Raw genomic sequence first — 67,444 nt, 5'->3', positions numbered from 1 at the left:
CCCCGCCCCGTCGGCGCTCGGAACCGGCACTTACCGCCTCGCCGGCACCGCGGCACCTTTTCTCCCGCAAGCCGAGTCGCCTCCCACCCCCGCCTCGCACATGGTACGGCCCTGCCCCGCGCGGCATGCTGGGACTTGTAGTCTGCGGCCGCCAGGGCTTGGCGCGGCGGGACCGCAGCGCCGGCCCCTGGGCGAGTCCACGGGAAGCGCGGGGGGGGGGGAGCCAAGCCGGTGCTGCGCACCCGCGGCCCCCGAGCTGCTCTAACGCTGCCGCTCGGCTGAGGTTCGCGGGCTCTGGCGCCCCAGCGCCAGGGGAGAGGGTGGTCTGCCGGGGCGTACGGGCACCTCACTACACTTCCTTACAGACCAGAGAACAGAAATCTGCGGCTTTCTCAGTGAAGCTTCACACGCAGCATGCTTGCCCAGAAAAGCCATCTTTTGTGTTCTTAAAAAATCTCAGACTTTATGATATTTTAATTGATTTTAATGCTTTCTCACTGAAATCCCTGCAGCAAGGAGAAGGCATATAAATAAATAAGTATCAGAATTCATGGGACAGGATTTGAAATACTAAAATAAATATAAGAGCACTCCATTTCAGGGAGAGCTGAGAGGTGTTGGAGGGGCATTGGTGTTTTTTATTGAATAGAAATCAGAGCAGCTCTTTTGTGAAAGACGCGGGTTTGACCAGAGCACTGCAAACATTTTGACCTGCAAGCCAGGCTACGGCAACACAGCAGGATTAGGTATGACCACAGCCACCTACACAGGCTTAGCACGTGGCTGGCAGTCCCATGCCTGTGTTCAGGGCTAAGGGAGCGCGCACGCCCCAGCGCCTTTCGCAACAGAGTTGACCAGTATTGTCCTGCTCCTGTTAAACAGGGAAGAGTGTTGTCCACCATGGCAAGAATCATCTCCCAAATGTCCTGTTGTCAAATCCTCGAGTAGCATAAATTGACGGTGTAAACTCGGCAGTTATACTTAGCTTTTATCATTTGACAATACACATACATGGCTGTCTAATATCAGCTTATATTCAAGGGCCTAATTCCAAAGACCAAAGAGATTTGGATCATAAATATCTCAGAAATTGCTGCTGTCTGGCCAAGGTAATGATTCAGTGCAACAACTATGTTCATCAGGAATAAAAGAGCTGTTGGCAACAAGGGAAATATTTGTAGAATCAAGGAAAGCTTCTCTGCAGCTGACCTTTAGCTCCTTACTATGAGAAATGAAAATGATGATAAATTTTACCATACTCAAGGTTCAATGCAAAACCAATCTCTTCACCAAGCCTTCTTGAAATAAAGATGATAATAAAAGACAAGTGAACAAAAGCAGAGGAGTTTCTGCCTTGCTTGGAAGAGATGGAACAAAGCAGAGAATGAAAAATGTTGCTGAGCTGTCAAAAATATTGGAAGGCATTCGTATTACCTGGAACGAATATCTAGCTTGATATTCACCCATCTGAAATTTAGCATTTCTGACTGAACTTCCTTCCCATTACAACAAGAATGAAACTTAATGTTGTTTTCCAGGCATATTTTTCTGATAAAGATAACCCAAAATTCAATAATACCTGGGAATGCATGGTGGAAAATAGGAAGTATTTAGGATGGAGTTGAGGATGGAGCTACCACAATTAATCCTAGCACAAATACTTTAAAAGGATTCCAGAAATAAAAACAGAATGAGACCAAACAGATCTTAATAATCCTTTSAGAGTTATTGTTTCCAAGAGGATTCTGGAAACACTGAAACAGATTCAGGAAGGCGTCACCACATTGACTCTGTTTCCATTCATATTTGCAAGAATACAGTTGCATCCAAAAAGGTAGAGACAAAACAAAACAAAACAAAAAAAGGATCTAGAAACACTCAGATTATGGAGCAACTTCTAGAAGAAAGAGCAGCACCTGGGATGCTGTGTTCAAGGAAAAATCCTAAAGACTGGCCTCTCTTCCATGATGAACTTTTATTTTCATTCCAGCCTCTGTGGAAACTGCTGTAAAGGTGACCTGCGCACCTTTTCCCTGGGCCTAGGACAACGGTATATTAAATATTTTCCTAAAGATCAAAATAATATTGGGAATATTTGTTGGATCCCCCTTTTATTTCCTGTATTTCTGGCTCAGTCTCCCTTTGTTTTCCCTGCCTGACCCACTTTCCTGCTCCATCCCCTTCAGCAGGCACTAACATGAATGCCTAAACAATGTAGGCTTAGTGGTATTATCTTAGAGAAACAAAGCATCTAGCTGTTATGAAGGGCAGAGTTAAGCGTGATACCCTGCCAACACATTGAGGAAACAGGGCCCACAGGGCTAGCTGCTGCACCAGGCCATATGATGGCCACATTGGCTAGAGTTCCATAGATTTCTTCCCCTTCTTGGACAGATGGAAGCTTCTGAACTGACAGGGGTATGGTGGAGCATCTCAGCTTGGTTCTTGGACCATAATAAATTATGTAGGGAAGACTCTTTGTCAGAAAGAAGATTTACAGTTTAGAAGGCAATGTTAAAAGAGGATGAACAAAAAATGAGGAAGATGTGTGTTATAGGTGCAGCTAGGAAAACGAGAGAGAAACGAACGCAAGCTGAACATGAAGTAACTAGTCTGCATCACAGAATAAAATAAGCTTAGAAATACAGGAAAAAGATCTACTTCTACGTCTATTAGAGCCTGTGGAAGTTTTGCTATAGATTTTTGTATACACAAGTTTGTGACCTCCATGGATGAAGCTGCTGCTGGGTGTAACATTGGGGATCCATCCGAACCCAACACGCTACTGCATAGCTAAATCCAAAATAAAGCCTGTAACACCAGCCCTACCACCATTTCCTGATCACAGCGCACAGTTTCTGCTCAGGATGCTAAACACTACAGCCCAGGTTATCAGTCCCTTGCCTTAACTGCTAGATCACAAGTATCTTAAGGGAGGGTGTCAAGAGGATGGGACCAGACTCTTTCCAGTGGTGCCCAGTGACAGGACGCGAGGCAATGGGCACAAACTGAAACACAGACAATTCCATCTGAACATGAGGAAATACTTTTTCACTGTGAGGGTGACAGAGCACTGGAACAGGTTGCCCAGAGAGGTGGTGGAGTCTCCTTCTCTGGAGATATTCAAAACACGCCTGGACGCGATCCTGTGCAATGTGCTCTAGGTGACCCTGCTTGAGCAGGGGGGTTGGACTAGATGATCTCCAGAGGTCCCTTCCAATCTCAACCATTCTGTGTGATTCTGTGTTGGCAAAGGCAGCAGGTCAGCATCTGGGTTTTGCTGGCCTCTCCTGGAAGAGCTAGGTGACATTGCTTCAGATGAATTGTGTCCCTTGCAGCTCTCAGTTAAACAGGCTGAAGCTGGGTCTGCTGGGGAGACAAAAAAGAAGAGGCTTTTGTAGTATAACAATGCCTTGTGCCAAGTGCACTGGGCAATTATGTAACCAACGCTGAGCCCTTCTATAATTAGAAGCGGCACCTCGTTAGAGTGATCAGAGCTCTTTTGTGTGAGCCTGCGCAGGGGTACACAAGAAAGAGCCTGGCTCAAATGAAAGATGCTGGCTTGATTTCCATTTCTCTTTCAACTGGTGAATAAATTAAATCTCAGATTACCCCAAATTGCTGTGACAGAGGAAAAGCATTTCCTTTTGATTTTTAAGACATTTGTATCCCAGGTGTGAATAATATGAAATGCTGAAACAAACCCACAGATTGTGGCCTTGACGTTCCCAGCATCGGAGAGGGAAGAACAGTCAGGCTGCCTGAACAGAGGACACCAGCTTTCCCTACAAGGAATCAACCCTCTCTTTTAGATTCCTTCTGATGAAAAACATAGAAAGATGTCTCAAAAGTGTCACTGATACCTGGCATTCCTCGAGTACAGTAGAGGGGAGGGGAGGAGGCACAGGGAGAGAGATCAAAAGAGTCTCAGAAAGCAGGTGATCTGGTGATTTTTGTGGACCCAGAGGACTAGCTTAACAAAAAGACATGAAAAGATAGGGGGAGAAATTGCTACTAGTGCAGTGGGAAGAACAGCACATCCCAGCAGGCCCCTCTTCACTTTTCCAATCTGTCCTACCACTATGTGAACGGTCACCACTACAAATACTGAGGCAGATCCTCTGCAGCTCCAAACGAGCATAGCCCTAGGAAAGTCAGGGGAGCTATGACAATTTATACAAGCTGCAGTTCTGGCCAGTGAAATCTCTGATACTAGAAATCTGTATTTCTGAAGTATTTTCTGGTTCTTTCTGGTTAGTTCAGAAGAAATATTACAAATACAACTGTATTAGCGTTGGTAGATGTGCAAATCAATATGGGAAGCAGGAAACAAAATGACTTACCTAGAGCTAATTCCACAAGATAGTTTAACATACCCCCACAGGTCTCTTGCTAGGCCAAACTCGCCACATTTTTGGTCCAACTTTAAATGGAGATTGACAGGGTTTGCTTTATATCAGCAATGAAAGGTTCAGAGCTGACTCTGGGAGCCATCCAATTTTAGAACAGGACCTTCTTGCAGATCATATTGTACAAAGCCAGTATTTGGCTAAGACATCTCTCAAAAGAAACATGCCCATTGCTCTAGGTCACTCAGTCCCTACAAGTCAGTAATGAACAATGTCTGAACGTGATGCCAAAAAGTGATGTGCTGCATGTAAAGCTGTGGTTTAGATGAGCTGCCAAATCAAAACCTTCACCTTTTTTTTGTTACTTCCTGTGAGAATCAAGGTCTTTGCTCTACGCTATAGTCCCTTCACTTGGTTTTCTAAAGCTGATGGTGGCTGAAGGGATATCCACTTCCTCTTGTAGGTTTGGGGAATTTAAAATAGGCCACCATGTCCTACTTTAAAAGAGGATGTGTATCAGCTGGGAGTGGAATGCTTCTGAAATTAGCTTTACAAAACACCATGGAGTTTAAAAGATACTACAGAAGTACATGAGATGATTTTTGCCTTTCTGAGAGAAGTTACTCTTCCACAAARCATAACAAATAATACAAATTAAACCAGTCATACCAGATAATACAGTCATGTCTTGAAGAATTTAAATATTTTTGCAGAAGCACTAATAGACCTTCTGATCTTTTTYCCCCAGCTATATTTTTTCCTTTTGAATGCCACCTGTAACCCCTAAGGGAATGTGAAGTGCAGGGGTTGCTGATGTGGCTGAAACTTTCCATCTAGATAAATCTCTTCTTTCTCACTGTTTAGCATCTTACCTGTGGCATAATTTATCCCCCAAGTTGAGGAGTATCATTTATTTTGATCGTTTTTATACCACAATGTGCAGTGACTGTTAGGCATACAGATATCTTATATTAACAATAGCTTATTTCATTACATTGTATTGTCATCTTCATTTGTTATAAGATATTTCATGAAACATTTAATTCTGCATTTGCAAATGTGAAAAGTGCTGAAGTAGAGGAAAAAGGTGCAGAGGATTTAACAGCCTAAATCTACCCCAAAAGACTCCTGGAATGCATCAGAAATACACATTAAAATAAGTGTTTTCAAAATCAGTTGTGGTATTTGCATCAAATTAAAAATTTCCCTGCTGGCAGCCATGCCAAGGATTAAATATCCCTCAGAGCCTCAGCTCCTCACTCACCATACAGAGGACCATTTTGGTGTACTTCTGAAAAGTGATGTATGTGGAGACCTGTTAGCTTGCTGTCCAGTAATGTTAAGCAAAAAGGATCATGGTAAAAACAAAAAGGAACTCATTCTTCTTTCTTAGAGACTGGTTTATAGTTGGGGAAAACAGATCTAAGGATTTCAGAACCATTCCTTGCATAAATGTTTCTTCTTATGAGATCCCTGCCAGAGCTGGCATCTTTGAACAATTACCAGGTCTGGTTCAGAAAAACTCCTGAACTAGAAGATACGTGAAGATGCTCCTGAAATGTGAAGTTTCAACTGACTATTTCTATATTGGCCCTGAGAGTTCAGGCTTGCCTAAAGCAGACCTTGTAATGTAGAACATGTCCCTAAAGACTTTCAGCTTTGACTAGAAGATAACATGGGATGTAAAAGTGAGCACTTCCCATGGTATTCCAAAGATTAATCATTCTCATTGTTAAATATTTCTGCCTAATTTCTCATTCGAATTTCTCTGATTCCAACTTTCAGTCACTGGTTCTTGTTATGCCTTTATCAGATTAGAGTACTTTCAGATCTTGTATTTTTAACTTGTAAAGGTATATATACATGATGATCAAATCTCTTCTCAATCTTTTTGTAATAAGCAAAACATACTAAAAGTTTTAATTTGCTTATTCAGAATCATTTCTCTTTTTAATGTAATTGACAACAAGCACAGATAGATGGAGTTCATCCTCTCTTAATTTGGCAGTATAGCATTTACCTCTTAAAAGTTAACCACAAAGCAAGTTTACTTATTTTATTTCCCCTACACTTCCAATTTATGCTAGCCTTAAAGTTACCTTTGTAGTTTTCCAAGCCTCTTCAATTTTCAAGCACTATTTTAAAAACATGAACACCAGGACGATATAGAGTCCCCCTAGAATTCACTATTATTCACTTATACATCCACTACTATTATTCACTACTTATACATCCATGGCGCACACTGGATTTTTTGTTACTTCATAGCACAACAAATTTATGTTGAGCTGCTTCTCTGACATGACCACCCTAGATCCTTTTCAGAAACTCTGTTTTCCAGGATAGTACAGTCTGTATTTAACCCCTCATTTCTTACTTCCAGATATAGAAGTCTGCACTATGCAATATTAAAACACATTTCATTTGAATGGATCTCATTTACCAAGTAATCTAGTATGACTCTCCTTTCAGCATTACTGAACATTTTGCCATTCTTTGAGAGAATTGCAGATTTTATGAAGTGATTTTGTATTCATTGCCAGATCACTGATGAAAATGTTGACTAGTATCATGTTGACTAGTATCCCATCCTCAGAAATACCTTTATTGAGTGTTGAACCCCCACTGATGATCCTTTGCTTTTCGAAATGCCAGCCAGTTTTCCACCCATGTAGCATACACCTTCATGTGTTGCACAGTGCTAAAAAATGTCATGAGAAGCAGAAGACAGAAGTAATGGAAGGTGTAACAGGTCGGGTTCAAGGGCAACTGTGTGAATAATTTTTTTTTGGTCTTGTGGCTAACCCAATACATAAACTAAATTATTATCCCACTTAAAAAAAAAAAAAAGGAAGAAAAAAAGTCCTGTTCTAAGTGAAAAGAAGTGTTATTAGACAAGAAATTAAACATTCTGGTTTTAAGAATTTTCCCACTTTAAAAAAGCAGTAGGCTAAATTTGGCCAACAAACATTGTTTTAAACCAGGGTTTAAATGTTTCATTCTGAAAATGTTGAAAGAAAATACGCTGATTTTTCCAAACTTCTCAAATTTTTTGAGTTCTAAACTTCTCAAGAATTTATTTTTGTTTATCCCAGTAAACATTTTTGACAAGTTAAATCTAAGCATTTTTGAGGTTTGATATGCAGTACACACTACAGGACAGGGACAAGTAGTTATCCACAGCTAGATTAGCAGCAGGTGCCTAAAATAAAGACTGAGATACACTTACAAAGCCATATGGTTTTGAATAAGCTTGTAGAGCCCCTTCATACCATATGGTCCACTCTACCCAGCATTAAGAGCCTTACATATTCACAAACTCTAAATTAGCCAACTCACACATCAAAATTAAACTGCAAAATTAAACCGCAAAAATTATTCAAAAGAACTGTTGTTGCTTATAGCCAGATAGCTATAAACACCTGCAAACACAAACAGCTTATTGTCTGTGAAGAGAAAAAAAACAATTATAAGAACAAGCAGTGAGCGTGAGGAAACCAACGGAGCATCTCTCAAGTGTTGGCACTGAACCAGATTGCTCAGGTACAATTTTACCTTCTGAACAACAATTTTGTTTAGCGGCTGTCATACAAACTGTGCTGCAAAATAGTTCACTAAGTTGCATATTTACCATAGAGCATTAAATAATACATCACAGCAAAGGAAGAAGGAGAAACATAGAAGTCAGACAGAGAAAAGACATTTTTTCAGTTAAGGCTAGTATCACAGTTGGAGATAGAGATAATGCAAACTTCATATGGTGACAGAATGCTCTTTAATCAGGGGGCAATACTGCCAGATGTGACAACAGCAATTCAGTTGCTAAACAACTGAAGGAAATGGGTATGAGAGATGACAGATGAGCTTTGCTTAGGACAATTACTGATAAACAATATATGTCAAAATCTTGTATCTTTAGCTTTGTCTGATGTGCTCAGAAGAGGACAGTTTTCTCCAAGAGAAGGGAAAATATCTGTCATTCATAGAGCTGGTGACACAGCTGCTGTCACCGCAATGCAAACCCAAAGTCAGATTCTCACTGAAGTCGATGAGAGTTTTGGCATAGAAGGACTACGCTCCCCAGTACAAGAGGGATGTGGCACTACTGGAGCAAGTCCAGCGAAGGGCTACTAAGATGATTAGGGGATTGGAGCATCTCTCTTATGAGGAAAGGCTGAGAGAGCTGGGCCTGTTTAGCTTGGAGAAGAGAAGGCTGAGAGGGGATCTTATCAATGTGTACAAATATCTTAAGGGAGGGTGTCAAGAGGATGGGACCAGACTCTTTTCAGTGGTGCCCAGTGACAGGACGCGAGGCAACGGGCACAAACTGAAACACAGGAAGTTCCATCTGAATATAAGGAAAAACTTTTTCACTGTGAGGGTGACAGAGCACTGGAACAGGTTGCCCAGAGAGGTTGTGGAGTCTCCTTCTCTGGAGATATTCAAAACACGCCTGGATGCAATCCTGTGCAATGTGCTCTAGGTGACCCTGCTTGAGCAGGGGGGTTGGACTAGATGATCTCCAGAGGTCCCTTCCAACCTCAGCGATTCTGTGATTCTGTGATTCTGACTGCCCTCATGTTCCTCCAAATCTCATCCATCCTAGAAATTCTAACAGATGAATTTAGTCTGCAGGATTTTTGTCTCTCTTGTAGTCTTCCTGCCTCTTACTGTATGGAATGTATTTATTTATAATAGGAATGTGTGTGTTTCTTATACATTCTACCCTTTTCTTCTCTAGCAGGCTTCTGTGTCTCTTCTAGATGAACCATGGCCAGCACAGTGGGACTCCTCACTGTATTTCACTAGATACTAACATAACAATAGCAGTTATTAATTAGTAGCTACATTTCTTTATATGGGACCAAATACTGCCACTTCAGCACCAGTAGCATCTTATCCATGTAAAGCTCCATCTAGTCCCCACCTATTATAACTCCCTGGATAGTACTTTTTCTTATTTCACATTTTAACTATATGCTAAAGACTATGTCTGTTGAGGTGTTTTGGAAACTTCATTTAAAAAATGCTATGTAACATTTGAATACATGCCTATGGCACATATACAACACCTGACATTTAATACAAAAGCTTTTATTTTAACTCAAGTATACAGCAGTTTTCATTTCTCTCCATCCCTTTTCTCTCATGTCCTACTCAGTGATGTCTAAGGACCAGATAGCAGATTAAGAAATTTTATTGCAAGCCCTTTGCACTATATTTTCTGCCTTTTACTAGGACACCTTGTCCTTCAGCTGGATGAACCATTAAGTTAATGAACTTGTTGGAAACCATTTTTATATACAAGATGTCTGAAAAGGGGGCTTTTGTACTGGGCTTTACCCCGCCCCCTTTTTTTTTGCAATTTCAAGTAAGAGTACTTTATCAAACTTGYCGAAGCAGCTTTTCTGGGATTGTGCCATTGCTGTTGCGTCCATCTCTTCTCATTTTGCAGAGACCAGCAATGCCTTGGGGAGTATCAAAGGGGGAAAGATGTGCACTATGAGAGCCATCGGTGATTGAGGTTGGGGGATTTCATCAGAGTGGGGCTGTCAGGTAGTAGATTTGTGCCCGGTGCCACACCCCAAGGTGGCTGTAGCATTTAATGACCCACACCAAGCCCAGCAGTGGCCTAGAGACCAGCCCGCACAGATGGAGATCCTTCCACCATCCTGCACCCCGTGAGCTGGCCCTGAAGAAGACAAAGGCCCTCAGGGAAAGACCGTTCAGCCCGAACGCACAGCCACTCCCTCACAGCCTTGGCGCGACCGACGCCATGGCAGCAGCACGCCCCAGCACGCTTCCGCGCTGCCGGGGGACTACATCTCCCAGGAAGCACTGCGGAAAGCACGCATGCGCACGGAGGCGGGGAACCCGCCCCGCCTCCGCTTGCGGAGTTCTGAGACTACAAGTCCCAGCCCCCAATTGTGTTGCGCGGCGCATGCGCAGGTGCGCTCCYCCCCCCCCCCCAGGCTGGGCTTGGAGAAGACGACGAAGGCGGCAAGATGGCGCTCACCAGGTGTGTCTGGCTGGTTTGGTTTGCCCGGGTTGGGGGGCTGCTCCTCCCCGCCTGCTGCGGCTTTCCGGCCGCTCTGCGGGCCTCCAGCCGCCGCAGAGGGCCGCGCGCTGCCGGGCCGCGGACTCCTGTGGCGCCAGGCCCACCGGCCGGTGAGGAGGCCGGGCCGCGGTGGGTCGGGCGCCGCCGCTCCGTGGGGACGGCGAGGGCCGGGCCGGGCCGGGCACGGGGGAGCCGCCGGGACCTGCCCTGCACTGGCCGGAGGGGGCGTTGGGCACTGCGGGCACGGCCTTGTGTGCGAGGGGGCTCCTCTTTCGCGTGCGTCTGCGGGAAGAAGCCCCCCGCCCCGGCTGGAGGTGATCGGATCCGTGCGATTTTTGTGGGGATATTCTTACCGTTGGTGAGAACGAGAAGTCTTTGTTACGAGTTGCTGTGTCTCTCTGACCAACTTCAGGAGTGCAGCTTTGGGACTCAAGTTCTTGACTTTGGCTGGCAGGGGTCTAGTGCCAATGGAGAAGGTTGTTGATAGATCTCTTCGTGGATGTTTGTTTTGAGAGAAGTAAAGGGGGAGTCGCTGAAGCTAGGGATATGTTTTCTTTTATCTGACTGATAGTAGTGGAAAAAGTACATAGTGGTCTGTGACTCTCCTGTTAGAGAATGGTCATTGACACATTTCTGTTCCAACAAGATGTGAATATAGGTGAATTTAACATTAGATTTTATAGAAATCCTCCACAACGCTGACAGAGCACAAATTGCCTTTGGCCCTTTAAACTTGGAAGTTACTGCACTCTGCTTCATGAGCACAACGCTCAGGCTTCGTAAACCTGTATTGATTAATGATAGAGAAGAAGAATAATCTAATCAGAGACTCAAGTGTAGGTTGACTCTTGTTGAGAGAAATTCTCAAAATTAACTGTCTCTTTTTATTTGGTGGTATCTGTGAATGTGCAGTTTTCTACCAGCTCCAACGCAGCTGTCTCAGGACCAGCTAGAACTAGAAGAAAGGGCAAGAGCTCAAAGATCAAGGCAGACTGCTCTCGTGTCATCACGAAGAGAACCTCCTCCATATGGTTACCGGAAAGGATGGATACCACGAATGCTAGAGGTAAGTGTTTAAATTCACACTGTAGTAGTGTGTCTCTGTTCATGAAAAAAAAGTGTGGTTTTGGTGTAGATCTGGAGATCTTGAATGTAGCGTAAAGAACTGCATGAAGCCTTACCACATGGAGAACTTCTGTCAAAGCTGATGGATATGTTCTTGGGTTGGTGGAAATTGTTGTAATTCATTGTGTTACTTAAAAAGTTTTATGGTAAGCAGTATATTGTACAGTCTCTTCCTTTTAGAAATATTTATGCAGTAATGTGGAAATAGTTCTATGGCCCTGTCARTTTATAATCTCTGAATGCAAAGATTCTCCAGGAAAGACATCTGTATTTTACCTTCATCATTATTTGTTAAATACATGGCCTGGATTAGAGCTGGAATAAGTAAACAGATATATGTAAGAGACACCTTATGGTAACAAAAGGTAGCTGTAGCGTGGAGGGAGAAAGTCTTGTTGGACTTGAGAGGAAAACTTTAAAATTTGCCATTGTTAAAGTATGTTACTGGCAAAAGGGTCTTGGGCAGTAATCTTGGATGGTAATTAGCTGTGATCCTGGCCTGTTTAGCATAATTTCAACTAGAAGAGTTGAAAATTTGAAGAAAAAATGCAAGTGACTCTGATTACAAAAATCTTTTGGTACGATTTCTCATTGGTACAATTTCTCATTGCAGATTTGAAAAAAAAGTTGCAGATTTGAAATGGTACTTAACATAATGTCTGAGACCTGTTATGATCAGTCATAAGCTAGTGTTCTTGGGACAAAGGATGCTCTTCAGGTTTTGATACAGTATTTTATGATCCTCCATTGTTCGCAAATGCCATCATTTTATGACCTAACAACCGCCTTACTCTCATACTTATGTTTGAATCCCATATTTTTAAAGATGGATCCAATACGGTACCTTGGTGATCCATTAGTGCTAAAAAAGGTGACTTCAAATAGTTCCAATGCTCCTCTAAAATAAACATTCTTCTGTAGGCTCATTTAATAATGTTTATGATGTTAAGAGCTATATTCACTTAAATTTTCTCCCGGCACTAACTCTTTAGTTACTAAAGTTAGTGTATTATTCTCTCCATGTGTTAGCTAAGAACTTCTTAAAAAGTTAGATCAACGTTTTCAATCAGTTTCCACCATTGCTGGGCCACAAAATGCTACAAGTTTTGAAAAGGCTGTTAAGGACTTCCCTGTCCACCTACATAAATGCAAATTTTTCAAGGGTAGTAAATGTTTCTGAAGCATAACCTTGGTCCAGTGATCCCAGGATGGCATTATTGAAAATACCTTTTCTTAAAAGATCTAGAGTTCTGCAAAAAGTTCTGAGGAATGACTAACCTTTGTTCCAGGTAATATTTTAACATTGATTCTATAACTAACTGTTGAATGTGGGACATCAGGTGGAAGACCTTCAATAACTGGGCCTGTATTTCAGTGAGCACTTTAAGCTAGCATGAGTGTGCTGCTGTGGAAGGAACTGTTCTGGCCACTTGCTCTGATCTCAGTTCACTCTGTGTTGCACTAGGAAAACTATTTGGTGATATGGTGGAGAATCAACCTATTGAAGATGGAACCATTCTTTTTCATTGATCTGATTCACTGTCAAGCTCTACAAAAGCTATGCCATTGCAGCAGAAAGAGGAGGAGATGCTGGTGCTGCTTAAGCAAATGCTTCCTCTGAAGAATCTGAAGAACTGCATTTGGAACTATAGCCTGAAATTATTTTAGGAAGAGTACCAGCTCCCTGTGTCTCTTCAGTGTTACTGAATCAGGATGATCTGCTTTCTTTTTTTTCCTTCATTAAATCCTTTTACAGCAACATGTTGAACAAAAGGGGAAGCAAACCCTTTTGAAAGTATTGGGGTAATGGGTGCTTTCCCAGTTTTCAATGTATTAGCATGTCAAAGTAAGGAAATCTGATAGCTTGTCATTTGTCCCATTTTAAAGCTGTGATACAGGCTTGGAAAGGAATGCAAAGCTTTTAAAATTTTTTCTTCAATTTATTATTGTTTGAAAGGCAACAAATAACCTGCAGAGATTTTCGTTAAAAAAATCACACTCTTTAGTACTTCCACAGTTGCCTTATTGTAGCAGATAAATTCTTGAAATTCTAATTACTTAAGTCACATACGAATTGACTATTTGATCATGTCTGTAACACTGTAGTGTCTCCACATTCTAATCAATGATATGGGGTCTTACTTTGTGCAAGGAATAGTTCTAGATGCTTTCCTGCAAGGTACCTTGTCCATGCATTTCAGTGTCTTTTATTTTAAGAAGTTTCAACAGCTATAATAATAAAGTGGCTAGAGCATTCTGGCAATGATTGATTTTTGTTTGTTTGTTTTTGTTAGAACCAATTAACCCTTTTGTTCTATTTCCCAGTGGAAAAAAAACAGGCAAATCTTATACCGTCTTCTTTTTTCTTGCTGTCATTCACAATGTTTTCCTTTGTGTAGGATTTTGGAGATGGGGGTGCTTTCCCGGAAATTCATGTGGCCCAATATCCATTGGATATGGGCCGAAAGAAGAAAATGTCCAATGCTCTGGCAGTTCAAGTGGATGCAGAAGGGAAAATAAAATACGATGCAATAGCTCGACAAGGACAATCAAAGGACAAGGTAATATTCCTTCAAATGTGTAGACTGGGAATGTATACAGGGGAAACTTCATATATACACTCTGTGCATACTTAAACTCATTGGTTTGGCATTAGACTACTGGACTGTCTCCTTGAGGTGCAGTCCTATTTTCTTATAAGTTTAAGAGCTGAAAAATATCAGAGAGATATGAACACTTGGACATGGAGAATAAGATGAACTAGGACTCAGTTGCTGTGTTTGTGTGATCTTCTCTATTTTGTAATTAAAAGGTAAGATAACAGTGATGAAAGTCTCTACACAAAACTTTCTTGATAGTTTATTAGCCTTCCTTAGCCTTCCAATGAAGGCAAGAAACTGAAAGCAGGCTTGGTCACAGAGTGCCTCATTTTGGTGTGGCAAAGGCGGGGTGGGGGAAGCACACAAAATACAATTTAACTTCCAGAATAATACATATTCTGCCTTATTAATATAATGTTTGACGCTTCTGTCTGTTTTCAAAAATTTTGGGGGGGGGTGTCCTCTTTTTTTTTATTATTATTATTATTATTTTTTAATTGCAGCRGGAAGTATTGCCAGTGTTTATACTCCAAAATGCCTCTGTTAAGCTTAGTTCAAAACTGTGGCAAAACTTCCATTGAGCTTAATGGGAGCAAGCTTTGATTTCCTGTATACAGTAGCCCTTCCAAAGAAGAGAAGATGACATTTTAATCTTGTGGAGCCCTAAGTAGTACTGAGGAGAATCTGAAAAGAGAATTAAATACAAAGGATGTTTTAGGTGAAGTATATAGGTAATTACTTTCAATATAACAGTTCAATTTCTCCTGCTTTACTATAGGATGCCTTGGGAAGCTTATGGGTATGTAACATGCCTCATGCCTTAGTGCAAATGAGGATGCAGAGAAAGCTTTCTAAAGAGTAAAACGAGGTGAACTTTGCCTCTCAAACCAAAAATAGGGTGAGCATTCTAAGAGTGTCTGGAGAATTTTTCTTGTTTCCTTGTTTTAACAGACAAGATCAGTGGTGTGGGTTTTTTTTTTGTTTAACTGATCCTAGTTTCCGAAGGCATAGAAAGTTAATGCCAACAGGATTTTATATTTAACTAATACTCAGTTGAGTGTCAAGTAGGTGTCACATCTTGTATATCCGCATCCTGTGGATCTTAAATTACTGCAGTATCTTTGAAAAAGAGTTTAAATCGATCAGACTCCAAGCTGTCATGGGGATAGAGAGTAATCTGACAAAACAGACACAATAGTAGTGGCTGTATTTTTGAGAGGACTGTCACTAGAGTTTGATCAATACTTTATGTAGTATCTTTAATATTTTAACATCTTCCCCTTGGCAAACAATTCATTACACTTATAAAATTTTGTGATTATACTTGATACTAAATAGAAATTTGACACACCCCAAAGGATTAAAAAAAAAAAAGATTTGTAGCAGAAAAGTAAACATGAAATAACATACTAATTATGGGAAGCTTTAGATCTAATAAGAAACAAAAAAATCAGTATAGCTAAATTTTTACAGCTTTATCAAAACACTTCTTCACAGGTGGAATCAACTTCAACTTTCAAATAATGGAAATGTTTAGATTTGAACATCAGGATCTATGTATATTGAAAAAGACCTAGAAATGATGGTAGACCTCAAGAAAAAATTACTAATCTTCTGAAGTTATTTAGTAGCTCAGAAATTGCTCTGCCTTACTTGGCTCATAGTTGGGAAAATGCTTCAAAGAACAGGTTTTTGCGGCACTTTCTGGAGTCCCAAGCAAAACTTGGAAGAAGAGCTTGAAAAGTAGTTTAAAAAAGCTGAGGAAGGTTATAATGAGGTTAAACTAAAGCTGTTAACATTTGTCATATTTGATTCATGAATATCTATGTCAGCATTCATTAACTTATCCATGTGGCATCCTGTAAAGAAGCAATAATAATATTCTTATTTTGTGACTGCCTATCAGTATGGAACAGATGAGTGGCTTTTCTAAAAGCTCTGTATTCTGGATCAAGTTGATTCTGATCGGATCCAGTTGGATGTAAATGCTGAGACTAAAGATTAAGTATCATGATTCAAGGAGGAGTAAAACTGAGGGAAAATTAGATATTTGAAACAACTTAAGTGGAAGTAGCAGAAATATTATGGCTTGATTTGTCTTTCAGGAGACCTGAGAGAGTATTAGTAAATGTGCCCTAGGGAGCAGTTCTTCAGTGATCTGTGTTGAGTTCGATAGATACAACTTGTGATAGTACAGCATAAATAGGATTACGTGCAGAAGTTCCAGCTTGATGAGAGCTACATTTTATACTTCTTCACTCTCTATCGAGTTAAGAGAAACAGATATTTAGCAGGCTACTGGCAAACAGATAGTGTTTCTCATACTATTCCATGAGCTAATGTTTGGTCTGAGTTAAGAAACAAACTTTGCTTTTGCTCCAGTTTCTGGATTCTTTTGAAGCTCAATTTAGTATTCTGCCTTCTTGTAGATGCAGCAATTCCATCACCCAGACCCTATATCTAAGTGGCTTGTCAGCAGCTTTCACTGTTGCAGTGTCTCTTACATCTGTTCCCTTATGCATTTAAAAAATAGTTGCTTTGGAGAATTTTCCTCGAAAAATGCTGATATAATTGAGATAGTGTGACAAACCTTCTGTTTGGAGCTAGCAGAAAGTCTGCTAGATGTGATATGGTGGGTAAAGATGAATCTGTATGTGTGACTTTGTGGATGCATAGATGAAGTTCCATGTAGCTCTAGGTGAAAGACTTCCATCACTGGCTGTATGGTTAGCTGTTGTGCTGCTATGGAGTTTCCCAATACTGTCTCTACTCATGTGACTAATAGCCAGGCTAAAATAACACTTGGAGCATCAATAATTGAGATGTTTTGGGGAGACTGATGCTTAGTTTCCTTATTAGGAAAATAAGGAGACATAATTTCTTATTATGTCTTTACAGGGACAGAAAAGGGAGTGAAATTGAGGAGTGGTACTATTAGGCCTATAACTTTTTTATGGCAAGGATGATAAAGATTTTCTGTGCAAGAGTCATCTTGTTGGTCCAACACTGTGGCTTAGGTGCTAGTAGAGAAAAAGGAACCACAAATCTAATGTGCAGTTTTCTCTCAAGATAGTGAATTAAACTGAAACATTCACGAGAGATAGTAGTTGCATTGTTTAAGGAACTTATATGACAGCAATGGGCCTGGCTAAGAGAACATGAATATAACTGAAATGATTGAAAGTATTCATTACTCATAATGTATTTAACTTCTCGGAAGAGCTTGGTTTGAGAGCTTGTCAGCAATTCTATCTGTGTTATGTTTGCCGGACTTCCAACCAATTAATTGTAGTGACTTCTAAAATGCTATGTACTTCAGATGAAGAAACCATTCTGTTTTCTGTAAAAACAGAAAATTAGAAAGGAAGGCATTTATTCTGCAGTGCTTAGTAATAGCTTCTTAATTTACACATCGGATTGATAAGCACTGGATGTACAGAATAAAATACAATGAGGGGAGGGATTTCAGTGTTAAAAAGTAAGCAATTTTTGTCAAGACACTTCTTCCTATCAAGATTCTTGATCTAAAATCCTACCATGAGCTAAAGTATCTTATGCAGCTAGTTAGATAAGAATATTCTCTTTCTGATGGCATGCTGGCATACAGTTTTCTAATTGCTGCCCGTGAAGGTTGCCTCTGCCAGAGAAGGAATCATCTGGTTGTACCAAAAATTGAAGATTTGATTTGTGGCTAGACTTCAGATTCTGCTTTTCAGTAGCAATCAAAATGAAATACCTGAAACACAGGCTGATGGTTTGCTTTTAAATTTCATAGATGAAAAAGGGTAGTGAATGGGCATGCTAAAATATCAAACAGTCCTAATCTCTTTATCTTAGATTAATAAAATGTCTGAAGATTACTGTTAAAATAAGATAAATATCTAGAAAAGTAACAGTGCAGTATCTTTCATCTGACTCTCTGTATTGCTTCAAAAAAGGACTCCAATTAGAACATGCAAGTGTATCAAGTTTTTGATGGAGACAAGAATTTTGGTATTTTCAGTCTAATCTCATCTATGTTCCTGATCCATGTTGCTGATGCTTCCCATATGTGTGCAATATTTGGGGGGTTTAATTAGTTCATGTAGTTCATTTATATCCCAGACATCTCTCAGAGAGGATAGAATATACTGTAGTTTTGAAAGAATCTCTTAGCACCCTTCCTCCATCCCCCTCCCCCCCCCTTTTTTTTCCTCTGGGGATAATCTGAGCTCTTTTAGCATACTTGTTTTTTCTTGCAGCAAGATTCTTGGGACTTGGAGTTAATTACCTTAGAGGAACACTATTCCTCAGATGTCCATCATTCAACTTTTCAGATGCTGGAATATTATCGATATTAAAGGATTAGAAATGTTAGGAGTGAAGGATAAGAAGCAGTAAATGGCTCTTGTGTGCCAAATTAGTATTGAGCCTATTCTGAGGTCAGTTTCATAGTTGGACATAGTTTACTCCACTTGAAATAATAATTATAATGACTTTTAACCCTTTGATGTGAAACATTAATGAAATACCATAGAATATTTTCCCTATAAAGTTAACTAGTACTGTTCTTTGCTTATATTTAAAATTGGGGTTTAAAGCTAGTGAAAACTAGCTGCTAAGTAATCCTTGAAAACAGAAGTATAAATGTGGGTTTTCTGTATGTCTTGGGGAGCCCAAGAAAGGAAGAGTGTAGGAATGGGAAGCAGGAAATGGTGGTGTCTAATCCCAGCTCTGACAGTGATTTACTTAATATTTAGTCATATTGCTTCTTTACTTTGATTATTCCATTTGTAAAATGGGGTCCAGACTATTTTACTATTCTATGAAAGTCATTTAAAAATGTATAATTGCAGTGCATTTAGAGTTGTATACAAGTGCTAATTAGTACCTAAAGTATAATCTAGGCCTGAAACATTTCCTTTGGAATACTTCTATTTATTCCTATTCTTCAGCACTAATAAAATATAATGTATTTCAGGTTATTTACAGCAAATACACAGATCTTGTGCCAAAAGAGGTTATGAATGTCGATGATCCTGAACTGCAAAGACCTGATGAGGAAGCAATTAGAGAGGTATTGTATACATTGATGTGCCTAGTTATTTGAGGTACACTGTATGTCTTGCATATTTGATGAGATACACACTGTGATATTTTTGTCTTCAGATCACAGAGAAGACAAGAGCAGCCTTGGAAAAATCGGTATCTCAAAAAGTTGCAGCAGCCATGCCAGTTCGAGCAGCTGACAAACTAGCTCCTGCACAGTACATTCGGTATGTAGTGCTGGTTTGTATATAAGATGCTGTTATATATAAAATTAAATAAAACAAAAACATTCCTTGACTTCCTGAGAATAAGGCTCTTTCTCTTAAATTCTGTTCTTCTGGAAGTAGTATGAAACCAGGTTATGTATTTTGAATTAATCTACTAATGACAACCTAGTTTGAAGTGTGTTGAGGATGTCTTAACATATCAATAGTTGTGAAACATTGAGGGGTTATTGTTTTTCAGCAACAAAGTATTGGTTTGTCAGGGAGCACAAGGAATCTTGCTGCCCTGGGAGCAGCCTCTTTACTGGGAGTTTCTCCCCAAAACAAACCATGTAACAAGATTCTTCCCTTAAATAAAAATGAGCAATTGGAAAGAATTTGGAATTATTAGGAGGCTGGTACATATTTATAATAATTCTCTGCTGCAACCACAGAAGAATTCCACAGCAGAGTTAAACTTGGCCTGAGATGAATTCTGAGTATGTGAAGAGGTTCTTAATATCCCATAAGTGGTCCCCAGAGATTCATAAACATAGGGAAAGAGTATTGTGACATGCTTAGTGTCTCTCTATTAGTTTGTTCTTTCTCCTACTTTGGAATCTAGGTTAATACAGGAGAATGTAGCCCTGGGAAGATGCATTCTTTCTGGTGTAGTTGATCCTCTGTGTTAGTTCAGTATCCTCTGTGCAGTCACCTGCTCCTGGCTTCTACAGTGGAAGAGTCTTAAACTGGTGTGAATAGTTGAATAGTGAATTGAGTGAAAGCTGAGGTGGGAAAGGAATGTCTGGCTGTGTGCAGAGAACTGAATGTTTTGACCATTTTATTCAGGTACACGCCATCTCAGCAAGGTGTGGCTTTCAACTCTGGAGCAAAACAGAGAGTTATTCGGATGGTAGAAATGCAGAAGGACCCCATGGAGCCTCCAAGATTCAAGTAACTATTCAAAACTTCTTCATGGCAAATAGAAGATTCTGAAGTGCATTTCCATACAAAGTGCTGATCGTGTTTGCTTTTTTAATTGTTCAGAATTAACAAGAAAATTCCACGTGGACCCCCTTCTCCTCCAGCTCCAGTAATGCACTCTCCCAGTAGAAAGGTATGAAAAACAGTAGCTGTTCTCAGGTTTGACTTCTAGGTGGGTTCCCAAATTCCACTTTGATCTATCTCATCTCCACGCATCATCATCTTCTTGTTCTTTTGATGTGATACTAAGTGATGAACTTGGTGCTTGCTGCAGTCTTTTGTGCTTGGGCAGGTCTGAGAGTCCCCCCCCCCCCCATATAATTCATCAAAGGTTAAGTACAATTCTCATACATTTTATGCAGGTCTGCATTTCTGGAGCTGTCCATGTCTTGGATGAGTTGGCTGAGGCTCTAGCCTTGGTTCACTCATGCTGCTTGTAGACAACACTAGAGAGCTTGTTTGTATTTTAAAGGTTATCTTCCCTCTGGGAGATGAGTGTAGTGGTTCATAAGTTTCCCACAGCCTGAACAACTATTAAATGTTCAAATGTGAACAAGCTTGCTGTTAAGTTGTGTTCTGTGATGATAGTTCAAAAAGGGGGTGGCTGAATAGCTGTGTCATGAGTTGTGTTAGCAAAGGTACAGTACACAAATGAACATCTCACTGCTAAGAAGGATTGGGGTTTTTGTAGCAGTGTCCTGAACTTTGTACTCTAATTAGTCTCAATAGTTTCATAGCTGCCTGTGATAAAACCATGTTTCTTTTTGCTATAAATCTAAAGATGACTTTTTTTCCTCTCTCAAATCAGATGACTGTGAAAGAGCAGCAAGAGTGGAAAATTCCCCCGTGCATTTCAAACTGGAAAAATGCAAAGGTAATTAAGTTGTCATAAATTCACCCTCTTAAAATTGCAGCCTGCTGTGAGACCTCTATGAATGATCTACAGCCTGAATAACACTGGTTTTAAACCCCTAGAGTTCAGTAAACTGACTGCTTCCAGCATGGATAACACACAATTGTACAGCTCGGTTTTTCTCTTCCCTACATATTAGGGTTGTCAAATTGACAGGAGTATAGATCTGAGAGAGAATATATTACTTCATGGCAGAGATTATATATTTTGAGAGAAGAAACAGCATTAGATAAAATCCCCATAATAGTGTGGTATGTGGAGCCTGAAACCAAATCCTCTGGTGCTCACAAAGTAAAGCCATCTAAACTGAAAAAGGGAAAGGTAATTTTTAGAGAGCAAAGTGTTGTGGGTTTTGGGGGGTTTTTTTGTTTTTTTGATACTGCAGTCTGAATCTCCAGAAAGTTCTGAAAGTTCTTCTTTTTGCATTCTTGCACTAATTAATTTTCATCACTTGTTAGCTTAGCTATTTTTATTTCTTGTAAGAGCAGGTATGTGCTGTCCCTTTGGTTTTATCAGTAGGTGGTGGTGGGGGTGGTTATTTTATTTTAATGTTCAGAGAGAAGGGAAAATTTATAATATGCTGCAATGACTGGTCTAATCGTTCTTCTCAAACTTACCAAACTCTTGTTTTGAGGCAGCCTCTCCAAACGGAGGAAGGAAAAGCTGCATGTTAGGATATTATTTTTTTCTGCCCCAACACAGCTGCGTAACTGGGACTGACACTAATTAGTAGATCAAATTTTAGGTTACAGATGCTAAAACCAAAGCAAACTTTTTGTAGAGCTCTCTGTAAAGAATCTTATGTCTTCTATAAATACTTTTTTGCTTTCAAAAGCTGAAGCCTAAATTGGTATTTAGTGTCTCTTGCTTTTGCTGACAGCCTTGCCCCTTATTTTCTCATTTTGGATCATCTAACCTTTCGATAGGTATAAAAACAGTTCAGGGAAGTTAAATTATAAGCACAAATGGTAAAAGTGCTTAGAGACTAGGAAAGCTGTTGTCTGTAGTTTTTTAACACAAAGCAAAGAGTGGAGCTTATTGATCAAAAAGTATCATTCTCAGTTTATTAAGATGCCATTTGAAGGGAAAATATAATCCTGATGAGAGGAAAAAAAAACAAAGAGAAGCTAGTATTGTCTAGTACAAATTTGGAATACATGTAAAGCAGTTCCATTGAGGCATATTAGTGATGGGCCAAGTTTTGTGGATTTTTTTGTTTTATTACACAGTGCTTGTTTCTGTGATTAACTGTCTATCTGTTTCAACTCCAGGGTTACACCATTCCATTAGACAAGCGCCTGGCTGCAGATGGCAGAGGACTGCAGACAGTTCACATTAATGAAAACTTTGCCAAGCTAGCTGAAGCTCTCTATATTGCTGACAGAAAGGTCAGGTGATTGTTTAAACTGGTTTGTTCCACCTTATTCGTATGTTCATTTCCTTGGGAAAATCAACTGTGAATAGGTTGTAGCTCTTTAGTTTGTCTGGCTGCTAGGCTAACATAAGGTTACATCCCCAAGATTTTTGAATCAGTGGTTCAGCCTGGATTAACCTATTGGAGTTCATGGCTTTTGTTTCTCAGCTCTAATTGCTGTGGTTGTCAGGCTTTGAACTTTTGTCTCTACGACTTGATTCCTGCTCTGCATACTGGGCAACTCCCAAGACCCAAGCATTCCAGCTGCTAGCTTTGTATTGTTTTAACTAGGGGTCTTATGTATGCAGGCTCGTGAGGCTGTGGAGATGCGTGCTCAGGTAGAGAGGAAGATGGCTCAGAAAGAAAAGGAGAAACATGAAGAGAAGCTCCGAGAAATGGCCCAGAAAGCCAGAGAGAGGAGAGCAGGGATCAAAACCCATGTTGAAAAAGGTACATTTCTTTGTTACTAAGATGCTGTGGTAGTTTTTGTTTTTGTTTTTTTTAACCTCTCTAAAGTGTAGGTTGGGAGAAGTAACCTGAGAACTTATAATAGCTAAATATCGACTGTAATTTCTAAGCATGACATCCACTCTTCATGTCTTTACTTGATCAACCAGTGAATTAGCATAGTTAATGGGGGTCTAGGATCTGAATTTGAACCCAGTAGCTATATGTCAGTGTATATATGTAAAGGAGGATGTTCAGAAATTGAGATGTCATCGGATCAGTATAACTAACAGCTTTCATGGACCATTCTAACCTAAWTTTTTTTTTTTAAGAAAGGATTGTTCCAGATAAAGAGCAACTTTATGTTTACATGAGGACAAGAAGCAGTGGAACAGGTTGCCCAGAGAGGTTGGCAGTCTCTATCGTTGCAGGTTTTCAAGACCTGAGTGGGCAAAGCCCTGAGCAACCTGATCTGAATTCAGCATCACTCCTGTTTTGAGCAGGAGTTGGGACTAGAGACCTCCTGAGGTCTCTTCCAACTGGGGTGATTCTGTGATACTGAGTCACAGAATGTTCTTGGCAGCACACAGAGATGCCTATGTGCTTGAATGATGTTTTTATATTAGCACGTATTAAAAGGAATAAATATTGTACGATATGATCTGTGGGTGTTTTCACGTTTTACTTCCTAGATGAACAAGTACTCTAAGTTCTTGAAAGCTAAGAAAACATAGTTTTGGATATGTCTACCTCAGCTATCTTGTCAAAGACAGTTAATTGTTTGCAGTGTAAGAAAGACATGGTTTTCCTTATGTTCTGTTCAGTTTGCATAAAATGTAGTAATTTAAATAGTGTTAAGGGTCACTTCTCTTCTGTAAATGAATACTGAATTGAATCACTGTGCCAGTGACTGTGGCATACTTAATTCAAATTTCAAATATTTGTATATAATGAGTAATCTCATATTTGTACAGAGGATGGAGAAGCTAGAGAGAGAGATGAAATCAGACATGACCGGCGCAAAGAGAGACAGCATGACAGGAATCTTTCCAGGGCAGCCCCTGACAAAAGGTGAGTCGCAAAAGAAAACTGCTTTATTCCTGTACTGGCACTGGCTTCCCCATTAGATAAACTTGCATAGAGTTTTTTCTTTTTGCTTGATGCAAGTGCCTGAATTATACCTGGTGCAGATACTCAGTTGTATGAAGTACCTTTGATAAGGGTTAAAAGCTCTAGTACTGTTGCTGGTTATGTGCAGAAAATATTTGGATTTGCAATTTTAAGACTTAAAGAATGTATAAAAGGTATTTGACTCTTTAGTTGCTAGGAAGGTATGAGGCCAGCATACTAGCACTTAATTGTGTAATCTCTCTCTCTCTTTTTTTTTTTCTGAGAATTTGAGCTTTGAATATCTTCAGCCAAAAATGTCTGACCAAAGAAACTTAGGATTCTCCATATGTATGGAGGAGTGGTGTTTTGKTTTTTTTGTTTTTTAATCAGAACTTCAGTATATTCAGATTTAATTAACATGTTGACAGTGAAGGTTAAAACTTGGATCCTATAACTTCAGTGAGACTGGGATATCATTAGTGGTTTTGTTTATTCAACCTATTCATTTGAATTGAGCTTAGATTTATAAGCGTAGGCTGAAGTATCTCGTTTGTTCAAGCCAATGAGATTTCTGAGCACAAATGGTTTCTGGAGGCTTAAAATCTCTAATATCTTAAAATTAGATTGCTCAGCCTTCCTAGAATATAATTACACTGGTTCTTGCAAAAAATAAATATGACATTTTAGACCAAGTCAGCTTGATGTAAATTGCAGATAGTGGAAAGCAAATTTAAATGTCATGCCCAGCTGAACATAACTTTCCCAAATGTTTCCCTTGCCAGGAGACGAATTTTAAATGTTACATAGTAAGGAAGGGCAAAAGTCAAGCTCTGGTTCCCAAGGGAAATTGTTAGTAACTAATACAGCATCAGGTTGCAGTTGAGCATGTAACCAAATATGGTTTATCTGACTGACTTAATAAAATTTAATTTTTAATGCAGGTCGAAGTTGCAGAGAAATGAGAACAGAGATATCAGTGAAGTTATTGCGCTAGGGGTACCCAACCCCAGGCCGTCCAATGAAGTCCAATATGACCAGAGGCTGTTCAGCCAGAGTAAGGTAAAAAATACCTTTTTGCAGCTGTGTAGCTTTCTAAGAGAAGGACATGCAAGCAGCTCATCTTTCCTTTGTGGTTATGGCTAAAGAAGTGGAGGGACCCTCTTTTCATGAATGGTGTGGATGAGCTCTGAAAGGAGACTCAGCATAACTACTGTTAATCTCCTTTATGGCATAGCTATTGCAACAAAAATTGGATAATCTGAATATGTAACTGGATTAAAAGGGTTTTGAGGGTGGGGGGAGGGAGGGGAAGAAAGCTATTTTGCCTTCAGTCTGGAGTGACTCCATCTTCTTCTGTATAAATACACTGAATAAGGAAATCTGCTATGAGAGAGAAGCAAGTAAATACTTGCCATTCCCATTATTGTCTATTTGTATCTTTTAAGATGGATTTTTAACAGCAACATTTATTTTCTGTTTATTTTGTATTATTCAGAGAGAGAATAGATTAGGCTTCAAAAAGTCCCTGAATAATTCTGCAGTTTGTCAATCGGTCTTCCCAATTTTTCATGTCTCCAATGAAAGATTTGCAGAGAGAGGGGAAAGCTGATGTATCAGAAGAGAACAAGCAGGCATTTCTTCTGCTTTCACAGATTGCATAAGCTTCTGTGTGATTTGGATCAGTCGGCTTAAATCATGTTTTCCAGAAGTTCCAACAAATATGCATTTTTCCTATCATTTTCACTTGCTATTGTGGACAGCTGTACTTGCAAGGTGGACTGAAGTGATCCATTATTCTGAAATGCAAATGGCCTGTAATTCTTCCTGTTGCTTTCTGGAAGAGAAGTGTCCCTGACTGAGGCTTGTAATGATTGGACTTAAGCCCAGACCCAAAACCATACATATATCCTAATTAAGTGCTTGAACTCATCTGAAATCGATAGTAAATCATCTTTATGAATCTGGATCACACTACAAGTGTATCTTGATGTTGAAGTAAATTAGCTGAAGTTTTGCAGACTAACTTGTATTACACTGTTGTTCATCTTTCTCCTTCACAGGGTATGGACAGTGGCTTTGCTGGAGGAGAGGATGAAATTTATAATGTTTACGACCAGCCTTGGAGAAGTGGCAAAGATATGGCCCAGAACATCTACAGACCAAGCAAAAATGTGGATAAGGACATGTATGGTGATGATTTAGAGGCACGAATAAAGACTAATAGGTAAGAAAATTATTAAAGAATACTCTCATCCAGCACTCTGAAATGCCAAGCAACTGAGTATCATCTCTTCTCCTGCAGATTTGTTCCTGACAAAGAGTTTTCTAACTCAGATCGTAACACCAGAGGGAGGGGTAGAGATGGACCAGTTCAGTTTGAGGAGGATCCGTTTGGTCTGGACAAGTTTCTGGAAGAAGCTAAACAACATGGTGGTTCCAAACGGCCATCTGATAGCAGCCGCCCTAAAGAACACGAGCATGAGGGCAAAAAGAGGAGGAAGGAGTAAGTGCCTCCTCTTCTTGAGGAGCAAGGAAATGGACTACAAGCTTGGACTTCATGCAAAAGGCATTTTTATTATCACAGTTGTGCGTAGGGGGATGGCAGCGTAAAGAAGCAGTTCACAACTGTGCTGTGTGGATAGATATATATATATATATATATATATATATATATATATACACACACACACACAGTAATTCTTCTACATAGGACAGCTACCCATGGAAAGTGGAGGAATGGAGACCACTGAAACATTTCACAGGGGAATTATTCTTTAGCAAGTGCTCTGACTTTGCTAATTCTCTGTAGCCCAGCATCTCAGGGTAAGAATGTAAGCCCTTCCTCCAGCTTTAGGTTTTGCAGATAGCTAAAGCTTTTACTGCATATGTTAAACTCCCCTGCTGTACATAATTACCCTGTCTTATGCTGTAATAGGGATGCTAGAGATCTTATGATTTCAGTGTTTCTTTAGTGTGACCATAGTTTATTTGAACCAGGAGGGGAAACAGCTGGATTCTGTTTTAAATGAAATACTCATTCATAGTTTCTCAGTGATCTTTATTTTAGTTTCTTTACATTTAGTGAAATAAAGCCTCCTTCCACTGCTGGCTCACTTTGACTCTTTCTTTGGCTGAATGCGTCTTCTACCTCGCTGCTGTCTGAGGGAGAGCTGAAAGAGATGAAAGTTAATCAGGTTAGTTAGGCAGGAAGGTTTGATTTTTTTCATTTCTATCCTCTAAAACAGTCTTATGGAAGGCAGATGGGTCTATAACCTGTTCAGTTTAATGAGCCATAACCACAAATGCTAAGATCCTGACAGGCAGTTTGGATATGATTTGCACAGCAATGGCTAGTTGTGTCAGCAAGATGCATCTTAAAAGCTTCTTGGAATTTCAAGTGGAACTAATAGAAGGTAACTATCTAAGGCTAGCCTAGAATAAAATGGGAGAAGTGCTAATACATTTTGCTCCTAGAGCAACTCATTTTTTTCAAGAAATGAAGAAGGCTAACTGCTGCTTGCCTTCTGCTTTTTATTTCACTATACAGAATCCTCTTAGCTCTTGCATCTCTCTTGTTAAAGGATGCTCCTTGACCCCCAGGCAGATAAGTGAATGTAGCTATTTTACAACTACAAGAATAAAAACCAGCAAAGTAACTTCCAGCAATCTTGAGAAAGTCATCTACACCAATCTTACTACTTATTTTGAAAACCGCATATAGATAACATCCTATGTTATTTTCAGCTCAATTTACTAGGTCTTAGCCTATTGCCTGGCCTCTCAGTTTTATGATTAAATTTAGCATGCAGCTGCTTCATTTCTGCTTCTAATTAGCTGCACTACAGTTGTTGTAACCCACAGGTCAACTCTTCTTAGGAAGATGTGCTGAAGTAACTACAACCACTGAAGATTTCTATAGTACTATGAACTGTGTCAAGGTTTATCACAATCAAGGTACTGCAGACATCCCTGAAGTCTCTTGCCAATTCATTTTAATGTTAATATCATAGTGTTTGAAATGTGGAACCTGCTTATTGGAGAGATATTAAGTATTTGCAAAGAAGAGTATTCAAAGAAAATAATTGCTCGTGTCCATTGCCGCAAGCTGCTGCTTGTTCAAGGTTCTTTCCAAATTACTAGGTCTGAAGCATGTAGTAAGTCTAACTCTTGTAAAGGCAAGGTGTGTAAGTCTATAAATAAAATTGCCATAGTAACTCACCCCCATTTAGTGACCATACTAGAGCAATTTGTTAATGGTTTTGACAGGAGACCTGTTAACTTATTAATAGCTTTCAGCAGTCAACCTCAAATATAGCACTATCCTTTTATCCTTCTTGTTATCTGTCTTAACACTACTATGTACCAAGTGTTTGGAAGGCAGTGGCTGTTCTGATTAAAAAAACAACTTTGCTCTCCAATCGCTGCAATGAAGCTGAACAATAGAGTTTTGGTTCTAAAGACCAGCCAACATGCTGTCAACGTGACAGACTACTTTGTATGTGTAGGAGACCAAAGATTTTTAAACTGGTGCTGTATGCCATCTTTTGATACAATATACTAATGCACTGAGATTTCCAAGTAGTGTCCTATTTTTTCTTTACTGGTGTTTAAAATGTTACAGACAGTGTCCTTCTAAGTAAAAAAGCTACACTAAAGCTAACTTAAAAGCTATCCTGAACACATGAAAGCAGACAGTTCTGTTCTTGAACTTTTAAGAAATGATAGCTCTGTCACCAACTATCTGTTTTCACTACAGCTTAAAGGTTAAGTTTAAATTCCTTGTCTTCCCTTTTTTCCTCCCAATGTACATAGAAGATGTTGGAGTCCACCTGCAGAAACCTGTCTGAGAAATAGTACCTAGCTGCACAACAGTTCCTGAACAGTTTTGCCACATTCATGTTCTTTTAGCTTAGCATCATAGGGTTTTGAGCTCTGGATATGTTGCGTAGCCAAGGCAGTCAAGCTGGGAGTGGGGGATAAACAAAAGTGTTATAAAAGACTACACTAAAAGCACACTAAGTGGCAAAGTGATTAACCTCATTTGAAACTAGTAGGGCAGAGTTATTAATGGAATTAACATGTCTATTACCTTGGCACCCTCAAGTATGTGGGAGTCCTTCTGAAACACATTTCGAACATCTTCTGGAGTCGAGAATTTAATCCAGCAATAGCGTTTGTGAAAGCCTGTGTCTCTGTCCTAATTATCAATTTAGAAAAAATAGTTCAGTTGCTGTAGAATGGATTCACATAGGCTGTTATAATTTCATATAGATATTCAAYGCAAGGATTCAGGAATTATCAGAAAAAACAACACCTGCTTTTTCAGAAGCCTATTTCACACTTTTCAAGATATTTATTCTTACTGACAACATGAGGTGGCCTAACAAAGGCTGTTTTGCACCCCTTTCTCTCAATTTGAGTCCAGCAATCATACAAATTTAATACCTTAAGGTACATTTGAAGACTGGAGAAACACATGGGTGGCTGTTTCAAACTGCAGGCATTATCTACTATTAAGCCAGTCACAACAGAACTGACATTTAAATGGCTGCCTGATTTGAAAATAAGCCCGCCCAAGTACTTGAAAAGGATTCAGCAAGATAAAGCAGCTGTTTAAAATACTAAGAAAGCAAGCTGCAATTCTAGTTGACAAGCACAAACTGCACTGAAAGGGGAAAAATTATTTTTAAAAATAATTTGCCAGTCAAAGAGAGAGCTGTCAGTAAATGGGAGAACAATGCAAAAGAGCCAGGTCTACCAGACTGCTTATTATCCCAAGCTGTACAGATGAGACCACAACAGCCCTGCCACTGAATTCACTGAACTTCAGGCATGATTAGCAGTGTTTCCACATACTGCTGAAGCTTAAACTACAAGGTACTGTAGTCACACAGCTCTGTTTCAGTATCCCAGTGAGATCTTAATCCGGGTGTCTTAGGCCACAGGCAGATATTTGTAACAGAAACAACTCTGTCACTTTTAAGGATTAATGCTCCCAAAGCAGTCATTAAAACAAAACATAAGTGTGTGCAGCAGTTTAGCTCTAATTGATGATGAAGGCAGGTTTACAGTAAGCTGCCAGCCTCAGCAATGAATAACACAGTGCTTCAGACACAAGAGACAGACCACAGCAGACAGGAACCTCCTGAATATGTCCTGAACTTCAGTTTTCAAAAATAACCAGATTGTCTCAACCTATTTTTCTACATTTCCAAACTAGTCTTGAACTGATACTGAATCCAATTTAATTGAAGTTCACCACATGTTGAGCCTAATTTAACTGAAGATTACTTAATGTGGAGAAATATAGGCAGGCAGGAGAACAGCTGCTCCGTCAGCAGTTACCCATAATCTGTAACAGAGTAGAAGGGGAACACTTATTTTTTGACTGTCTCTAAGAAACTGCACTAGAAACTAGCAGCCTTAATTAACATGCTGATAATGTGGATAACTTAAACAGCTAGGAGGCAACAGCTAACAGCTCTGGAGCATCCTAAAGTGGATGTGGTTTCTGTGAGGCCTTTCACTCTGTATGGGATGTGAACCCACATCAATAAAATGCAAGAACCTCTCCATTAGGCCAGCGAGACTGGATATATAAAGGTTTTATCGTTTGTCACAAGTAAAATAACACCACAGTAGGGAATCTCAAAACACGTTTAGGTTAATAATTCAGAAGTGGCAGTGACAACAGAATCTGAGAGAATTTGCTTTTTAAAAGTTTTCCAAAACCAATGGGATCATTAAAATAGGACCACAACTCGCAGGCACCAAAAAGCACCCAGTGAGAAAGGGAGTTAAAGAGTTGAGAACTCAGCAATTTTGACTTGACTACAAGCAGAGATTTCCAAAAAGCGATCGCTACAGAAATATCGAAAATGCTTTATGACACACTCTTAAATACTGATCTCTTCACTCCTGCTGGGAAACCGGACAGCCCCAGCTAGCTGCTCTTTCCTATTTTGCGGATAAAACGCTAACATTGGTCTGGAGCGAGAGAAGCGGGTACTCACAAACGGCAGCTGGCACCTCTGTACAGACCCAAACTGAGAGAAATACTCCTTGAGCTCCTCTGGGGAGGGGAAAAGCACACCTGGTTACACGGCCCCGCGGCGCGGCGGCTCCCCGCCACGCTCCGCTCCCGCCGCCGCCGCCGCCCAGCGCCGCGACAGCCACAGCGACCGCGACCGGCCCAGGCCCCGCGCGGGCCCCTCCCGGCCGCAGGGACCGCAGCAGCCCCGCGCGCCGGGGGGAAAGGGTGGGGGGACCCGGACTCACTGCTCGACACCGTCCAGGGGACCTCAGCCACGAAGATGTCAAAGAGCTTCCCAGAGCGCCTGCTAGCCGTCCGCACCGCGCCGGCCGCCGCCATTTTGGGAGCTGAGGCGGGAGCTCCCTGCGGCCCCGCCCCTCCGCGGCCCTCCGCGCCGGGCCCGCGGCCCGCATGGCCAAAATGGCGGCGGGGGCGGCCGCCGCGGCCTTCACGCGGGAGGGCGGCGAGGACGCCTTCCGCCGGCTCTTTCGGTTCTACCGGCAGCGGGACGTGTCGGACTTGCGGGGTGTGGTGGACTTCTCCGCGCCGGGGGGGCAGGTAACGCTGTGCTGCCCCTCCCCGGCTCCCCGCGGGGTTGGGGACCGGCGCGGGGCAGCTGTGGCTTTCTCAGGAGCGTGGTGTGGAGGTGGCGCGGGGGCTCCCGGCGGGGCTGGCGGGGGTCGCGGTCGTGCCGCCCCCTCTGAGCGCTCTCACCTTGTGTCGGCACGGTGCTTATTAACGCTGCCCTCGCTTATTCTCTTCAGCTCTTCGTCATATTTGACATCCAATCTCGAATTCCACTCAGTTACTTGCTATAAGGTACTGGTCTCTAGCGCTGATCCTCTTACGGGTCATTATAATATAAAAACACAAGTTGCATGAACAGACGTGAGCAGTTCATGAAAAGAATGAGACGCTGAAGGTCCAGTGTGCTTCTGCCCGCACAAACTAAAAACAAATGCACCCCAAAGTGCCACTGTTACCCCAGAAGCCCTCAGGACCAGTGTACCATAATACGCCTAGCTAAACACCGACTGTTCGGGAACTGATTGATTCGTGGCTGAATGAAATAACCAGTTGAGAGAGGTAACATCTCGGCCATCCAGCTTGGACATGCTCCCTCATGCCTCTTGGACATTTTAGTCTCTGGTGCCTTTTGCCTTTAATGCAGTTGGTTCTGTATATATCTTACATCTTCACAAGAAATGCCAAGGACAATGCCAAAGCAGCTCTCAGGTTAAATTTGACTATACAAGTGCTTGATACCTGTGAGTGGAAAATCCTTTCTAGAGGAAGGATGACTGTGAGGGATGAAGTTGTGTTTAGATCTATTTCTGATGTTGCCACTATTAAAAAAAAAAACAAAACAAAAAACCACTATTCTCAGATTTACCATTTTTGCTTGTGTTGATTCACAGCTATAAAATTTAATTAACTTTCTTCACTGCAATAAGGGATCTCCAAGGCTTCCGAACCATGCATTGCTTAAAGGAAGCAAAGGAACACATGTACTGAAAATAACAATTTCAGTCCTGGAGCTGTCACCCTCGCTATTTCCTGGGCCCTACCAATACTTTTTGATTTGGTCCTGGAACACCTTGGTGTGCCAGATAGAGTTACGATAGACTTCTGCCAGTTTTAAAATGTGTGGCTAGAGTTCTTGCTGTCTTCCCTTCAGTAAAGTTTCTTTTCCTTTCTCTTCCTTCCATTTAATAAACATTTGGCTTAGCCATGAGGATAAAACTCCAACCACTGCAGTGGATTAGGGCCATGTAATGAGGAGCACATCTGAAAGTAGTATCCTTCACTGTTAGCAGTTTGCCAAGTCCTGAGTGACTGAGAGGTGATCCTTTAAACTCATCTTCTATTTTGTCACCTCACAAAAAGATAATATCTTCTGAAGTTTTGTCAAGCAGGGATTTTCTCTGTATGAGTGTATACAAATAAAGAGAGTAGAGAATATAGTTAAATGAAATCTTAGCTAATTTTTCATATTTCAAATGCTTAACTTTTTTTTTACCGTTCTATTAAACATACTTATTTTTCTATCTTTTCATAGTAGAATTAATATTGTTACCTGGACAGAAAACCTGACCCATATGAAATTGTTCAATGCTTTAGCATTAAACAAGGGAGTTGTTAACATTTCAGCTTTTCCTGAGCTTGCAGCAATCCTTTATCAAATAACATGAATTCCAATACTACAGCCCTTCTGGGAAATTCTAAGTACTTGAAAGCATCACAAGCATCTGTCCCCTCTCCCTGTCTTTCTTTTGTGCATGTTACCTTCTAAGATAAGTTGATAGCTTRCGAGTGAAAGCATCTTTTATTCCCCTTTCCCTAGGGTTGAAACATGGGGCTTTTCCCTTTAAGTAGAGCTGCAGGCCAGCCAGATTGGCTCAGATACTATTCTTCCTTTGAGCTCTTCAGTGAAGTGAGACACACCCCAGCTGCCTTGCTATGAGGCTTATTTAACTGATGCAGCACGTGCAGCTCTTCAGCATAGAAACAGCTCTAGGTCTCCTGAAGCCCTGGCAGCAGGCAGTATGTAAGCAGTTTGAGAAGACAGAGGGGTGGCAAAGTCTCAGTCAAAGGAAGACTCCTCCTGGGGATGTTCTGCAGACAGGACTCTGACCTAATGGCTATTCAAGGCTGGTAGTCACAGCAAAGAGAATTGAAAAACTGGTAGAACTAGGCACATGCCAGAAACTGCTGCCCAGCACTGGTTTAGAGTCTTCTCACAAATTTCATGTATGTAATTTTAACCAGTTGCTCAGAAGATTTTAACTAGAGCTATACCAGGCTGCAGAGAGACTAACGTTTACATTTTGTTCACCACTGCAGAGTCTGAGTGCTTGCATTTAGGCCTTAATTTCATAGACATTTTAAATTGTCACAAACCAAGTCTTGCCTGCCTCTGCCTGCTTATTCCCACTATCCCTCTGCTGCTTTTCCCTTGTGCCAGCCTGTATGTTTGCACAGCTACATGGGGAGATGAACTGGGGAACTAAGCCAGATCAAAACCAACCTGCTTCTCCCCTGCTCTCCCTAAGAAAGTTCCCAATTGTAAGGGAAGAAGGTGGCAGAAACATAATGGACAAGTTTGCTTCTTTCAGCAATAGTGTTGGCTTATTCCATCTTAAATTACGTGCTGTTGTGACCCGAGAGAGTATGTTGAGAAACAACCCAAATGTCTCCTGCTAACCCTAGAGCTGCTGACTCTGGTGTTGGGAACAGAAATGGCAGTGTGGTAGAACCTCAGAATTTGTAGGCTTTCTACATTACTTCTCATCAGACAACTTTGGTGAGCCACTTCATCACTGTATCTCAGTTTCTCCTGTAAATTACAGAAGAGAATAGTCATCTAACCTATGGGATCATGAGGAATAGCTAGTATTTGGAACACGCTTCAAAGGTATGAAGTGTTATGAGTGCTAAATATTATAGTCCCTGTAATGGAGATCAATAATACCAGAATGTTTTGTAACAATGAAGCTGTACTGTGGAAATGGACAAATAGTGCAGAATCTTTTCTCATTGCTATAAATTGTTCTTTATAAATGAAAGACATCTCTCATGATCCCTAAGTATTGTAAAAATGGTAGCCATCTTCTGATTCTTTTGTTGCATGCATACCAGCTCTGTTAGCAGCATGCTTTGTTCTGCTCATGGTTATTTAGATGGTAGTTCTGTGGTACTATTGACATTTTCACAAAACTCCCTGGTAGCATTCTTTCTTGTAGGTGCTATCTTCGAATGAGTGTTGTATTTCTTCCCTATTCTTTTACCAGATCTGTTTCCTTCTGCCAGGTGTTCAGATCACAGCTCAGTATTTCTTCAGTCAGTGATCAAGATGCCTACAGAGCAGGATTACAGCCAGTTAGCCAGTGGAAAGCTTATGGCCTGAATGGCTATCCAGGTAAGTACCTCTGATTTCAAGGAAAACACAGCCTTGTTGCTTCTGATTCAGGGGTCTTCCCCTCTTGTCCTCCTTAGCTTACCTGAAAAATCTATTTTGGTTTGCCTAAACATAATATAATGTTAGTGTAAGTGGAGGAGGACAAATGAGTCAACTTAAGGGTGAGATGCAGCAGGTAAGGTCAGAACAGAAGGACCAGTTGTTTCATGGTCTCTATCAACCAGACCTTCCCTTGTGAGAATGGATCCCTGTTGCCGTAGGCTTTGATTGAGATTTTGTATTTCTGTAGCATCCCTTTTTCTTCAAAATATGTTATGAACATTAAATAGATGACTGAAATGTAGTCATTTCAGGGCTGCAATGTGGCATTTACTCACTAGTGTAGAACAGTTAGTACAAAAAGTGAATAGGAACCCCTCGTCCTATTCAAGGTACAGAGTAATTTCATAAGGCAGGTTATTTCAAAAACTGAAATGCATATTAGGTTTTCAGTTTGCCTGACAGAATCATAGAAGGATTTTAGGTTGGAAGGGACCTCCAGAGGTCTCTAGTCTAACTCCCTGGTTAAAGCAGGGCCAACTTGAAAGTTAAATCAGGTTGCTCAGAGCTCTTTTTAAGTTGAGTTTTGGAAATCTCCAAGGATAGAGATTACCAACATCTCTTGGCACCTGTTCTAATGCTTGGCTACTCTCATTGTGATTTTTTTTTTTTCCTTTATATCTAATCAGAATTTCCCTTGTTGCAACTTGTGACTATTACTTGTCATCCTCTTGCTGTGCACCTCTAAGAATCTGGCTCCATCTTCTCTTTAATGCCCCTTTAAGTTGCTCTTCCTAATACAGCCCAACGTGCAGTCAGCCTTCATTGCCACAAGGGTGCACTACTGACTCATGCTCAACTTGTCCTCCAGGACCCCCTGATTCTTTGCTTTACAGCTGGTCCCTGGTCAGTCAGTCCTCAGCCCATACTGTTGCATGGGGTTGTTCTTCCCAGGTGCAGGATTGTCGCTGTTGAACTTCATGAGGTTCTTTTTGGCCCATTCTTTCAGCTTGTCAARGTGTCTTTCAGTGGCAGCTCTACCCTCCAGCATATACGCTGCTCCCCCTAGTTTGGTGTTATCTGTAAATGTGATGAGGGTGAATGTCCCATTGTCCAAGCTGTTGATGAAGATGTTAAAACAGTTATCAGTATTGGCCCCAATATCAACCTGAGAGATGTCACTCAAAACCAGCCACTGGTTAGACTTCGAACCATCAGTGGCTACCCTTTGAGCTTGGAGCCAGCTTTGAGCTGGAGCCAGCCAGTTTTTGCTCACCCTTTTATTCTACCCATACAATCCATAAGTTCCCAGTCTGGCTCCAGTGATGCTACAGGAGACCAAGCTGAAGCCTTTGCTAAAGTCAAGATAAATAGAATCCCCTGCTCTCCCCTTGTCTGCAGAACCAGACATCTCACCATAGCAGGCAGTAAGCTAGACACAGTTTGCCTTCAGTAAATCCATGCTGACTGTTCCCAGTCGCTTTGTGCCTGGAAAGGTCTTCCATGAAGATTTGCTCCATAATCTTACTAGGGATTTTGGTAAGATTGACAAGCTTGTAGTTCCCCAGATCCTCCTTATTTCAGCAATAAAAAGGGATTTTTGATTGTTTGATTTTACTTTTCCTCATGTTTCTTTTGATTCATCATGACTGCAATGCCTGTGTGTGTTACTGTGAAGCCAGCCTGCCATTTCCAGATTTGAGGCAGCCACACTAACCACTTGACTTGGACAACTTACAGGGAATTGAATAACTTCAGGAGAAAGGCCTTTGCCTCTTCTAGCCTCTTAATTTTTGTTTCACTTGCTTATCACAAATAGTCCTTGTTTGCTCTTACTTGTCATTTTATGTCTGTCTATATGCCTTTCCCAGCAATTAGATGTGGGAGATCACAGATGTTCCACTGACCTGCATCTTTTTGTCTGCTTTGACAAAGAAAACCTTTCACTAAAATGAAATGCAAATACATTAACAAATCCTCAGTCCTGTTTACAACTGAGTCCTGTGAGGGACAAGAATAACAATTTATCCTTTTCCAGCAGCCTTTTTCTGGGCACTTTAAGATGTTCAAGTAAAAGCCCTCTAAAGTAAGTTAGAATTGTCTTTAGTTTGTTTATGGGCGAATGGAAGTGAGATCACCTTTTGCTGGCCCTGCAGTGAGCACAGTGAAACATAAGATTAAGGAAACCGGGTGAGTTTCTGTTGCAGTGTCCTGTGTTCTGACAGAAGTGGGTGATGCTGACTTTGGGGCTTTGTGATTTCCACAAATAGGTTTTATGAGTGGGTTGTTCTTGTTGCTAGACATCTGCACGTCTTATCTTTTTTTTGACTGAGGCAGGAGATCATTTTCACAAGGGGTAAATTAATACTTAGTGTGCTGTAAGATTTTGCTGCAATATGACAATTGCATCTGCTTCTTCAAGGCTGATCCACAAAGAATTCCTCTTTTGCTCATTCCACTCAGACCAACTCTTTTAAGGCTAAGAAGTTCAATTGCCTTCAAAGCTTGCCTGTGGTGTTCTTTAGTCAGCTTAGAAAAATTGCTACAGAAATGTATTTCTTACTCTTCTCCCTCCCGTGTGTAACTAAGTCCCTGCCTTCTAGCACTATTAGCACTCTCAGGAACTATTACAGTCTTGACTGCTAGTCAACTCGCTAGCTAGTGTAGCTCGCTAGTATAGCTCACTAGTGTAGTGTAGGCTTTTTTGCCTTTCTTGACATCAGAAGCATAGAGGGGACCTGCTTCTTAGTTGCTCACCCTTTTGTAAATCTATACTATATCTGTTTTCCTAGGAGTAAGCATTGAAAAATGAGTGAAGTGAGCATATTCTAAGCTTCTGATATGAGAGTCATAAGACTTGGATTCCTGTTCTCATTTCTGGGTGTAACTAGCCCTCTGGGCTTCAGTTTCTCCTTTAGTATCTGGAGATAATACATGTGTAGCACAGCATAATTCACGTATGTAGTAGAGTGCTTTGAGAACCCCACATGAAAAATTGTAGACAAGAAGGGCAATATTATTATTCTGTTCTATACAGAAGCCAAAAAAAAGTAAATGTAATGCTTTTGGCAAAGAAACTTCTTGTAACTAGACTTGTCAGAAGGCTGCCCATAGTCTGAAAGTGCAGGGGATTGAGTGAAATGAATGACAGTATATTAATACATTGAAGGTTCTTTTTCTAACCAGTTAATTTAATCTTGTGAGGTCTGTGAGATGTGCTGGCAGGAAGCTTTTCCTGTGCTTTTATTACCGCTTTCATAAGGCCACAAGGTAAGTTTGCATCCTACTGAGACTCCTAGCTTTGCTTCTTGCTTTTTCATCTATTTTTATCTCTGTTTAACTTGGTATGCATGAAAAGTTCAAAAAGACAAAGTAAAGCAAAACCTTGAAACCCCCTTTTTCTTTGTTCCTCCTATACCCGTATCTCTTTTTGTATGTGAATTTTGTGTTGATGAGTCTACTGAATTGACAGTCCTTGAGAGAATGTCTTGATTCTCAGAGTAGGTAGAGCACAATCATTCATCAATACTGTCATCTGTAGCCTGGAAGGAAGCACCTCTGGGGTGCTGGAGAGAAAACTTCAGCAAAGAATCCCGTTAGTGCTTCTGGTTTTGACAGTTCTTATGTCAAGGACTCTTGTCCATTAAGGTATGAACCAAGTTAATCCAGTTCGTCTCTGCTCACTCTCTTATTTGGGCTGCTGCTTGTACCTGAGATGCCTGGCTAAGTGAGTGTGCAGACTAGCCACATGTTTGCTTTAGTTTGTTAAGTAACACTGACTATGAAGTATATCAACAAAGACTACAACAACAGGCAGTTTGGAATATAGTTTGACTTTCATCCCCTTTCATGTCTATTACCATACAAAAGTTTAAAGATGGATACAACCAGACTTATTTGGCATAAAGCAAACAAGAGAACAGTTAATATTAATGGAGACTTGTTGAGCCTGTGAACTGCTCTATGCAGTTCATGACCCTGAAGTAGCAATAAGAAGACTGAATGAGTTCAGAGGCAGCAGGAATGTTAGTTTGAAGTCTAGAGAAACTGGGCCAGAATTAGTTTAACTTTGCTAGGTTCAATGAATTATGCTGGAGCGTTTCAAAATCAAACTTTGTTACTCCAAAGCAGCTGGCTTTCCAAGTTCTTACCCCTTAATCTACCTGTAATCAATATGCCTTTCAGAAACGTTCTTTATTGTAACCTATTTAGACCAGCCTTGGCTGCCCTCCCTGCATTCTATCTTATATCCCCATTTGTTTGGACTGATAAAACAGTAGGTTTTAACCTATCTGTTCTGACCTGTTAATAGATTTGATCAGCTCACATGCAGAGTCAGTGGTTGTATGTCTAAGATGTTTTTTTCAGTACCTTCCCACCCCTATCCTTTGCTCTGTTTTTTAGAAAAACAGGGATATACGTAATCATGCTTTCTCCTCTTTCTTTTTTTTTCCCCCCCTCCACTGTTTTTCTCTGCGGTCAGGGTTTATTTTCATACCAAACCCTTTCCTTCCGGGCTGCCAGCGTCACTGGGTGAAACAGTGTCTCAAGCTGTACCCTCAGAAACCCAATGTCTGCAACCTGGACCTGCACATGGCTCCTGAGGAGACCACTGATCTGTGGGGGCAGAGCAAGGAGCAGCTGAGGTGAGTCCTGCCTCTCAGAATAACCTCTGATAGTCAAAATTAACAGAAGCAGACATGCTCAGCTCTGAGAAGACCAAAGAAAAATCATCAGGAGAGGGAAGCTGAAAAAGATCGCGTACATGCTTGCTGTGTGCAGATGGTGTCTAACATGCCAAGTTAAAGGTAGATTTTCGCATAGCTCAATGTACATCCTTGTTAAGTCTCTTGTTCTCAGTCATAATGGGATTTTCTAGTAGCATGTTACTCCAAATCCATCAGTCAGATTTGTAGGGTAAAGTAGGCTCACAGGCTGATACCATGGTGGTCAGAAGCTCTCTAAGCTCAGCTACAAGCGGAATCATGAGGTCCCTCTAGACCTCAGTTTTTCTGAGGCAGAAAGGATCCTTTCCTAACACCCTGAATGTGTTAGCTTTTTCCAGTCAGCTGTTGGACCTGATGTCCTGTATTTGAAATGCTGTATATGTTCTTCCTAGCACTCCTCAGGCTAGTTAGTTTTTGTGTCTTATTTTCCAAAGTATTTCCTTGGAAGATTTTCTTTCATGGGTGGTCTTGTAGTACTCATTTTTATTCCTTTTTTCTCCCTTCACACTGACATGCCAGTACAGAATGCTTCTCTCCAGTACAGGAAAAGGGGTGCGGGAGGAAAGGCACTTCAGATAGACATCTTGTTTTTATCTACAGTATTAATGTGTCCTTTACAAACTGCACAAGTGGACGCTCTATGCCTCCCCTCTACACTTTCAGATAGAGGAGGAAACTGCTTTCTGCTCTGATCCGTTGTAGAGATTTATTGCATGAGCACATGATCAGAAGTGATGCATTATTACAGGTTAGTAACGTTCTGCTTGCCAGCTGGATTATAGTAACTGAATGTGCAAGTGGCTCTTGATGGTTCTTGGCTACCAAGTAAGGTGTATGTGCCTTACATCATCTTCATGATTACTGTAGCTCTGGTAAGAAGACAGAAGCTGAGTAAGCTATGATAACTTAGTACTTGTGATCACTATTTCTGTTTCCACAGAGCTAGTATCTGAATTTGACCTGTCCTTGTAACTGAGCATCATTGCCCATCCAGTCTGAAGGTGGTGATTACATGTACCATTTTAATGGCCATCCTGTTTACTGTGAAAGGAGAACCTGACCCACAGTTTCAAAGTTCTGTGGGGGACATGGCTGCCTTTTCTGTACCTAGGTGATCTGAAGGTACATGGAGAATTAAATGGAGAATTTGTCCAAGTTTTAAAGCCCTTTTATTCACAATTGGAGTCACCTATAAAAACAAATACAAGATACATGCTGTTTATTATTACCTTGTTGATTTCACTGCTCATTTTTTATAATGGCTCTTTCATTGGATGGAATGACCAGAGTTCCCCTACAACTTTCATCCTTCAGTCTATTAGTAGAAATCACATGCAGAGATTTTACTTAAAAAATACTCTTCACATCTGCAAGATATGGCATGGCAAAAGCAAGACTTTGACTTCTAAATATTTGCCCCTAAAAAAGAAGTGAGGCCCCTACTTGAGTTTTCCAGGCTTAGTCAGAATTAGTTACAGAAATTCAGAAGCCTCTCTTGTTTTTTAAATTTTGACTTTTACATTTGTGTTACCTCAAGCACAAAAGATTGTTCTTTGAAAGCTGGTCAGCATTGTGCCCTAGAGCTGAAAAAAAGTGGGGTACTGTTCCAGCTTGACAGGCCTTTCCCAGCAGCACTCCTGCATGTGCAGAGAATGATCACAACAGAGGTTAATTTGCAGCCAGCTCCAGTTCAGTTGAAAACAGTGTTTCAGAGAGTGATGACTGGCAGAAACATTGGCAATTTTATTAAGCGCTTGCCTGAGACTTCAAATAAGCAAACTGCTCTATGGGTGCTTTCCTTAGAGGAGAGGGGAGCAAACTAGCCAACTTGTATAATACTGGAGCCAGAGCTTTACAGAAAGGGGAGGAACAGAGTGCTTAACTAAGAAAAGGTCTAGAAGTAGACCTTCTAGGGTTGCACACAGCTTTAATATTTTCTAAAGCAATCAAGAAAATTCATAAATGTGCTTGGGTCATGGCATATCTCTTTGCAGGATGTAGGAATCACCAGGTAGGGAGAGTCCATGCAGCTCCCAGAGATGTATGCTGCGCTGTCTTCACAAAGTGGAGTTCAGGTGTCTTAAGCACTGGGGACAACTAAAAGAACCAAAGAGGGTAGAGCATCCCTGTAAGGGATATATATCTCTATGTATAAGGAAAGGAGGGGAAATGTTTTGTAGATGCAATCACTTACAGGGGAATAAAGAAAAAAGGAAGCTTCAGAGCAAAGCCTCCCCTGCTATTCAGTCTTGCTCTCTTTCTAACATAGTTATACCAGAATTCCTCAAGGCTTTCTTAGAGGAGCACCTGCTTTTATAGCTCTAGGAACTCATTGTCTCCAGATATGTAACACTTACTTTCCTCTCCTTAGCAATCGCACATGAAATCACATGCAAAATTCTAAGATCTGGGAATAAGGAAATACTGAGTATGTAAGAGTTCCTGCTGTTGTGCAAACACTGTAGCATTGTAGTGAAAGAAGATGAAGGGCACTTTCAAAATGCAGGTGTTACAAAATGTTTAATTATGAACATTAAGTTTAGCAGTTGAAAGATATAGAGGAAAGAGTCATGGGCTCTCACTTTTCTAAATGCTGTATTACCTGCATGTAGGCTTCATAAATTGTTCGGAGCAGCACGTATTTGACAGTTACTGTGTTGCTGCTTTATGGTAATTGCAGTTGCCATTACTGCATGACAAATAAGGAACTGGAAAGATGACTTTCAATATTCTGTGCTATGAAAAATCACTACAGGTAAAGAAGCTGGCCTTTAACTCCTGTTCCTGGTTCAGCTTAGGAGCTGTTAATACTGGAGACCAGTATAGGTGAAGGGCAGAAGCAAGCTGTGTATCAAGGCAGAAATGCACATTAAATGCAGATGCTTGGTTGAGACTTGACCATGGCAGCACAAACATTATGCCTCCTGTTTTGTAAAATAGAGTATGTCTTACTGAATTAATGAGCCTATAAATGAGAGCCAACCGTCTAGTGCTACTATTTATCATGATGTTCTGGATACGTTTCCCTTTTCTTTCCTTCTTCACAATAATGTGATTTGGCTTGAGAAAAGAAGCTGAAATTGCTGGAATAAGTGGAATAGAAGATACACGTGTACCTTTTCATATTCATCACTAACATCACTAGCATGCTTCTGTCTGATTTACTATAATAACGCTTTTTGATGCAACTCTACAAAGACTTTTCTGTTGGCCATAGTAAGAGCCCATCCCCCAGGTATCTTCCTGGATCCTCCACCTTCAAGCAAGGAAGGTAAGTTGGCATATGGTTTTAGACCGCTGGGCCCCTCTGCATTAGGGTTGTCACTCAAGAACAACAGTTATTGTGACATGCATTATGATGCTCTTTCCTAAAATATGTAGTGTGAGCTTTTTGTCCTGTATGGCGGTCTGAATAGGAGACACCAGCAATCTAGACTTCTTGACATTACGAGATGTGTATGTTTGTAGCTAAAGCAGTCTTGTTCCTTACTGAGCATTGAGTCAATCTGTCCTAAACACTTCCCATAAAGGTACCAAGAAGTAGAACTAATGACCCTTTGCTTAGGAGAGTATTATGTAGCTTTAATTACTTCACCATTAGGCAAAGTTTTTCTTTTCTTCTTGACATATTCCATTTAATGCCTCAAACATATTTTTTTCCTTCTTTGTATTTGCACCTTTTAGATCTTCACAGATTCCATTCCTTTGCTTTCAGGTGCACAAATACTACATGCTTAATTGTTAACCTACTTTCTAAATCTGCACCAGTTCACTGTGATGTCTCCCTCTGATAACCTCTGTTAGGTACCATGTTGAAAATACAAGTTTTCAAACTGACAGCAGTGTGCAGTAGGCCCTACAGCCTGCACAAATTGTATGAACTGAATTTTCAAAGTCTTTGGAGGAAAAACCAAAGACACTGAAAATAAAAGTTTAGCATGGACAGTCTTAATAGGCTGTTGTATGGATGAGTGACTCATATTACTGTATTCTGCAGTACCAGAAAACCCTTCAGAAATTAGCATGAATCTCATTTCTTTCAATTTTGTTTTTGCAGAAGGAAAGGTTCTGGTAAAAAGGAGCCCAGAAGCTTATTGGAGAAGCTGCGCTGGGTGACCCTTGGTTACCATTATAATTGGGATACCAAGGTACTGAAATTAAATTCTTCACTATTTCTGTTTTTCCTGTAAGTACTCAGAATGTCAGAGGAGGATGTCATGGAATAAAGTGATAGTAAAATGCTTATGATCCTAAAAGACAGTCTTCAGGAAAGGCTGGAGCAAGCCATGCTTGTAAGAATGTTTTAATCTGTATGAGTTTATTGTGGAGGATTTAACAGCAGAAGTCCATTGTTGTGTTCTTTCCTTTGAAAGGTAAATGGTAGTATAGTCTTTGTTCTAGACCCATGACTCCATTTCAGGGTGACTGAGCATTTTTACCTTACCAAAAGGGATGGTCTCAAAAGCATCGTTAACTACTTGGGGTGGGGATAACCTTGAGTATTTGAAGACAGATACTTCTGAGAAACACTGCTTCTTGTTGGAGGGGTGAGAGAGAGCAGGAAGAGACTGCTGCTGAGGTGACTTTGAACTTAGCACCTGAAGTGGTATAGCACAGTCTCACCAACTAACAGCTATTTTGGAGCTCCCAAACATTGTGGAGACCAAAATGGACTTTTTCATCTGACCGAGTCAGATGGAGGCTGAGAGAAGAGGGCAGAGTGAGTATGCAGTCTATCAGTATGTTGCAGATACTTAACCAAATTAGCTTTCAGCCTTATCTTAACAGGATCAGCCTCTTACTGGATGGCCATAATAAAAACTTGGTTGCTCCCTTTCACTCCTCTCAGTCAAAATCACTCAGTGGAGAGAGAAGTAGGTTTGCAATTAATTCCTGTTTACCTCATCCTTCAAAGAAGGGACAAAGATGCTTGTTTCAGAGCTTTGTTGATGAGATACAGAACTCTACGTTGGCAGCTTGAAGTAGTGACAAAGTAGGTCCTGTATGACAGGTTTGTGGTAGACTGTATCAGGATGCTGGTCCTAATCTTAGTGACTTCAGGTTTGCCATCCAGCTGTAATGATTAAGTCCATGAATAACATCTGTATTAACTAGTCATGATTAACTCTGGCAGTCTCAGGACAGGTCCAGAATTAAAGATATGGGGAAAACTTGCTGTGGTTCTGCCTGTGGTGTAATCATTCTCCAAGCAAATATGTCCTTCTCTGTGACCATCAGCCAAACTTTTGAGTTTTCATTCAATGTGTTTCCAATTGTATTTGCTGTTCTGATATTCCAGCTTTTTTTCCCCTCTCCTTACTCCAGAAGTACTCAGCAAATCACCACACTCCTTTCCCCTTAGACCTTGCATTCTTGTCAGAACAAGTGGCTAGAGCATGTGGGTTCCGGGGTTTTCAAGCCCAAGCTGGGATCTTGAACTACTATCACTTTGATTCTTCACTGGGAATTCATGTGGATGAGTCTGAATTAGACCATTCTCAACCCCTTTTATCATTCAGGTGAGTCAGGGAAAGCACTTGAGTGTTGTGATGGGTTTGGTGGCGTTTTTTTGCATGGTTACATATGGTTATAGGAAGTTGGTATGACTTAATTTGCAAATTAGATGTATAATCTTCACTCTCTGAAGACCTTGTATAGTAGGAAGCTGTAACTCAGGGGCATAGGTTTATTTGAAGACTGTTTGAATAGCAGTGGATGTAGCACTTCAATGGAAAAGCACTTTGCAGAGGTATAGTCCTGTTCTAAAAGAAGCAGAGTGGCAATTGGGTACTAACTGGCAAGGATGAAATACCTCAGCAAAGCTGCAAACCTGATAGGGAACCTGCTCATGCTAGGCCTGACTTAAACCAGGCCTGTTAGTCTGTTTTGCATGCTCTTTTGGTAAAGTTGTAACCAGGGGTCCATCTAGCTTTTTAAAATAAATTTAGCTGCTAATATTTTCCTATTGTACATATAATTGTTCACTACCTCAATTTATTTTCTCTTCTCTCTCTATCCTCTCACCATCTCTAGTTTTGGGCAATCATCCATATTTTTGCTCGGAGGCCTGAAGCGGGAGGAGGCCCCAACAGCAATGTTCATGCACAGTGGAGACATCATGGTGATGTCTGGCTTCAGCCGCCTGCTGTACCATGCTGTGCCCCGGGTCCTCCCCAACCCTGAAGGGACAGCTTTGCCTTCATGCCTGGACCAAGCACTTTCTTCAGACCTTCCTGTTGGTTCAGTCATTGAGCACAGCTCTGAGGAGGATTGGCAGGTCTGTGCCAAGTACTTGCAGTCTTCCCGCATTAATATGACTATCAGGCAGGTGCTGTCTGAGGGTCAGAAATTTCCAGAGGAATCGGGGACAAATGCAAAGGGCCAAGCACCCTCTGAAGACAGTCACCACCAGGAGAACAGCAGAGTCAAGAGACACAAACCAAATAAAGACAGCTGAGACCGGGAGATCATGCTGACACAGACTGGACTGGTAACTTCCAGAGTTGGGAACTCATGTAACCATACTAGAAGCCACTTATCTGTATGGTGATAAAGGAACTTTGCAGAGTGCGTTCCTTGTTGCTGTAAGAAAGAGGTGGGAAAAAAACAGAATTTAAAAGGAAAAGAGGGATGATTTCAGGACTGGGACTCAGGAGATGAACTCTGTTGCAGTTCTATCATAAACGTTTTCTAAATTCAATTCGCATTAAAATACCTGTATGGCAGAGAATTTTAAGTTTGGTTCAGTGATGCTCAGATAGTATTTTGAAATCATTGGACAGAAAGTGCTAGCAAAAGATGCAATTGCTATGTATTAAAGAAAACTATGGGGCTTGTAAAGCTCAGTTGAAGTGTATTGATCATTTACAAGTACGAATGAAAACAGGCTGCCATGGGCGTGAAACCTACTTCCAGCACTTCCAAGAGAATCACCTCTGCAGCAAAAAGTGGTTCAGTGATCCAAAACTAACAGCTCCATTGTGCAACGCCTGCTATAAGCTTGCCGTAGTCCTGCCTTTTCCCTCTGCCTGCTTGTACCCCTTCAGCTGCTACAGAAACTGATTTTATTAGTGGGACTGGACTTTCTTACATACCTCAGATTTTAGAGGGAAAGGATTAGGGGTAAGATTTACTTAGACTATCTAGTAACTCCCAGTTGGGTGTCCTCCCAACAGCTACTATGTGATTGAGCCCTACATCCCCATTCTTTTGCAGCTGCCCCCATGCAGTGCCTGCAGAATATGGTCCTGCAGTCCCAGGCTGGCATCTTTAAGGAGCAGAATGGCTTACAAGTAGAAACAAAGAAATTGTAAATTAAGTACCTAAAAAAGAAATTAATCAGTGATTATCTCTATCACCCAAAAGATAAATATATTGAAACAAAGAAAAACACTAGCTTTTGTGCCCATTCTGTTTAAGACTCAGGCCTTCCTATCTGTTTTTTAATGCAGTTTTAATTGTTGGAGTGGAATACTCTGTCCCTGGGGTATTTTGTCACACTTTCCCAATGAATAAACTTAACTCTGTTTTTAAATTAAAGATCTCTATCAGTTTTGGGCTTGTTTTCTTTTTTCTTTTCTTTTGTACCTGTTAGTTATTTTGCTGTATTGTTAATGCTGCCGCATCCCTTGTGCTGTTCCCTCTAGGCTTCTTCTGGATCTGCTGCCTCTGCCATCTGCTAGCTCTGGAGGAGGAGCCCTGCATATATCTGCAGGGCGACTTTGCTGATGTGCTGTTCAGGGTTTGTTGGGCAGTTTCAGAAAGGTATTGCCTGCAGTATTGAATTCCAATTTAATATGTATCTGGTGTCTGTTCGTCATGGGGGAAGTGTGTCTGGTATGTTTGTTTCATAGCAGGTGAATATTTGTGTATATGTGTGCAATTAATTCCATATACAATAGTGCAGTGAGCTCCAGTAAATTTAATGACTAATCAGATGTGGGTTTTCATACCTCATTTCCATATTCTATGCCAGAAATCTCTCCTTTCTATGTTATAGGCCTGGTGTATTTACAGCTGAGCCCTGGGAGAGTGAATACTGTTGTGGAGAGATACTACAATGTGACTGGATCAGAAGGGAATGTTGACTGTTTGAGTAAGTCTAGAAAAGAGCAAAGCTCCCTAAGCAACACCTGAAAGGAGAGGGAGAATATCTGTTTTCCTAACCATTAGAAGGTAGACTTTCTATTCTCAGCTCAGAGAGTGCAGCAGAAATCTGCCTACTCACTCACCACTGAAGACTAGAGAAGACAGACATTCATGGAGATAGTTGATCATGAGCCAAATGCATCTGGTTCCTTCACAGCCTGCTGAGGTTTAAGTCCATCTTCTTCCTTTCTTAATGTCTTCACTTGCCTAGAAATATATGACAAATGCCAAGCAATTATTTATTCCAGGATTCAGTTGTTCCTGTGATTCAAGGACAAGAAACCATACTGTTTGTACCTGTGCAGTTTGAAATTGCAGTAAATGCTGCAGACTACTGATAGCAGTGGGGCCTGTGAAGGATCCAGTGGCTATTGAAGTCGTGTGCTTAGATGGTGGCTGAGCTGAGAATTTGCTGAGTTACTGACCTGCAATCAGGTTTGTTACCTAATGACATTTTGTGACTGAGGTACACCACTGATCTAATTCAGTACCAGACACCCAGAAAATGAGAAGTCTGTGACCCAGAAATGGGCATACCAGAAATGACTCAGGAAAAAAAAAATCATACATGTATGAAGAGAAACAAGTATAAGAAGGAAGAATTTCCTGGACTGCCRGTCTAACTGGAATATTGGTTCTGTGACCATATTAAAGGTGAAGAGTGGAGTACGAATGAGCAAACTGCAGGACTTCTGCAGGCTCAAGGAACTGTGCTCCAAGAACTTGATTTTGAAGAGGCAACAACAGCCTGGGAAGGAAGCAGGGGTGATAGGGTAGATCAAGTGATATACAGAATTCTACTAATTTTTCTTTGGGAAAGAATGATTGGGAACCATTGACCTAATCTAAACAGTTTTCAGGTTATGGTACTTGCACCTAATCTGTTTAGGTGTGCAGTGACACAAGAAGATTTTTCATAGTCCTGATCAAGTTTTTGTATCTATATGTACCACAAATATTTATTTGTGTTCATATAGGTGCATGCTGAGATAATCTCTGTAGATTTTAATTCCTCTAAAGGAGAAGTGCTGCCCAGAGGCCACAAATATAAAATTGCATCAGTGCCATAGGAAGCAGTCTTCTAGGATGCCCCACCATGTGCAGCTGAGGGGAGGGGAAGAGAAGGTCATCCAGGCAAACTTTGCAAGAAAATTAATGTAATCAGCTGATTCCAGGAAGATAATGATGTGTTTAATTCAAGGCCACCTGGAAATGAAGCATGTTGTTTACCGCATGTACTCTGTTCATTATGTGATGTATAGATACAACTAACTGTCCAACAGATTGTAAACAATTACTGAGTTTTATATAATCTAGAGTAAAGGGAAAATAAAATCTGTAGATAAATCAGAATCAAAACGCAGTGGGTTGAGTACTGGAGGCAGAAGAGGAAACTACCTGTGTAAACTCATGATTTTCTGTCCTCTTGAGAGGACTGTGCTGCAGAAGTTGTTACAAACTGGACTGCCAACTAGTGCCTAAGATGCCCCCTGCATTGCAACCAGGCAGTAACTTACTGGCAAGGCAGGCCCTAGAGTTGTGTCTACTGCCTGAATGGTTCTGTCTTTAAGTATTTTTCCATTCTTTGAGAGCTAGTTGATGTTTTTCCTCCCTGTTCCACATCAGATTTCTACAGATATACTTAAGATGGACCTAAGCTCCTCTGCCTATGCTACACGCTCTGCTGAGCTACATGAAGAAGCTAGTAGGTAGGGAACACCTAGCTGGCTGCAGAGCCATCCCACTGCCATGGCTACAAGTCCAGGTTGAGGCTGGCTGCATCTTAGTTCAGAGTGCAGACAAGAACTTGGATCTGTCTTCATCTATTCATGTAAGCCATTCCCATTCTCCACATTGCACCTGAAGCTTGATAGATTTAACATGGAAAAGAGACTTGGTAACAAGACTTATGTCCCATTTAATTAGGATGTAAGATTAACTGAGCTATAATCCAGTGTCTTCTAAGTATGCTTTAGTTCTTGATGAGATCATGAAACTTGTCCAAGTCTGAACAAATTCCTCAAATGGTTAACAGAAGTACAAGGACTCCAGAAACTGATTCAGAAGAGTAAATCATTGGAGGCCTGACAAGACCCCTATATAAAATGAGGTTTATTAGAAGATCTCTATACAGGAAGAAGTTCTGATAGAAGAACAAAGGGGTAAAGACAAGAGTGAGGTATTGAAAATAATGCCCATTCTAGAATAAGGCTTTAGTTCACAGGTTTCTTGAGTTTCTGGACTAGTGACAGTCCTCCGTGTCTGCTGATGCCTCTGTACATCCTAATATCAAATCTGGTTGAAAACAGCCTGTAGCATGATGTTACAGGTCAGCTACAGATTCAGCATAAGAGGCACAAGATGTTGCTGACAGAAGTTTAGCATGGTCCAAAATATGTTCAGCTATTTCTATTTAGCAAATAATAGTGACAAATATCTTAATAAAACCATTTTTCCATATAAACACTGAATACTAAAAACATGCTCACATACACTCTAGTAGAGGTGAGGTGAAAGTTCCCACTGTGCAAGTTATAGCTTAGCTCATACAGGCTGTTTCCTTGCATCATCTTCTGATATCCGTAGTCAAAGCACCACAGAAATGATGATTGGAGAGGATATCTGGAGGTCTCTAATCCAAGAAGAGTTTGACTCTGTTATCTTTGTAACTCCCTTTCATATAGTTGTAGGCTCTGCAATTAGCTTCCTCCCCTCTTTAGTCTCCTCTGTACCACAGTAGAGAATGCCAGGTCTTTCAACATTTCCTCGTAGACCCTGGGCCCCTGACCCTTCTTCAGGATCTTTCCCAGTTTCAGGTGGTACGCCAATCTGTCAGCTAGTGCTGGCTTCTGTTACAAACAGGGTGCTAGCAACAAATGGGCCACTGAATCCTACTTCCTAAACCCACCAGATGCATTTAAACYCTTGATCCTAGGGCTTTTTATAGTGTTTTCTAAATTAATAAATAATATTTTCCTCCCATCTATTATCACAATAAAACAAAAGCAGTGGTTTTGTGAGCAGCAGGATCAATGAACCTTGGTTCCCTCAGGATTTATGTTCCTAAAACATTGTGCTCTCTCATTGAAGCTGTTCTTCCAACTGAGCATTTATAAATTTTTCTCCTATGTGCTCTCACCAGTGTTTAATACATGTGCGCTGCAGCCTTTTTCCTGAATTAGGCCATTTATAGAGTCCCTTTCATCTGACTGGCTATCTACTAAACCCACAGGACCTAAATTAGCTGTGAAACTTATGTTGCCTATCAGATCTAATTGAAATGGACCAACAGGCTTTAAAGTGACTGAATAGGAATGTGAGAACATGCAGCGTTACACACATGCACAAAACATGAGAACGTAATCCTTTTTTCCTTAGAAAACCAGGCTCAAAAGCCTACTTTTATGCCTTTAATGCAGATTTTGTCTGGAATTTTCTAGCAGGTTCTGTGCAGATTTTGTCTGGGCTTTTCTAGCAGGTCCTGCTCTGAGGTGTTTTGATCCTGGGGTCCCAGTGGAGAGAGGAACACTCTGGAATATCAGAGTAATTTTAGTCTAGTGAGTATCCTCCCCCTACACTTCCTGCTATTTTAAATGTATGACCATCCTAGGAGGATTTGAGCATGCACAGAAACTCCAAACAGGTTAATCTGCTAAATGCTTATCTCCCCAAGATGATAAGTAAGTGTCTGGAGGATGGCAGGGAGCCAGATCTGATTTTGATTCACATCCAGGGCTTGTGCTCAGATAGGTGTCACAGAAGGTAGCTGCCACTTCCACTGCCCAGGGGGATGAGGAGAGAGGGAGTAATGTCTGTAATGTCTGCAGCAGCTTTTCCTCTTTGCAGAAGAGATGCTTCTTCCTCTGGATAATACAGGTTATAACCCTGTGGAGGCATCTCTCATCTCATTTTCCTAGAGGAAGCCAGAGGGGACTATCCTCTCTCTGACATTGTCCTGTGTTGTTGCTGTTGAGTGTCCTCTTCCACAAAATGCCCGTGTGTAGTAGATGCTCTCCCATCTAATGTTTGGGAGTTCCCCCTTTCAGCCATTCCCTTTTTGTGTCTGTCATCATGTTCATTAGCACCAGTGTGAAATGAACTGAATGGCCTTAAGGCTGAGCCCTCCGTTACCGTCACTCAGCACTCATTTTCTTAACTCAGAGCTCAGTGCTGTTGGCTGAGCTGGAGGGGGGCCATTTGCCTGTGACTCAGCTTTTTTAACCTCTTTTCATGCACAGATCTCAAAGCATTTCCAAAAGGTAGGTCAGGACCATTACCCTTTGGAAAGCCAGGAGCAACGCCAATTTATATCAAAAGGTGGGGAAACTGAATTAGAGGTATGGTGAGGTAAAATGATGTTCCATGCTGTGGAACATTTTTGTTGAAACTACATATATAGAGTAAAAAGTCAGACTCAAAGACATACTGCTTCTTTATTCTCTGATGTTGGGAAGTCAGCATTTTACACTAGCTTTTAGCTTCCTTGTAGGTGAATTTAAAACTCTAATTCTGCATTTATTGAGGAAGGCCAGAAGAATCAATAAAGGCCTTGGCTTTCTGGAGCTGATCTTCTCACCAATCATTTCTGTCTCTGTTCTGTGCTAGGGGCTTAGATAAGAAGGTTTTGTTTTTGTTTTCTTTCTCCTTAATGGATAGGTTTCTTAATTAGGATGGGGAAAAAATGACTGCAATTTTGCTGTGGCAAATTAAAACTAAAATGAGGTAGCAAAGAGCAGGGTCTGGAGGGGAGGGGGGCAATCAGAGACAGCTATTGATTTTGAAATGATGGAGGAGCCAGAGAAGAGCACGTATAGCCTGAAAAGGAGACTCATCCTTCAAAACACTGTTCTTGCTTAAAAACAATCAGTCCAGGCAGAGGGATTGGTTGTAGGTGAAGCTTTGGTGTTATCTTTGCCTTCAGGCAGAATTTCAATTTTGGAAAGACTCACTGGTTCATAAGCAGATGCCTCCTTAAACAAATCTTGGGACTGTGGAGCTAGGAATCAAGGGATGGACCTGAACAAAAGTAAACTTGAGTGGACTGACAAGAAGTTAGTAGTAGTAGTAGTAGTGGTGGTAACGAAAAAGTCATTTTTAGAATAGTTTCCCCTAAGGAACAGGAAAAAGCACCGCTGCTCACAGCCAAGGCAGGCAGAGAAGAGGGAACAATCCTAGGCTAAATATAGGATTAGGCCAAGATTTAACACCCTTCTCATCCCCAGTTACTGCACAGCATGTCCCATCTTTCCTAGAATGGAGAGAATTACTCTGTCACTAACTTACCTTATCCCAGTGGCAGAGATCAAATCTACGTGTACCTTTCTGCCACTCCAGTCAGMACACTTCCATATACACTGGCCTTTTTGCCCTTGGCTTTCCAGACAGCATTCCTCTAAGACTGAAGCCATATGTCAGTCTGACCTTTTGTCAGCTACAGCTAGCACCTGGAAAGTCTCTCAGAGAATGGCACTATGCTTGTAATGATTGTTTTGAGTTTGACTGTTCTCATTGCCATGATGAAACTTGATTTTGCAAAAGCACTGATTATCAGGTATCTGTGATTTTAGCCCCACCACTGCAAATAATCTGTAGCCATCCTGTATCCAGCTGAATGCTGCGTGCAAATAAGCCCCTTCCAGCCCAGACAGCTGAAAATGTGCTGCAGGCCCTTTTAAAGCAACGCTTTTGTTCCACCATGCTTGTGGCCTACACTTCATGCTGTCTTTGCACCATCAAATCCTAATCACAAACCGGGTGACAAAACAATGTCTTTTGCTCCCCACAGAGTTGGCAGTTGTTAGGAGGTAGTGTGACCTCATCCACAATCCACTTTTCTCACTCTTCCTCTTGCCTCCAAGCAGTGTGCTGTAGAACAAGTGCAACAAAATCCATCCTTTTCCTGCTGCCTCCTTTGTCTCTGTAGCTGAGTTGCTGCCATGTCACCTCTTTCCTGCCTGAATCCCAACAGAAGGCAGCATGTGTAATTAGCTGGTGTCACAGGGGTGGGGTAGGGGGGAGGTTATTAGTATTGTCATCATCTCTGGGTTTAGTGCAAACAGATTTATTGAGGATGGCTATATAGTGTAGTCATAGCAAGTGAATCTTACTGCACATTTGTTATTGCCCGAGTCTCGGTTTCTTACCACTCCAACAGTTTCTTGTCAGAGGTTCTCTTAACTCCAGGACAGTAAGCTTGAGAGGCGTCCCAGCTCAAGGGGAGATTCACCACCATGCAGCCTGCTGCCGTGCAGGAGAGCTCGATGGACTCTAGGCTGCAGTGCTATTTATGGGCACGGAGTTTGACTCACGGTCATACAATATTTGGTGTGGAGATGTACCTTTTTTTTGCTGACCTCATGCCATGTTGGGGAAAAAGATATCCCTTTTTGCTGATCTCACGCCCATTTCTGGCCTCACCAGTTGCAACCAGTATCACCCAGTTCCTCCTGGTCAGCCCTAGGCGCTGTCAGTTATTTGCAGTCAGCTGGGGCCTGAGATAAAGGGGTGGAGATAGTTGTGCTCCACCACATTTTGRGCCCGAGATGGGGTGGGGGTGGGGGGTAGTTGCGCTCTGCCACAGCTGGAAGAGAGAACTCTTCCTTCACCCCTAACCTCCCACCCTCATTTCTCAGCTGCAGAAGCACACCTCTCCTACAACTGTTTCTGTGGCTGCTCCTGCCATTGCCAGCTGCTGCTGGATGTCAAACACAAGCACGGGGATATGATTTCCTCCAAGTCCTTCCTGGCCCAGTGCTGTGATTGCAGTCCAAGAGCAGCACAATGCTTTGATGCTTCAGCATTTACCTGGGCTGAAACTGGAACCATTCTGCAGACATCCTCTAGCTTGCACAGGGGTTTTATGCAGCAAGGCAAGTCTTGCACAGTCTTATTGCTACCATTGTCTAGCCCGCTGGCAGTTCTTCCCTTCTCCTAGAACAAAATGATAGGGGAGAAGTTAAAGGAAGGTTAAAGGATCCCAGGTGAGCAAGCATAAAGGAGTGAAGATGTGGCAAGTTCTATTTGATCTCTACTGCCTACTCACCCCTTCTCTCCGGCCTCCACAACATACATTGTTCGGGAACAGCAGAGGCTGTTCCATGCTGAAGGCAGCAAACCTTGGCTCCAAGGATTTTTAAATACCTCCTTTTCTTGGAACTCACATAAAAAATCCTGTTTTTTCAGATTACATGAAGTCTAGTGACTGTGGGTCCCATCTGGAGAGTAAGCATGCAAGCACTCAGAGTTTGCTTCATCAAATATTGTTTTCTGCAGCAGAAAAGCAGGAGAGAAAAACATTAGTCATGGATTTGCTTAATTGAGATCTAATAGCCAAGGTCAGTGCTCAGCCAAGAACAAATAGCAGAAGTCTCCCATGATGTATTTTTATGATGAGATGTCATAGCGCACAGACTGATCTATCAGTTACCACTATGAAAAATTTAACCATCTCCTGGAATAACTCAGATCTATTTTGCATCATTTCCTGGCTTTTTCATTCAAAAATGTTTCCAACAAGACCTCATGACAGTGTAAATTAGCAAATCTCTGCTGCATAGAGATTGTTTCTCCTAAACCAAAATGCAGCTATTTGTTCTTTTGACTTCCCTCTGCAAGATGACAATACCTGTTTGTCAGTGTCTAGCATGCCCTTCTGTGCTTTAAACAAAAACCCTTAAAGGGAAGAGGTGACTACTCAAGGAAAGTTGCTGCAATAGGCACATCAGTGAGGAGGAGCACTGAACCTTCACCTTTAGCTGTACCCTGTATGTCTGCAACGTGCCAGTGCAGCAGAAGCAGTGATGACCTACCATGCTGGTCTACACCACCTCTCCAGTCTCCTGTGGCACTTCAACCTACAGGACAAGAGTGATAATCTAATTGGCTTGTTTTTTCTAGTTTTTGCGCATGGGTCTGTGCAGTATACATCAGTGTTCTCCCCCAAACCAAGCATTTTCAAACACTTTAGGCCAAAAAGCCTTTGCTCCTCCATTTTTTCCCATGGACCAGCAAAGGGCCCTCTCCCCAAACCTTTAACTGAGAGCACAGGAGAGATGATATAATTTATATTGCCTCACGGACCACTGAGTACTATTCCTAGAGAGCTGATGAAAAGAATACGGTCTCTGAAGAATGCACCTTGGCTCTTCTAGCCTCTGGAAGATGCAGCTGTACTTTCTCTGCCAGGGGCTGCAGTACAGGACATGATCTGACACAACTCAGCAAGAACAGAAAACATACTCTGTGTGGGCAGCAACACTGAGTGCGAATACACTAGTGCAAGGAGGTGTTATGCCTTAGATGCACATTTGCCCTGTGCCTATCCCTTGGAGCCTTGCAGTACCTATCACTGGTGAGCTCTAAGCAGTTTTCCTCCTGGTGAAGTTAAGGTTGAAGTTGTTCACTGCGATGCTCCTTTGCACACCTCACTTGCAGTGCAGAAACAAGGTCCTCCAGCAGGCAGCTCTCTGCCCATACACAGTATATGCCTAACAACTAGCAACTGGCTCAAACTTCACTGCTTGTAAAGACACTGCATGAACATACAGTCCTAGAATCACAGTTTATTGCAGCAATTCAAACCCCAGCCTTTTGTCTTTGCACTGCACCAGCCGCTAGTGTAGGAGGTACCCAGACAGCAACCCCCTTCTCCTGTAAAGATGGAGTGTGCAGAAACCACATTGTTTATGTGGTAAACCAGGGTTTACCACTCCCACTGTCCAGAGAGGAGTCAGCACAAGCCTCATCCATTGTCAAAAGAGGGAAGGTGGTCTGGGGCTTTCAGAAGAGCATACAAACATTATTGCCTGGGAGCCTGGCATCTGGCAGGGAGAGGAGAGGAGAGCACAGTCACCATGGTAATGCTTTGCCTCATTTAACTGCAAAGTAACCTCTTGTGTCATTATATGCAGCCATTCCCAGCACATCTGCCCTCTGCATAGCACAGGCAGCATGCTGCACACATATGCACACACAGCAACCTCCTGCACCTAGTCCCCACACAGGGCACAGACATACTACATACCCTGCTCTGCAACACCCTCCTCCCCCATATAAGATGGGCACAACATGCATGTGCTGAGCAACACACATTCCCTCAGTTCTCTTCCAGCCACATCCTCAATGCCTCTAAACCACCAGCCAGGCTTACAGTCCCTGCTCCTACAGCTCTATGTCCCTCTGCTGCACAGACATAAGATGCTGCAGAAGCACAGAATTAGTGCATGCTCAGCCAGCCTCCAAGAACCACACGCTACCTGTCTCCCGCAGCCTTGCCACAAAACCTGTCTACAGTTTTTGTGCAGTTTATTCTTAGATGCATTTTGTTCAGACACTGTGGCATGAACAAGGAATAAGTTCATCTCTGTCTCCTTCGCTTTCCCCTGCTTCTGCCTTTGAGGGAAAAATTGTCCTGGAGAAACAGATACATAGGGAGATGACTGGGCCCTTCTCTGCACTGTGAACTCATGAGRAGCTGGTGGGCAGGTCCTTTGGCCCTCCTGGCTGGACCTGCTGCTCACATTTCTTGGCAGGTAACTGTAGGAAATCAGTTTTGATGCCATTTCTCCTCAAAGCACCCTATGGATCCCTGGAGAGGGACTCAGCTCCCTCCTGATAGCAGGGAAACAGAGGCACAGAACAGCAGTGACCAATTTCACAGCACAGCAAGAGAACTGCAGACAGAAACCATGAGCTGAGTCCCTGCTACCTCTTCTACACATCAATCAGGTGTCATTCCACACATACAGATCAAACTCAGCTCTTGCTAATGCCACCAAACAAAACCTGGGGGTGCCTCCTGAGCTACCCCTGTCATGTCAGGTCCCATCAGTTCTTCCAGAGGGTGCTGGTGGGGTTAGAGCTCAGGCCATGTTACTGTGGTGGGCACAGGCCTGCCCCACGCCTGGCCAGGGTACAAGCAGAAACTCCTCAGCCATACGTATACAACAGCTTCAGGTAATGGGGCCTATCAGGCCCAGACTTTCTGGGGCCCAAGGTTCCCATATCACATGGGACACTTGTTCTTTTCTGCCTTGTGTAATGGTGAGTTTTAACAAGCAGTTAGGGAAGGCAGACTGTCAGAGGCAGCCCATCTCATTAGGGTGACAGCCTCCTCTGGACTCTGAAGGGTTGCTAGCAACAAAGCGCTGCTTGGTTCTGCTGCATAGCTTGTGTACTCTAGACATAACAGCCTACAAAATGCTCTGAGAACTGCCTCAGGCAAAAAGGTCTCCTTTAGAGAGCCAGCAGGGATACCAGCCTGTATCCTCTTGGGCCCATTCTCCTCCTTGTAGACCCTTCTCAAGCTCTCCCTGCTCACCTCAACTCACCTTCTCTTCAACTCTTCCCCATACCCCTCCTAAAAATGACCCAGATTCAATATCCTCGAACCTGACTTCCCTGATCTGAGTGTGATCCACCTAATGTGGCCAGTGATTTGACATACTTTCCCGAGGATATGACTGATATCAGATCTCTCTACCCGGCTGCCCAGTACCTCCAGTCAGGATGGCCCCATTTCTCCTAGTACTGGTCAGGGTTGCACATCTCACCCTCCCCTATATTTGAGAAGTCACGGGGATCTAAACAAGGCAATTCCTGTTCCAACCCCTGCTCCCCTCTTTCACTCCACTCTCATCATTGCTACCTGCATCTCTGACTATGACTGAGCTCAGTTACTCCAAACGCACAGGCCTTCTTCTAGCCCTGCACAGGAGGTGGGTCCGGGGTAGGGTGAGTGCTGCCTGCAGAGCCTACAGCCCACCCCGCCGGTGCTGCTCCACCCTGGAGGAAGGCACCTAATGCTTGAGCACACACTTCCCTCTTATGGCCATGCCTGATACAGCAACCAGACATCCAGGCTTTCAGCGCTTTCATTGAGGCTGTGATTTTCCAGGGAATAGTAATATTTCAAGTAGTTGACTCACACTTTTCAGGCACAGTGGTCTTTTGCAGGAGCAAGCATGTAGCCTGTTCAGCTGATACTGATCAAGACGCACACTGCGAGTTGCATCAGCAGCCAAGGCATCTYCTGAGTCCTTAGCGCATATACCGCCTGGGGCACGACACTGTTCCTCTGATAAAAGCCCAAACATCCACCCCTGGGTCCTGCGGCAGATTCCTGTACAATAGGGCACAGCCTCTGACATCTTTCCTTTCCCCAGCTTAGGCATGGCTTTTACTTACTTTGATTTTGAATGGAAAGTTTTTAACTACTCAAGTTATGATTACTTAATGATTCAGTTCAATTTCTCCACCTTTTTCCATATACATTGCACAGCATGACAAAGTCTCTCTCTCCTTCTTATCCAAATAATAATGTCCAGCAAACTTCTTGTCCAAAGAAGAGGCAATCAGCCTTCCCAGATCTCCAGGACTATTTCCAGTACTATTTTCTCTGGACTGAACTGACTCAAGTAGCTGGTTCCCTCTGTGCTCCCATCACCCCAAATACAGGATTTGTAATTAAGGAGCATTTGCTTCACAGGAGGGGTAGTTTATTCTTACAACTGATCTGTGGCCTCCTTCCTCTAACCACCAAGTCAGTTAGTTCTGTTCACTGATCCAAAGGAAAACTAGTCATTTTTTTTGTGGGATAATTTTCTGTTGGATCAGTGAATTGAACTGACTCACCCTGCAGGTAGAAAACCAAGTAAAACAAAAGTGCCTTCGGCCATGACTTTTATCAACTCATTTTCGTAAATCTTCCTTCACTCAGTTTTTCTGAACAAAAGAGGAGGAAGGAAGAATGAAAAGCTACAAAACTGCACTTGATACCTGAAGGGGGACAAACTGCTTCTTCCTTCCATCTCCAATCCAAGGTTTGGTGTCTACTCAGGCACTAGGGTATTCAGATGCCCCCTTGTCCCCCCTGTCTGTCTCTCCTGTTCTCTACAGAATGCTCTCTTCTCATTCGCCACCTTTGTAATAGCTTTAGTTAGGGATGAAAATGAAGGCTATCAACAGAGATGTCTTAAAGTCAGCACTGTGGCCCTACATACTCTTTCTCTGCACAGAGGACAAAATGCCTGGTCTCATCTTCCACACCAGTAACAGTGCTTGCTGCCATTAATTCCTTGACTGATCAAGCTGTCTGCCAGACTGCCTTAGCTGGAAGCCATGTAATTCTTGCTCACTTCATCCTTTGCTGCTCACCCTCCTTCTGCACTGCAGCCAATTTTAGCTCTTTAATGCAAAATGGCTGTGTGAGGAGTTTGGATTTATTTCCCTTAAGGTAAGGCACGTCCAAAGGTCACTGATTCTTTGCATGCCTCTTCCAGTATCACAACAGGCTTGTGCCAAGAGCTCGGGGGGGTTTCCAGCCGACTAAAGTTACATTATGACACAGTCATCACAGGTGGAGACTTTGTGGACTAAGAGGGCACAAAGAGTTGGAGCAGGAGAGCTGTGGGACACAGGGCAGTGGCTATGTAAGAGGAGGCCACAGTGAAGGACAAGAGAACTGCAGTTCCCACATGTGCAGTGGATGAGGGGCTGCTGCATTCAGGAGATGACACAGCTCTTCACAATGGAGGCAGGCACAGCCACTGAGGTGACAGTGTGTGAAGGAGACCATATGGAACAAACTTTCACTCCTCCATCATTAGTGCCAGAGGCCTACAGGGGCTTTTAATCCTGGTCTTCATGCAGGACCAGGTGAATAAGGGGAAACCTGTCCTATTTTCTGCAGCACTAACAATATTGTCAGAAAAAGTGGCAGAAGCAGTTGTGGTCCTCCTTGAAGTTACCTATAGCAGCCTGATCACACTTTGCCAGGCTCAGTGCGCTTTACCAGTGTTCCTCAGAGAGCTCTGCAGCCATTGATAAAGTGTGGCCACATCTGCTCTGAAACCATTTGCCAGTGTAGTGATGGGGAGAAAAGTTTGGAGTCACTTCCACAGTGCCAAAATTTTGAGGCCCAGATGCTCAGAAGTATGTGACTAAGCAAAAGTTAGAAATTAAAATGTCACAGGGCTCTAGGTCCTAATACAGACACAGTTATATTGGTATTCAATGTTTTTGCTGATATAGCTGATAGTGCTTGGAAAAGTTCTGCTGGAAAAAGAGCCCTATTCTGCTGACGTAAGCTGCCTGCACACAAGGAGGGCTTCACTGGTACAACTCTGCTGCTACAGCGATATCACACACATTTACATGTAAATTAGGCCTTTGTTTACACTGCACAGATGCGGCCTTTCACTATATCCTGAATGGGAAGGGGAGAGGGAGGGTAATGGTTTCCACTAGTCTCATTTTATGGATTAAGACAGTAAAGCACAAAGAAAGAAATGTTGGCTCAGTATCACCCAACATGAGTATCAGAGAAGGCACAAAATCTGGTCATAGGTTACAACCATAGGACCTTCTTCAGTTTCAAAACCAGCAGGGACAAATGAGTTTGTCATTAAATAGGAACCCCCATCATGTCAATTATTCAGGGTCAAACCCCTGATGCATTTCAGAGGAAGGGGTTAATAATGAATGTTCTAGAGAGCCCTGAAACAAGGAGACCAATGCCTGTTTAGATGCCGGAAGCACTGTCAGAATGGAGTTGAAAATGGTCCTCTTCCATTTCCTGGGCTATTCAGATTTGCTCCAAAGACAAGCATTGGCAAAATATTTAATGGGTAGCCCCTCATCCTGCTTATGGCTGGTCCAGACATCCCACTCATCATAAGTAGGCCTCACTGCCTAAAGCAGCCTAACTGAAGCTGAGATCTAAAGAAAGGTTCCACTACCCTGCTTTATCACTCACCAAACTGAGTGGCAGTAGGCAGCAGTGACAGTGAATGTCCATGAAGGACGGACACAGAAACTAAAGGAGCACAGGTGATGTATGACATATTACAGGAACTAGATACAAGATCAGGAGCTACTGAGATTACACTGTTCCCAGCCACTACTGCCCAAGTCATCACACACTAAATTCACCACCATTCTGCCAATATTCCACCATCTTGACCACAGACTATGTCAGGTGTTCCATTAACAAAAGTCAACATAAGCCAAGACTGATAAAATAAGCCATCCCACCTCAGTCACTCAATCCCAAACCTGTTTCTCCTGCTCTGCTAAACAACAGAACAGATATGGGCAGAAGGTGAACTGCATGGGAGGCCAAATTCTCCATTTTTGCCAGGATAGTTTTAACCCGTATCAGCTTCTTCTGGTGGAAAGTCCAGAGTTTCCTGGAGCTATAGCCTCTGTTGGTCCTACAGTGCTAGTAAATTACCTGGGAAGACACACCACCATACAATTCCACCACAGTGGTATAAGGAAGGATTTAGATCTCAGGCTCCAGAAAAAGCCGTTGTTGCCACGGATTGGGTGAAACATTGAGGAAGTGGGTGGATATAACTGCCACTCTTTGATCAAGTTAGCTGTAGGAAACAGCCCAGCTTCATCATGGAGAAATAGTCCAGCTCTGTTTAAAAAAAAAAAAAAAAACAACAAAAAAAAAACCCACACTGCACAAGTCACTGCTCAGAGGAAAGACAAATGGCCAGGAATCCTGACTGTGTGGGTGGGGGGACTTTCGGAGTACATTCTGCACAGGAATCTTGGGGATGGGCGACATGAGAAAGAGCAGCTAAAGCATAGAAAACAAAACTCCAAACAAGGCTAGGATAGCCTTGGTAGTCAGTTCTGACTGAAACTGAAACAAAAAAAGAGGTCTTCAGTATTGGCTGAAAGAAGCTTGGGGCCATGAGCAAGGAAATCGTTTCCTGCTGTTTGATTCCCTCGCACAATGGGAAACATAACCTTATACTTATTTTGTAACAAAACAAACAAAAAAACTCCCCACACCACTAAATACATTCTTACATCTGTTTTCTTATGGCTCATCAGACCCATATTCATACACATCTTTCAACCCCTCGTGTATCCTCTCAGGCCTCTTGCAGCTCCAATCTCATATCTCTTGTTCTAACTCCTTTCCCATTTCCCCATAAAAGTGTTATGCAAGCCTGGCTCATTTCACCAGGCAAGCACGCTGGACTAGCAAACAGTTCACCACATTTACAAGTTCTGGTCCAAATCAGTGTGCAGAGCTGCCAGGGTACAATCAAAGCTTCACTGCATCATACAGCTTTAGAGCTTGAGTTATTTCCAGAGTAGTATTATTCACAGAGCAAATGAAACAGAAGCTGTGGCGAGTCCAGAATTGTGGCATTCACTGCAGAAGACATTAAGGACAGAAAAGGTCTCTCCTGGAGCCAAAACAATTCTAAGCTGAGCTGAAGTTAAACCAGTCACATTGTTTAAGAAGGTGTACCTACCTCCCCCTGCCACCACCAGAAGGCAGCAATCTGCTGTGGTTGTTTAAGATCTACCTACTTATCAGAATATGCTGAGAGCAGCTGATGGGCATTCCCATATGAGATTAGCCAACCTTCCAAGGGTTACTCCCTCCTATAAGTTACTCCAAGGGCTCTCCAGCTTCCCATGAAGTTTAGCTACAGCTTGACAAATTCTCTTGGGACACCCTGATAGCTATCTGCTTTCTTCATGGGCTATTTAATTAGCTGTAAGATCCCCAAAGAGCTTTCCACACTCCTGCTAATTCTTCTCCTATGCCTCAGGGAGGCATTCTGCCACTCAGACTCAAGCTAAAAATCAATGTTCAGTGTTTCCCTGCAGTCACTTCCCTGCACAGTCCCTGGAGTTTCAGTGCTAAGTTGCTATAACCTGAAAGACAAAACAGGAAACAGAGAAACCACACTCACCTCTCAGCACTGCATGGGTCTGCCCAAACAGCAGCCTTTTCAATCACACCTTCAACAATCATTTCCTGCTTATCTCAGCCTGCACCTGGAGACTGAAGGTGAAAGAAGAGAGGCACCTGGAGAACATGGTGTGCTCCCTCTCAGGGCAGCCCATGTGCTATTAACTGCCTTAAATACAAGGGCTGAGCCACTGCTTATTCTGTCTTTGCATTGCAAATGTAAAAGTAAATGGCTTAGGCTTATTTCTGACTGCAGCTGCCTTGAGAACTTCCATGGAGATTCTCTGCATAGCTGGCATCATTCATACACCCAGTCCTGTCTCAGTTATCTACTGTCTCCTTCCTCAAAGGAAGTTTTTTCCCTCAGTCACAACTCAGTGACAAGCCCAGATCATCTCTTATCACTGGAGAAGGCCCTCGCTCTGTTTGGGACACTGGAGCAGAAAATTTTTCTGCTGCACTTCTCTGTCCTACTGGTTACCCCATTGCTGAATTTGCCTTCTGCTGTCTTCAAACTTTACAACTCTACTCTGTGATCCCTAAACCTACAGATGGTTAAAGACAGCATGCATTGACTCATGTCAATGATGTAAGCTGTCTGTTGATATGAGCCTGCTGTGCAGCAATCCCTGCCAGTCTGACTTGTTAGATATGAGGTTACATTGGCACCACACTGAGGACAGGTGGGTCCTGTCAGCATGATGAGGTCCTACTGCAGGGAAGTGCTGCAACTGCTGTGTGAGACTGCCCAGTCCTACAGGAGTTAATTGGCAGGTCACAATGTTTTTTCTTCTTGTCTTTCCTAAACCAAAACTGAAACCATTGCACTATATGAATTTGGGCTAGTTGGGTTTAACAGCAGGATGAGGTAACCAGTCTGCATGTACCCACACGTGGAAGGGTTTTGGGCTCTCTATAAATTCAACAGATAACACTGCTGTGCTATCCAGTGCCTGGCAGCTGAAGTGGCTTATCCTCATGAGAAAGAAAGCACCAGTACCCGAAACTCCCACATATGCAGGTGAGCAGGGGGTGCAGGGCACTGCCTCACACACCCTGTGAGTGGACCATTTGCAACCCATGGCACACAGCTGATTCATGTTGGTCAGTATAACCCAAGCCATTCTGTTCAAAGGCAGGGGAGCCAGGAAGAAAATACCCACAGCCAACTCTGGTAATGGGGACAAAACCAAGTTCTACATTACATGGTCCCCTAGTACACTCCTTTCACTTGCTCATTCATTTTTGTTTTTCATTCATTATCCTCTATTTCATTTCCTCATTCCTTCAGCTCTGCAAGAGTCCTCCCTTCCTTCTCCAAAAAAGTTCAGCAGCAAGAGTGGTTCCTGTGCTTCTTCCCCAGTAGCACTCCTAACTGCACCTACRCCAAAGCAGGTCCATTTGCCACAAGCACTCAAATGCTGAACACAGCTGTTTGCTGCTATGATCACTAGCTTCTTCCTAGCAACACTAGTCTCCCTCATGCTCCCTGCCTTGTAATATGAGAGAGGGGACAAGGCCCATCCCATCTTAGCCGACTATGTCTCACTGCATACCGAAACCAGGTGAAGAAAGAATGTTTCCCATGCAAGTTCATACCTGCTTTAGCAGCAGTCAAGAATATGGGAGTGTCCATAGACAGCAAAAAAAGGTATAAGGCCTCACACAGCTCTGCTCTAACCCTGAATGGTCCCACACCCAACCTGAACTTCTTGTTACCCCTGAACCTGCATCTGTATCCACCATTACAAAAAGTCCTCTTGTCCAAAGGTGGCCTAGAGATATGAAGTGTATTGGCAGCATATTGCAGCCTACAAATAGGTTGAAACCACCTGAAATGCTCTTCCACATCTTCTTGAGGAGGAGGGGGGAAAAAAAAAAAGACTTTTCTGAAAAGTTAATTCACTTTTGTTAAGAACTTCATGCTCCTACCAACCTTCCAATGAGATCCATGACAGAGGCTTCAAGATGTGACTACAGTACAGAAAAATAACCATCAACAGCAGCAAACTAGAAAGAAAAGGATGAGGTTGCTCTCTCAAATTCATCTACTTAAACCTATTAACTTCCCACTGTGTTAACTGGCATTTATTCTGATTGTCTCAAATTGCATTCTAGGAAACACCACGGCCTCTCCATTACCCAGGAGAAATCACAGGTCAGACTCTTCCATCTCATCAGTAGTTGCTTAAACATGTTAGGCTACTTCTTTCCTACCATTTTTGGGGGAGGGAAAAGCAAGACAAAAACAAATTTTCAATTAACACTCAGAGAACTTGCAGAAACCTCTTGATGCCTTCCCCTTGCCCCTCCCTCTTCTGTAACTACAGAAGAAAGAGACAGGGCACAAGTACAGATGCTTTTTTGGTTTGCAAGCCACCTTTTCTCTGGCATGGTCTGTGTGATGCTTGGTAACCCAAACTTTACTAATTAGGATTGGTAAGATTTACCCCCAAACTAAACACAGCATTTAGTCTGCCCAGTCTTTGGACAAAATATGTATTTCCAAACCGAGTCAGAAAATAGTCAATTTCATAGACAAATACAAAATGWTTTTTAAACACAGCTGCAGGTAGTTAACAGACTAGCAACTACAGGTGCCACAGCTCCCCATTCCGCAAAGCATTCAAGCATCCACTTATCTTTTAAGTCCAAATTTAAATGCTACTGATTTAAACTGCCTGGAGCCTGTCTGCAGAGTTTCCCGATCGGGTCCTGCATTGCCCAGGCAGACGAGAGCCAAGATTCACCCCTCCCGAGCAGCAAAGGGCATCGCAGCGATTAAGCCTGACCTTACGCGCCGAACAGGGCGCCTCAGCCCGGGAGTCTCCCGTCAGACTCCTGCTCGGGTTATTTGTCTTTTACGAAGTGCGCCAGGACCCAGCCAAGGACGGCCCGCGGCGGGTCCCCACGTGAGCCCCTCGGCCCCGCCGGACCAGCGCGGGGCTGGCCGCCCGCCCCAGCCCTCCCCGCTGCCGGGAACCCCCCGCGCTCGGCTCGGGACAAGCGGTAACGGGCGCGCCGGGTCCCCCGGGCCGGGGAGCACCGGGAGCCGCCCGCCCTCAGCGGCAGGCCCGCGGCACGGCCGTTAGGGCACCTCTTGTTCCGCCCCACCGAACACCGGCCTCGCGAGCCCGCCCATTGGCTGCCGCCGCAACGGCCGCCTTGCTCCCCCCCCCCTCATTGGACGGAGCCCACGGTCCGCTCATCCCCTCCCTCCATTTTGCTCTGTGATTGGCTAGCTCGTCCCCTCTCGTCGTTCCCCGTTAGCTCTCAGCCAGGTGATTGGACAACTTTAACCCTCTGGCTCCACCTCCCCCTGAACCTTCTGCTTCGCGGTTGGGCAAGCCCCTTCCTTCCCCTCTCTCCCCTCTCCTCTAGCAGGCATGCACCGCTCTCATTGGGCCCCGGACCCCGCCTCTTCCCCGTGGGCTCCGCCGCTAGCCCGCCCCTGGGCGTGACGTTGCCGCCGGCGATTGGCGGAGGTGATGGAGCTGTGTTTCCGGTGCGGCGAGGAGCGGCGCGGCCAGGTGGGGGCGGCGGAGCGAGGCGGCCGGAGCCGGAGGATGGAGCGGCCCGCGGCGGAGCCGGGCGCCCAGCCCCGCGCCAACGGCTGCAGCGGC

General features: G+C 42.4%; 4 protein-coding genes across 5 annotated transcripts in view; 2 read left to right on the top strand and 2 right to left on the bottom strand.

Annotated features, from left to right (window-relative positions):
* ADCK1 (aarF domain containing kinase 1) overlaps window positions 1-75 on the bottom strand; it is an 88,432-nt gene extending 88,357 nt beyond the window's left edge. For both annotated transcript variants that reach the window (XM_026057201.1, XM_026057209.1), the window contains exon 1: window positions 35-75. The gene's annotated coding sequence lies outside the window, so the exon portion shown is untranslated. The remainder of the gene's footprint in view (window positions 1-34) is intronic.
* Window positions 76-10,262: 10,187 nt separating this feature from the next.
* SNW1 (SNW domain containing 1) lies at window positions 10,263-27,341 on the top strand. The gene is made up of 14 exons (XM_026057211.1): window positions 10,263-10,368; window positions 11,320-11,473; window positions 13,932-14,093; window positions 19,093-19,188; window positions 19,281-19,387; window positions 20,213-20,317; window positions 20,411-20,480; window positions 21,156-21,221; window positions 22,532-22,648; window positions 22,983-23,124; window positions 24,096-24,192; window positions 25,173-25,290; window positions 26,292-26,455; window positions 26,534-27,341. The coding sequence occupies exons 1-14, from the start codon at window positions 10,355-10,357 to the stop codon at window positions 26,736-26,738; spliced, it is 1,617 nt and encodes a 538-aa protein (XP_025912996.1). The 5' UTR covers window positions 10,263-10,354; the 3' UTR covers window positions 26,739-27,341.
* SLIRP (SRA stem-loop interacting RNA binding protein) lies at window positions 27,273-31,645 on the bottom strand. Its single transcript, XM_026057214.1, has 4 exons — window positions 31,510-31,645; window positions 31,245-31,303; window positions 29,321-29,428; window positions 27,273-27,401 (listed from the first exon to the last, which is right to left on the bottom strand). The coding sequence occupies exons 1-4, from the start codon at window positions 31,601-31,603 to the stop codon at window positions 27,342-27,344; spliced, it is 321 nt and encodes a 106-aa protein (XP_025912999.1). The 5' UTR covers window positions 31,604-31,645; the 3' UTR covers window positions 27,273-27,341.
* A 39-nt stretch (window positions 31,646-31,684) lies between these two features.
* Window positions 31,685-47,505, top strand: ALKBH1 (alkB homolog 1, histone H2A dioxygenase). The gene is made up of 6 exons (XM_026057213.1): window positions 31,685-31,822; window positions 35,075-35,183; window positions 39,706-39,868; window positions 44,007-44,097; window positions 45,275-45,468; window positions 45,983-47,505. Exons 1-6 carry the CDS (start codon window positions 31,685-31,687, stop codon window positions 46,404-46,406), a joined length of 1,119 nt encoding a protein of 372 aa, XP_025912998.1. The 3' UTR covers window positions 46,407-47,505.
* Window positions 47,506-67,444: the final 19,939 nt, after the last annotated feature.

This window comes from Apteryx rowi, unplaced genomic scaffold, assembly GCF_003343035.1.
Source record: "Apteryx rowi isolate R43461 unplaced genomic scaffold, aptRow1 scaffold_137, whole genome shotgun sequence".
Lineage (NCBI taxonomy): Eukaryota > Metazoa > Chordata > Aves > Apterygiformes > Apterygidae > Apteryx > Apteryx rowi.
The sequence above is the reverse complement of the archived record's forward strand: the minus strand, read 5'-3'. Positions and strand labels throughout refer to the sequence as shown.

Excerpts from the sequence above, each read along its gene's own strand:
- SNW1 (XM_026057211.1), top strand. Across the intron at positions 24,193-25,172 it reads AGGGCAGCCCCTGACAAAAG|GTCGAAGTTGCAGAGAAATG; the intron begins GTGAGTCGCAAA and ends TTTTTAATGCAG. Across the intron at positions 25,291-26,291 it reads GGCTGTTCAGCCAGAGTAAG|GGTATGGACAGTGGCTTTGC; the intron begins GTAAAAAATACC and ends TCTCCTTCACAG.
- SLIRP (XM_026057214.1), bottom strand. The coding sequence starts at position 31,603 with ATGGCGGCGGCCGGCGCGGTGCGGACGGCTAGCAGGCGCTCTGGGAAG. Across the intron at positions 29,429-31,244 it reads AGAGGTGCCAGCTGCCGTTT|GACAGAGACACAGGCTTTCA; the intron begins GTGAGTACCCGC and ends ATTGATAATTAG. Across the intron at positions 27,402-29,320 it reads ACATACTTGAGGGTGCCAAG|CTCTCCCTCAGACAGCAGCG; the intron begins GTAATAGACATG and ends CATCTCTTTCAG.
- ALKBH1 (XM_026057213.1), top strand. The coding sequence starts at position 31,685 with ATGGCGGCGGGGGCGGCCGCCGCGGCCTTCACGCGGGAGGGCGGCGAG. Across the intron at positions 39,869-44,006 it reads CAGAGCAAGGAGCAGCTGAG|AAGGAAAGGTTCTGGTAAAA; the intron begins GTGAGTCCTGCC and ends TTGTTTTTGCAG. Across the intron at positions 45,469-45,982 it reads CAACCCCTTTTATCATTCAG|TTTTGGGCAATCATCCATAT; the intron begins GTGAGTCAGGGA and ends CACCATCTCTAG.